Genomic DNA, 60,948 nt, shown 5'->3' on the forward strand with positions numbered 1-60,948 from the left:
TCTTATGTGTAACCCGTTGTAGGATCCGATCGAAGTTAGCCGCAGATTACTTCGTAATTCGACGATCGTAGTTGATCTCTAGCTTAAACTCTACGATCCCTAAATCAGTCGGACTTGATGATCTTCTACATCAATTGTCCTATCCGACAAATTGTTCGCATTGCCACCTTGGTCGAAGGGCATCTCCTTCAACTCCTTCAGACTCCCACTTGGACTTAGAACAAGTACAATGCTCGATTCCCATGTCACTTAGTATCTCATCTGATACGTCACGTCATTCAGACTTTCTTGATCTCGAGTACAACTGTCAAAACAAATGATTAACTTTTAATCCATTTGAGCACGGCCATGCATTTTCAGTTGTTACTCGTCAAGTAGCCCGAGGACACTGTATCCTAACGTAGTTAGGAGGACATAATCCATTCTTGCGCTCCCACTCAACTTCATGTCTATCCTGTCCTTCCAAGTATCCGCCTTTATAACCTCCTTTTACGGCGCGACGTTTAACGGAACCAATGTCGGACATTCCTTACATAAGATGAGCTGAGCATTCATGTTTTGAGGAATCTCTCCAATCGTGTCTTTTATGAGAAGTATTTGACGCTTCATCGCTCTTGATGAACTTCTCATATTGAAGGTTATTCCAGCGTATAATCGCTACTATACACTCACGTAGTCGAATCGAATACACTATTCCTATAGCCCATGAAACTGCGCTATCCCATCGACTCCCTTGCTACTCTTCGTGAGTCATTGTTTTTTTTTTTGAAATTCGTAAGTCATTGTTGTCCATGCAATGACCTGGACTAGGGAACTGATAATGAATTACTCCAAGTTCACTTAGTAAGGTTTCATTTATCAGATCACGTATCTGACAAGCCTACTCGGAGTGCTTTCTTTATCTATGGATTGTCTCTTAAAATACTAAACCAAATTTTAAGGACAAAATAAAATTCCTTTTATTTTATTTATCGAATGTAAGTAATTAGGTACATAAACTCTTTTATGCATCCAAATTACATTTTTGCCATTCCTCAATGCGCTTTATACCAATGCCCTCATGTGTGAATCATGTTTGGGTTGAGGTAACGGTTTAGTCAACAGATCTGCAACATTGTCATCCGTGTGAACCTTGCAACTGACCACATCTTTTCTCTCTATGATTTCTCTAATCAAGTGGTACTTCCTTTGGATATGTTTGGATTTTTGGTGTGCTTTTGGTTCCTTGGCTTGGGCTATTGCTCCATTGTTGTCACTCCCTCTTCTATGCCAGGTACGACACCAAGTTCTATTATGAACTTCTTTATCCAAACTCCTTCCTTTGCAGCTTCCGAGGTCGCTAGGTATTCTGCTTCAGTGGTAGAGTCTGCAATTATGCTCTGCTTGGAACTTTTCCAACTCACTGCTCCTCCATTCAGACAGTAGACGTAACCGGACTACGATTTGTAGTCGTCTCTATCTGTCTGAAAGCTTGCATCCACATGGCCTACAACCTTTAGTGTATCTTCCCCGCCATATGCCAGGAAGTGATCCTTAGTCCTTCTCAGGTACTTTAGAATATTCTTGGCGGCGTTCCAGTGCGCTTCGCCTGGATTCGATTGGTAACGGATGCACATGCTCAAGGCATATGAGACATCTGGGCGAGTGCAGATCATAGCGTACATGATTGATCCTATTGCAGAAGCATAGGGTACTTTCATCATGTGTGCTAGCTCATCAGGACTCTTAGGACACTGATCTTTGCTAAGCACCATGCCATGTGACATGGGAAGGAATCCTCTTTTTGAGTTTGTCATCTCGAACCGTTGAAGAATCTTATCTATATAAGTTTCTTGACTGAGTCCGATCATCCTCCTTGATCTGTCCCTATAGATCTTGATTCCTAATATGTATTCTGTCTCCCTAGATCCTTCATAGAGAAGCATTTCCGAAGCCAGTCTTTAACTGATTCCAACATCGGAATATTGTTTCCTATGATTAATATGTCATCGACATAAAGGACCAAGAAAACTAGGTGTTGCTCCCACTAACCTTCTTGTAAACACAAGACTCTTCTGCATTCTTGAGAAAACCAAATTCTTTGATTTTCTCGTCGAATCGAAGATTCCAACTCCGACTTGCTTGCTTGAGTCCATAAATGGATTTCTTAAGCTTGCAAACCTTTCCAGCATTATTGGAATCCACAAAACCTTCGGGTTGTGTCATGTACACATCCTCTCCCTATTGTCCGTTTAGGAAGACGGTTTTGACATCCATTTGCCAAATCTCATAATCATAATGAGCTGCAACTGCTAGAATGATCCGAATGAATTTAAGCATTGCGACAGGTGAAAAGGTTTCATCATAGTCTACACCATGAATTTGTTTGTATCCTTTTACCACGAGTCTAGCTTTGAAAACGCTAATGTTTACATCCTTGTCAGTTTTCACTTTGAAAACCCATTTGCATCCGATTGGTTTTGCTCCATCGGGCAAATCGATCAAGTCCCATACTTGATTTTCTGACATTGAATCCATTTCCGATCTCATGGCCTTTAGCCATTTTTCAGAGTCGGGGCTCGTCATAGCTTGGTTGTAGGTACTCGGCTCATTATCTTCTAATAGTAGGACATCTATTTTCTGAAATAATTCCTGGAGCCTTTGAGACCTACGAAGGGCCCGAGCAACTTTTGGAACGTTCTCAACTATTTGAGATGTCTCCTGCGAATTTAATTCGACTTGTGCGGGAGGTTCCACAAGTTTTTCTGTCTCGACCTCATTATCCTCTTCCATACTTTGTGGATAGATGGGAGCCGCTAAACCTCTTGATATCTCTATATCCGTGTTTATTTGTTGCTCCTATCGAATTTCATCGATATCTACATTTCTCCCACTTGTCTGCTTGGAAAGGAATTCCTTTTCAAAGAAGACACCATCTCGAGCAACAAACACTTTGTTCTCAGATTCGTGGTAGAAGTAGTATCTCCTTGTCTCTTTTGGATCACCCACAAAGAGACATTTGTCTGATTTGGGTGCGAGTTTATCTCCTTGTAAACGTTTTACATAAACTTCGCATCCCCAGACTTTGAGAAAAGACAACTTTGGAACCTTTCCAAATCATAACTCATATGGCGTCTTTTCTACAGCTTTTGACGGAGCTCAGTTAAGTGTGAAAGCAGCCGTTTCCAGAGCATACCCCCAGAACTTGTTTGGAAGATTTGCTAAACTCATCATAGATCGAACCATGTCTATCAAGGTGCGATTTCTCCTTTCGGAAACACCCTTCATCTGAGGCGTTCCTGGCGGAGTGAGTTGAGATACTATACCACAACTCCTAAGATGATCGTCAAATTCTTGACTCAAATATTCACCACCTCGATTGGATCGAATGTCTTTTATTTTCTTGCCAAATTGATTCTCTATTTAGTTCTGAAATTGTTTGAACATGTCAAATGATTCGGACTTATGCCTCATCAAGTATATGTAACCGTAACGAGTGAAGTCATCCGTGAACGTGATGAAGTAGCCATAGTTACCTCTAGCCGGAGTACTCATTGGTCCGCATACATCCGTATGTATGAGTTCCAAAGGTTCTTTGGCTCGGTCTCCTTTTCCTTTAAAAGAAGACCTCGCCATTTTACCCATTAAACACGATTCGCACGTGTCATACGATTCTAAATCATACGAGCCTAGAAGTCCATGCTTATGGAGTTTCTTCATGCGTGTCATATTAATGTGACCCAAACGACAATGCCAAAGGTAACTTGGATTCGAATCATCTGACCGTAGCCTTTTGGTTTCTATGTTAAATATTTCGTTCCCAATATTCGTAATATAGAGACGTTGTATAACTTAGCACTGGTATAAAACATTTCATCTTTATATAAAGAACAACGCTGGTTTTTTATTGATAGGTGATATCCCTCTTTATCTAACTCTAAGACAGAGATAATGTTTCTAGAAATAGAAGGTACATAATAGCAATTATGAAGTTCTAAAACTAGACCAGTTTCTAAAGGTAGACTGGATGTTCCTACAGCTTTCGCAGCAACCGTTGCTCTATTCGCTACTCGTAGGACAAGCTCCCTTGCAGATAAATACATGATTTCCTTAAGGCCCTGCACATCAGAAATGATATGAGCACCACATCCGGTATCAAATACCCAGGATTGAGAATCAAATGTATTTGCTAAGTTAACTTCAATAACATAGATACCTTGGTCGGAACTGTGAGTTCCTTCCTTCTTCCCTTTGTTCTTCTGAATCAGTTGAAGTTCTTTCTCTGATTCTGACATTCCAATTCCATTCCGGATGGCCTTGGAAGTCCCGTACTTCCTCAACCGTGATTTGTTTCGGGACATGTCCCTTAATCGACGGATGATTGTGTGCGCATCCATTTTCCTGAATCTCTTTTGAAGATTAGGCTCCATGGTGGCCAACATAAGGCAAGTTACTGAAACCGATTTCATCCGGATACTTTTGGCCTGCTTTTGTTCCTCAACCTTTAAGTTCGCATTTATCTCTGGAATAGGGGTATCTGGTACGCTTTCTTTGTTTGTAGACTTGAGAACACTTCTCAATCTCTTTTCCCAATCAAGGAAGTTATCCATGTTCAATTTATCCTCATCGAGGATTGAACATAGGTTGAAAAGATTGATTTTCTCCATAGTAAAACTACATGAAACAGAAAAAGGATTTTGCTAAGTATTACATTCGATAATTTTTGCAAAAAGTCCTAAGTTTTTGCCACATTATTCAAGATAAAACGTGTCCCTAAATGAATAATGTGATTACGAGATCCCATCTCTCAAGGATTAAGCGGATTAGGCCCCTGCCTTTAATTCCCATTGATTTAGGTGAGTGAACCCTTCCACTGATCATACCATATGATTCTCGGTTGATGGATTACATGTTTAATGTTAAATCCATCCTTTTGCCTCGAGTATCCAAGAGTCTCTTGCTGATCACGTTGAGTAGAACCATTAAGACATGTAGGCCTCTTCTATAGGCCTACCCGCAATGTCCCAAGGTAGAGGAGGTACTCTGCGAAGGCCGACCCACCTTCCTCGAACAAGGGCGCAAGGAGTGTCATAATTTAGATAGGCATTATACTCAAAATTACTTTTAGGGACTTTTACACTAGTCTGGCGTTTGTTTTAGTGAACTAATTAGCCTAACTAACATCCACGACATAACGCGTAAAAAGTAAGTAAATGCGCGCGAGAAAGTAAATCAAACACATATGGATCTTAGTATGGCCCCTAACGTACAAGATCTAATCTCCTTTGGTTTGATTCTTGTTTCGCCTTTTGGTTAGTCTAGATCTCCATCTTTGAACCTCCATTGATTTCTCCCACTCGCCTTTGGATTTCCTCCTTGAGTTTCTTCAATGGACTCATAAACCCTAAACTCTAATTACAAGACTCAAACGATTCGCGGATCGTGTAAACTTGAAATTAAAATTATTACAAATTATGCACCCATCCGTGCTTAAAACAAGAATAAGAAATAAATTCTATGGCCATACTAGTTTCCGCATTCACATCACATGCAATCATATAATATATTTCAAGGCTAATAATTATATATGCATGTATATCCGAGAGATACTCTTGTCGACATCCATATGTCATGTACGGACCTTAAGTCTACATCGAAGGATTAGACTAATGGTGCGTCTTGGTTTGATTTTAAAGTCCGATTTTAAAGAGAAATTCCGTTTGGGCCTCAAATGGCCCGGGTCAATTTCGAAAATATTTAGATTGGAATCGGGAGAAAAGTTGGTAAAACTCCCACTCGAATGATGGTCCCTTTTGATGGTCCGAAAAGCCTTGAAAAAACCCGGGACAAATCCTAGACAAATCTCGCCCCAAGCCCACAAAGGGGCTCGGACAAAGTCCGGACATGGCACGGCCCAAAGGGCCGGCATGTCCTGGCCGAGGCCTATCAGGGCCTGGTCTCGTTCTGGCCGGAGCCAGGACGCTAGTCCATGCACCAGACGCGTCCTAGACGCATCTGGTGCTAGACCGGACCAACATTAGGTGTCTCGGACTAGGTCCGAGACACCCAAGACCCTAGACGCGTCTGGTGTAGCTACTGTACGCGTCTGGTCGCGTCTCATGGACGCGTCCCAGTCGCGTCTGGAAGACGCGACCACAGTAGCTGGATGCGTCCTCCAGTAGCTGGGACGCGTCCAACTGCTACTGGTCCGGCCAGGAAGCTTCCTGGCCGGATCTCTTAAATTTATAAAAAAAACTCTAGTTTCGTTTTTTTTCTTTTGCAACTCTAAGTTGCTATTTCCAAAATTTGAAAACGTCTAAAATATTTCAAATTCTTTTTAGAACACTTCTAAAATTTCCAAATTTTGGATTTCAAAAGTTTCCAAAGCTTAAAAAACAACTCTTTAATCAAACCAATTTGGATCAAAATCTTAGGTTTTTGAAACCATTTTCAAGAACAAATTTTGAAATCTTTTGACAAATACTTGAATCCTATTCAGAAATAATCAAAATTTTGTGTTCAAAACACTTTTAAACACAATAATCTATCTAGAAAAGCATGGAATTGGTCCAAAACTTAGATAAGATAGGCTAATTGCAAGAGGCTCTGACGCCACTGTTGGGTTTTACACCCTTATACTAATGTCAATGGCGGAAATAAGACATCTAATGTCTACATTAGTATTCCCAGGATCACATGCATAAGCCCATAATAATACTAAGCAAAACTAGAAGATGAATACCTTATTCGCTAGTTTTTCCCTCGAACCTTTCCAATTGCTTTTGAGAAGACCAAGAGCTTCAAACGTAGCTCCTCTACTCGGGACACGGAGCAATTAACTTGATCTCCCACCTTGTTGTTAGCTAGCACACCAATGGTGGTTGGAAGAAGAACACCTTTCTTCTTTGACTAGATATATAGTGATGGGAATTAGCTCACTTTCTCCTCTCTACTTGATGTGGTAGAGTAAGAAAGCTTAAAGAGAAATTTCACACCTTATTCTCTGCCCTAAGAGTGTTTATATAGAACCATAATGAGAATACACCTCCTCAAAGGTTTCCTAAAACACCCTTTAGAATAAGATTTAGGGAAATTGTCGAAAATAACAACTATTGATTTTCTCAATTCCCTAAGGAGGGGGTGTCCAAACACCACGAAATTTTGCATACATAGTTCTGTGTCTTGCTAATTCTAAGGGAGGGCTAGGCATTAGAGACCTTGAAACCCTCAACCAGGCTTTTAACCTTAGGCATATTTGGGATGTTGTTTCTCATAAGGACACTCTTTGGGTAAGATGGGTTCAGCAGAACCTCATTAAAAGTCAGAATTTCTGGCTCATGGCCTCTCCAAAAGATTGCTCTTGGCCTCCTAAGCACTGTTTTATTACTTGGCTTGTTTTACAAGGAGGTCTCAAGACTAGGGAGAGGCTTCAGGCATGGGGCATGAATGTGGAGCTCAGATGTGGTATTTGTGGTGAATGTATTGAATACGAGTCTCATTTGTTTCTTGTTTGTTATTTTGCCAAGGAGCTCTGGCTTAAGCTATTGAATGCTTGGGTTTCTCTAGACAGTGCTCCACTTATATTGAGGTTGAGGTTGAGTGGTGTGCTGCCCATTTCAGTGGGGATTCTTTGGTTGCTAGGGTGGGAAGGCTTGTTCTGAATAGTTTCTTTTATCACATCTGGCAGGAGAGAAATAATAGAATTTTCAGAAACAAATCTAGATCAGTTGATGTGGTATTCTCTCTGATTGTTGATGAGGTGAGAGTTAAAATGGCTGCTTGGAAGGGGAGACTAGAGGATACAATGCAGAACTCTTACTTAGCTGCTAGATGTAATCTCAATGTGGTGCTTTCTACCCCAAGGTTCAGGGGTTATAAGTGGACTCCTCCCCTAGTGGTTGGGTTCTAGTGAACTCTGATGGTTCCTTAGAGAGGGATGTTGCTGGTTATGGTGCTCTGCTTAGGAATGTGGAGGGTGTTGTTGTTGCCTTAGGTGCTGGTTCTGATCAGGTCCATTCAGTTCTAGTCCATGAGCTTCAAGGAGTGGAATTGGGGCTGAGATTGGCTAAGACTTATATGTATGAGCAGGTTATATTGGCTACTGATTCTATGGCAGTTTACTTACTGCTTTCTGATTTTGACAAGCTTCCTCCTTGGAATGCTTGGACTGTTTGGCTGAGGATCAAGAGGCTTTGGCTTTCTCTTAAGTGTTGCAGAATCAAGCATGTTTATAGGGAGGTTAATCAGGCAGCAGACCTCCTGTCCAAGATGAAGCCTGTTGGTGAAATTGAGTTTGACCCTACTAATCTTCCACCTGACTTGAGCAAGATTGTTCTTGAGGATAGGAGTGGAAGAGTGAGATTGAGGAAATTTTGGGAGTGATTGTATAGTTGTTTTTTTTGCTTTCTTGTTTCTTTATTGCTTGTTTCTGTGTTTGGGTCTGGGCCCTTTAATCCCTGCTCATCAATGCCAAAAAAAAAAAACTCAAAGGGGTTCCCATCCATTTGTAGCATGAGGAGGGACTAGCAGACATTGTTAGTTCTATAGGCAAGCCTTTATTTCTAGATGGGCCTACTCTCTCTGGGTTAAGAATGTCTTATGCCAGAATTTGTGTTGAGATTCCTATGGATAGAGAGTTGCCTAATTTGTTGGAATTATGTGTGGATGGTGAGGATTTGGATATTGCTATTGAATACTCTTGGAAACCTAGGTATTGTGTACACTGTTGTGAATTGGGTCATAGTTCTGGATCTTGTTTGAAGGCTTCTAAAGCTACTCCAAAGGTTCCTGAGCAGGTTGTCTCTTTCCCTATGGAGAGTGACCAGGAAGCTTTTGTGGAAGAGGTGGTGGCTTCTCAGGCTGATTTAGGAGAGGCTATGGAGGGTGTTCATGCTTCTAATGAGGGCTGGACTGAAGTTAAGCACAAGGGAAGCATGAAGAGAAAAGGGAGAGAGTCAGGAGGTTATGAGGGAGCTGATGGGGGTAATATTAAGAAAACCATTAGTAGGAATGCCAGCATTGGAAGTGGAGGAGTGGATGCAGGTGGCTGCTCTCAGACCTAAACAAGTTTATCTTAGAGTGCAGGGGAGTTTAGGTCCTTGTAGGCCTTCCATGGTGATTGATGGTGCTAGTAGCTCCTCAACTGGAGGTGTTGTGACTAATGTTAGCTTAGTTGTGGATAATGTTTTGGCTTTTGAGGCAAAAATTTTGAATGAGGTAAAGGACCCTAAGCCTAGGAGGGGGTCTTTACATAATTTTAAATGATTAAGATAGGTGGTTGGAATGTGAGGGGGATGAACTGTCCTTCTAGAGCTGGAGAGGTTACTAGGTTTGTTAGAAGTAACAATTTGTGCATTTGTGGTATTTTTGAAAATCATATTGATCTTGGTAAGTGTGAGATGGTGAGGAAAAGGCTGCTTCCTACTTGGGAGTGGTTGCATAACTATGATTGGGATAGGTCCGGTAGAATATGGCTTTTTTGGGATTCTTCTGTGGTGAACCTTCATGTTATTGATATGAATGCTCAACACATTTCTGTTAAGGCTGCTTTTGTGGATGGGAAGTCTTTTTCTCTTAGTTTTGTATATGCTAGTAATGATGTAAATAGGAAAGTCCTTTGGAGTTCTTTATCTCAGGTGGCCAGTTTGATTCAGGGTCCTTGGACTGTTCTGGGGGACTTTAATAACATTCTTGAGGTAAAGGATAAGGTGGGTGGAGCTGCTGTTAGAGAAGGAGGTCTTGGTGACTTTAGAGATTTTGTTCATGAGACTAATTTGTTTGATTGTGCCTATTCTGGGTGTGAATTTACATGGTCTAATAAGCAGGTCTTGGTGACTTTAGAGATTTTGTTCATGAGACTAATTTGTTTGATTGTGCCTATTCTGGGTGTGAATTTACATGGTCTAATAAGCAGGTCTTGGTGACTTTAGAGATTTTGTTCATGAGACTAATGCTACTCTTTTATCTCTGGTTCCAAAAGTGCCTATTCTTGGTGACTTTAAAGATAGTGTAAGCATAAATTGATTTCATTTACCTTTCTAATCAAGTTGTCATGATCAAATTCAATCAACTGTTGTTTTCACGACTTTCCAATAAGCGCCAGTACCTGGGACTACCATCTTACATCGGTATAGAAGAAACGATCTGGTTACACTTACATAATTAACTCACTTTAGAAAAGGGATGGCAACAAAACACGAAATAGACGAAAAAAAAATCTGTTACAACCAGAATTTGCCTTTCCTTCAACAAACTTGTAGGTTTCAAATCAATCTTCTTAGCTCGTACTAGAAGTACTCACTAGCTCTTCTCAACTTGAATAAACAGATATCTAATAAATCATCCCAGCTCGCACCTCAATAACTTGCAATAAACCGTTTTTTCTTCAGATGTTTTTGTGTTCAAGTATGTGGGAATATTACAGCGAGCTATACTTACAATAAATCGTTTTCCCTTTTCGATCACATAAATAAATAATAGTGTCCATAAAGAACCCAGCGTGGAATTTCTTTCGACACTAAACAAAAATAAGAGTAACATTGTAATACTAACAAGAAGCCATGAACACATAATGTAGTAATCTAGAAGGATACATGGTCAGAGAGCATAACATATATCAAAGTTTGATGCATTGAAGGCATGGGTCCTATGAGAAAATTACAAAAAAAATATAAACAGACTCTAGCCTATGTTCCTGCCAGTGCTTAGTGATACTTAATTGATTGACTACATGGCTATTAAAAAAATTCAAACTAAATTGAAGACGAGAAGAGACTCCATACAAGATACCACTTAGTTACCAAGATTATTAACACAAAACTGATTTTATAATGTGTGTGAAATAAACATAAAAAGAAGAGAAGAAGTAACACTATTTAAATTTATTAGAGTTTCCGATGAAGGACAACATGACAATTAGGACCACAGTGCCCTTAATAGCATGACTGCAATCGTGAAGTAGTTGCATTGAGGTCTGTGTTGATAGTGGAGGTGTCGCTGGAGTTGATGGTGGAGGTGTCGCCGGAGTTGATGGTGGTGGTGGGAAGGGAAGATGGATGAAGAAGAAACTGAAAAAAACATTAAAGGTGGGTGTATGTTTGGAAGAAACAAAAGAGTACCAATTCCTTTTTCTACTCAAAAGTACGTAACTAGAAACTTTTCTTGTTTCTTGGGAACATTTACCAAATATAACCAACATTATAAGTGAAACATAACAAGAGAAAATGAGAAAAAATTTCAAACAACTAAGCAACCAGGCTCCTTCGGGAATAAAATTTTACGATCCATTAAAATACAGTTCAGAAGTCCACAAATTACAGACTAACTATTGAACTTGATAACCCCCCACTCGGTCACCACTCTTGCCAAATTTGAATAAAATCTCTCAACACCGAAGCAGCGGAAGGTGTAGAAGATTTCAATGCCACTTCAAACGATGAAGTGACAGAAGTAGAATGCCCATTCAACAAGAAAATAATAGTGAGATTCCCAAGAAGAACCAAAAAACCAAAAGCAGGAGACACCCAAACACTTGTAATGGTCGTTTCCGCGGGAAAATCAATTTCTAGCTGTTTGCAAATGATCAAATAGAAGAAAATACAAAATGCGCAGTACAACAACACACACACACACACACCTACATGCAGCTCATTTAGGATCAAATACAAGAAAATATACTAAGGAGTCTTACCGATGACTTACCAAAATCCCCCCAAGCTCCACAACTTTCTTGCAACGGAAGTAGAGGATTCATAATGAAATTTGCAATGAAGTCTTACTCAATATGTGCATTCCAACTTATTTGACGATAATACCTAAAAAAACAGGTTAGTATTTAAAATTTAATATTCTTTGAGTAATTAGACTACTAACTAGACTGTTCCATACACTAGAGAATCTCCACCATATCCTAGAATCATTTGCATCAGTACCTCAAAATCAAATATTGGTATCAGACTCAGCACAATGTATCCCATGCAGATCTATAGTACTCTAGATGATCTCATGTAAATGGTTTATGTGGTTACTTATTTGTAGCGTGCAATTTTCTACACTTGTTTCATTTTGGAGCCAAGCGATAAATTCCTTCATTAAAAGCTTTAACCAGAGAAGACTGATCATTTTCAAAAGTGAACGTTAGTGGCAACAATTTGCATTCCTTGTAGGCTGGTACAGGAAACCAGAATATATTACTTATCTTAAAAGCAAGGAATGAAATTTCGGTTTCGATGGAAATTTCGGTCGGTCCAAAATGGAAACATTTCGTTGAAACATTTCGGTCTGTGTGGAAATCTTGCAAATTTACCGAAATTTATTATCTTTATTAACGTTTGTTAATATGAAAGGTTAGTATCTTAGAGGCCTAATATGCAATAAAATAGAAGTTAGAGGGCTAATATGACTCATTACCCAAAGCACTTAGTGTTGGGCTGTAGGAAGTTGAACTTGGTCTTGATTCGATCAATATCAAGTTACTTCTTGCAAAACCGAATCAGAAATTACCATGGCGGGCGAGGCATTTATGGAAGAGAGTTCAGAGGCTTGAGAGCCAATTTCGGAGTTTTCGGGTGTTTCATGTCTATAGGGAAGCCAACCAAGCTGCTGATCACTTGTTAAAGATGAGGCTGGGACCGAAGTAACTCACTTGAATGTCAGTCAACTGCCGGTGGAATTATTCATCATTGTTAATGCGGACTCTAGAGGGACAGTGAGAATGAGGAAAGGGTGGGGCTAATGAAATGATGTTAATTTGATTTCTTTGCCGTTTTATTTAGTTTTATTTAATTGTACGTATTCGGTTCGGGCTTCTCCCACTTATCATTATCAAAAAAACTCTTCAAGAGTAGTTCATCGACATGGATGCTTACTTCATGATTCGACAACTTCGGGAAATGTTCTAGAAACAGTCGAGATTGGAGAGGTTTGAAACCTCTAAAGCAATTATGGACATGCACCTCGAGAAAGGAAAACCAGTTGAGCCTCATGTTTGTCAGATGATCAGGCTCATTGGCAAACTAGCTAAACTGGGTTTTCCTTATAGCCAACAGACGGCTGCCGACACTATCCTTCACTCCCTCCATAGTGGTTTCAATCAGTTTAAGATGAACTACAACATGAATGGATGGAATAAGACATTGGAGGAACTTGATGCCATGCTTCTAACAGCCGAAAATGACGTAGCAATTGTGGAGCATAAGGGATGTTCTTATGGTGCAAAAGGACAAAAGGTTCAAGAAAGGTGGGAAACAGAAGAAGAAAACTGCGTCAAAAGGAAAAGGCAAACGGATTGCCAAACCTAAAGACAAAAGTCCTCCTTCTGACACCAAATGTTTCTACTGTGATGGCAAAGGCCACGGGAAAAGAAACTGCCCTAAGTTCTTGGAGGACAAGAAGAATGGAATAGTGGTTTCCACTTCAGGTATAAACAGTTAATTTATCAAATACCGTAAAATTCCCAATCTTTGGTATGTGATACCTAAATTGCCTTATCATTGTGAATGTACAGGAGCAACTGGGAACTGAGTATTTGGCTAAAGAAGACAAGATCCAAGAGGGAGCAGAAGCCTAGACTGCTAAGGATGCTGAAAGGGATCGGAGTCTACTTTAGGCACTAATCTAGATTAAGTGTTTTTCTAGTTTTAACATCAACTCTGTACTAAGCAAGGAATGAAACTTCGGTTTCGGTGGAAATTTCGGTCGGTCCAAAAGTGGAAACGTTTCGTGGAAACGTTTCGGTCAGTGTGGAAATTTTACAAAATCCATGGAGAAAGTATTAGGACAAATTTGTAACAATAGGGGTAAATACTAGGAATGATTACGTATTGTTCCCAACACATACCATTTTCGGACCAATTCCGATAGTTTTGAATGTCTTGCAAAAGAATATGTTAGTTTATGGGGGTGTTAGCAATTCACACAGTCAGATTGGGGGTGTAAATTGAAACTTTCGAGGAATGGTAGGGTGTAAATTACTAAACTAAAAGTATTATATATACTTGAAATATGAAATGGTTATTTTAAGGCTCCCCTTTTACATCTCCAGATTTTGCCTTAACAGGGGCGCCAATATTTTTGGGGGGCGCCTTTAAAGTCACCCAACATAAAAACTCACTAGAAACCCTAAATAGATTAGGATTTCTACAGCCGTCACCTTCTTCCTCTCTTCTCTGTATATTCTCTCTAGGGTTTTTCAAGAGGTTAAATCTCTTCAAATATGATAAAAATTTGTGGGGTTTTCTTAGTGAATAAGATGAATAATGAAATAGGACATAAATCTAGAAGAAAAATCGACGAAATCTACTGGAAAATGAAGAAATGATGAAGGTAATTTAATTTTTTTTCAATAAGATCTAATCTAGTGAGTAGTTTTCGAATATTTCGGAACTGAAAACGAAATTTCGTGAGATTTCGGTCGAAATCTTGCACGAAAATCTTGTAAGTGTGTTTTTGTTTCCCTCTTCTCAAAAACCGAAAAATTTCGGTCATTTCGACCGAAATTTTTCGACATCTGATTCCTTGGTACTAAGTATTATGGAGAATCAATAAAGAAGTTTATTTCTACATTGAGATGTTATTAAGTGCTAAATTAAACATACCATACCGAAAGATTCTAAACTTGGTTAAAAACCTACGAGACATTTTTATCCAAATCGAAAAGGGATGAGGACAATAAAGTCCAATATAACCAAAACATGAATCAACTGACAAGAAAGAAAGTCTTGAGTCAGAAACAGAGATTGGTCGTCGACGTTCTTCTAACCTATCCATATTTGGAGCGTCCAAAAGGATAAAGATGAAGAACACGAATCAAACTCTATCCTCCAAATTCCACTAAGTCTGGACACAGCTTCCCACACATTTACAAAAAAAAAACCGTCTAAAAGGCTAAATCTTGTGTAAAAGCATTTTACGAGGATACAAAAATTAGCTGAAGTCTGACGTAATTTTTTTAGAAGAAATTTGGGCTTTTTGCACAACTGATCAAGAGAACAAAGTGTTTGTTGCTCATTATAGTATTCTTATAATAACTAGCATACCTAGTATTCTGGGAGAAAAGTACTAATTATTACAAGAATAAGTGAGAGAAAAGTACAAGTCGAATTAATTCGACCATGAGAAAAATCATGAAGAACAATCATGGAAATTGTACAGGCTGATTAAATTCGACCAAGAGCAACAAAACTGTTGAAAGACAGTAAATCACGGTTCCTCAGAAAAGGAAAAGGAAAAGGAAAAAGGTAAAGATGTGATCTTAAAAACCTACCACACAATAGCGAATGTTAATTCGCAGGAGAACTCTCAAGCGATTGAGAGTATTCCAAATTGTTGTTCAAAGTGATGCGTTTCGCCGGAAGCGTGAGTAACGGAGTAAAAGGGGAGTATCGTAACAGAGTAACTAGGAAGATCCGAATCACCACACTTTGATAAAGTTGCCACCAAAAAGTGATAAAGAAACCGGTTGAGCTAACACCACACCTGGATTAAGTTTCCACCACCAATGGCTCTTCCAAAACCAGAGGATAAAGGAAATGATCTAAGCAGATCCAAAGTCAACAAAAGACTCAACAATTTCTTAATTCAATATTCTCTGATTTTTCCATAATAAGCCTCATTATATAGAGGAGAATACATTAAATGAGGAAATAAAAGCTAGTCTAAATGCATAGAAACTAGATACATTGGAAACAACTTAGTTTAAATGCATGAATATAGAAGGACTAGACTAAACTTCATGTTGATTAATAAAACGAAAAATGACTATTCAAGTCTTCGAGAATCTTCTTTAAGACCATAATTAGCCATTTGATTGGTCCAACTTCAGTAAAGTAACGCTCGGACCCCGGGTAGGAATATCGTCGTATCCCAGCGCTGCTTGTTCCAGACCTGTTTCATGATCCAGAGGTATTTGGGTCAGCTCGGGTTGATCTAGCTCGATGCTCTCGCATCAAAAAGCCCTTAAAGTCAAAAGTAATCTCAAAGATTTAGAAGATAAAGGTTATTTCTGAAGGGATAAAAGACCTGCGCAGAGACGGAAACTGACTCTAGATTTTGGCTTCTAGCCAAAATCATCATGAAATTCATATCTCGTCAAGATATGTAGCTTGATAATTTAAGTCAACGGAAGTGAAGGAGTTGAAGGAGATGTCCTTCGACCAAGGTGACAATGCGAACAATTTGTCGGATAGGACAATTGATATGGAAGATCATCAAGTCCAATTGATTTAGGGATCGTAGAGTTGTAGCTAGAGACCAAATTCGTAATTCGCAGCTAATTTCGATCGGATCCTACAACGGGTTACACATAAGAGTCTCAAATTGATCTAGGATATGACTAGTGGGAGTGAGATATAACAATGGGAATGCCCCATAAACATATCTCATAGGCCTAAAAAGGAATTAGGCAAAGATAGTACAAAAAGGCCAAAACACAGGGTTTTTGGGCCTTAGCCGATTCGGGCACTTCTAGGGCTCGGATTGGGCTGAAATTTTGAGGGAAGATTTCTGACATATCCAGTAGTATGTATGCAAAATTTCGTGGTGTTTGGACACATACTCATTAGGGAATTGAGAAAATATCATTAAATGCTATTTTCGACTATTTCCTTGAATCTTATTTCTAAAGGGTGTTTTAGGAAACCTTTGAGGAGGTGTATTCTCATTAGGGTTCTATATAAACACCTTTGGGGCAGAGAATAAGGTGTGGAATTTCTCTCTAAGCTTTCTTACTCTACCACATCAAGTAGAGAGGAGAAAGTGAGCTAATTCCCATTAACTATCTATCTAGTCAAGAAGAAAGGAGTTCTTCTTCCAACCACCATTGGTGTGCTAGCTAAAAAGCAAGGTGGGAGATCAAGTTGATTTCTTGTGTCCCAATTAGAGGAGCTACGCTTGAAGCTCTTGGTCTTCTCATAAGCAATTGGAAAGGTTCGAGGGAAAATAGCGAATAAGGTATTTATCTTTCTAGTTTTACTTAGTATTATTATGGGCTTATGCATGTGATCCTGGGAATACTAGTGTAGACATTAGATGTCTTATTTCCGCTATAAACACTAGTAGAAGGGTGTAAAACCCAACAGTGGCGTCAGAGCCTCTTGCAATTAGCCTATCTTATCTAAGTTTTGGACCAATTCCATGCTTTTCTAGATAGATTATTGTGTTTAAAAGTGTTTTGAGGATTCAAGTATTTGTCAAAAGATTTCAAAACCTAAAATTTTGATCGAAATTGGTTTGATTAAAAGAGTTGTTTTAAGTTCTTGGAAATTTAGAAGTATTCTAAAAGGAGTTGTTTTGAGTTTAAGAAACTCCCAAAAACAAAAATTTGGAATTTTAGAAGTGTTCTAAAAGGAGTTGTTTTGAGTTTAGGAAACTCCCAAAAACAAAATTTGGAAAATTTTAGGGTTTTTTGAGCTTACCCCCTTCAGTAATTGGTAATTGAGCTTACCCCCCTTGAATTTAGACTTTTTGTCAAAACTACTAAGGATATGTTTGGTATGTGATAATAAAATCAGAAAGTAAATAATATAAAAACAAAATCAATCTTTACTAATCATATTCCTGACCAAATCAAACAATAAAACGAAGTAGAATCCCTAATATGAATCATATTGAAGAATGGTTGTTCTTGGTAGTGGCAATTATTTCACGTACGTCAAACATAGCCTTTGTGTTTTTGTCACTAATATTGAGTAAAGGGGGTAAACTCAATTACCCATTATTGAGGGGGGTAAACTCAATTACCAATTAGTGGCGAGGGGGTAAGCACAAAAAACCCGAAATTTTAAAAGTTTTGAAAAATTTTAGAAGTGTTCTAAAAAGGTTTAAAAAATTTAGAAAGAGTTTTAAAATTGGAAATTTAGCAACTTAGAGTTGCAAAAGAAAAATAATTTTTTTTTTGGAAACTAGGGTTTTTGGAAAACCCGTCCAAAACAGATGCTGGACGGGACCAGCAGCTGCAACAGAAGCTTTTGGACGCGTCTTGGAGACGCGACCAGCAGCTGCAAGGGAGCTTCCTGGACGCGTCTGGGAGGTTCTGGGTGTCTCGGACTAGGTCCGAGACACCTAATGCTGGTCCGGTCCAGCACCAGACGCGTCTAGGACGCGTCCAGTGCATGGACTAGCGTCCTGACTCCAGCCAGGACGAGACCATGCCTTGGTAGGCCTCGGCCAGGACATGCCGCCCCTATGGGTCGTGCCATGTCCGGACCTTGTCCGAGCCCTTTTGTGGGCTTGGGCCGGGACTTGTCTAGGACTTGTCCCGGGCTTTTTCGAGGCTTTTCGGACCACGAAAAGGGACCATCATTCGAGTGGGAGTTTTTGCCAAATTTTCTTCCGATTCAAACCAAATAATTCCAAAGTTAATCTGGGTCATCTGGAAGGCCAAAACGGATTTCTCTTTAAATTGATTTATGAAATCATTAAGAATCGAACCAAGTTTTTTTTTTCGAAATTGACCCGGGCTTTCTCGAGCCCAAAACGGAGTTTTTCTTAAAGTTGATTTTAGAAATCATAAGAGATAAAACGAGAACGCACCATTAGTCGAATTCTTCAAATTTAGACTTAAGGTCCGTAATGTGACATGGGATGTCGACAAAAGTATCTCCCGGATTAACATGCATATATAATTCTTAGCCTTGATATATTATATGATTGCATGTAATGTGAATGCGGGAAACTAGTATGGCTATAAATTTATTTCTTTATTCTTGTTTTTAGCACGGATGGGTGCATGCTTTGTAATTAATTTTAATTTCAAGTTTATACTATCTGCGAATCGTTAGAGTCTTGTAATTAGAGTTTAGGGTCTATGAGTCCATTGAAAAGCTCAAGGATGAAATCCAAAGGCGAGTGGGAGAATTCAATGGAGGTTCAAAGATGACGATCTAAGATGAACCAAAAGGCGAAACAAGAAGAAAACCAAAGGAGATTAGATCTTCTAGGTTAGGGGACATACTAGGATCCATGTCTGTTTGATTTACTTTATCGCGCGCATTTACTTACTTATTTACGCTTTATATCGTGGATGTTAGTTAGGCTAAATAGTCTACTATAACAAACGCCAGACTAGCGTAGAAACCCTCAAAAATAATCCTGTGTAATTCAATGCAAAAAAAATAATCTTGAGTAATCGCCTATCCAGATTTAGACACTCGTTGCGCCCTTGTTCGAGGAAGGTGGGTCGGCCTTCGCAGAGTACCTCCTCTACCTTGGGACAATGCGGGTAGGTCTATAGAAGAGGCCTACATGTCTAAATGGTTCTACTCAACGAGATCTCCAAGAGAGTCTTGGATACTCGAGGCAAAAGGATAGATTAGTCATTCATCAATGAAATCTATCAACCAAGAGTCATAAGGTATGATCAGTGAAGTAGTTCGCTTACCCGGAACAACGGAGTCAAAGGGTAGGGCCTTCATCACCTTTACTCCGAAGAACTGGGATCTTGGAATCACTTATTCAATCGGGAACGATTTTATATTGAATAATGTGGGAAAACTAATGTTTTAAAAAACGATAACGAGTTTTAAAACTTCGCCATTTCTTTATGTAGAGTTAAGATGACACAAGGAAACAGGTCCAGCCTTGAATCACGCCTAAGGGAGGTGTTGATCAACTTCCTAGAATGGAAGAATGAATCCGAGAATAGTTCTCAGATTCAAAAGGAAAGCTTACTAGAATACCCAATCCCAGTGTTGACTCGTACCAGAGAAGGTCAAAAGCCTTTTTGCAAGCAATCGTATAACATTCTCTTTGAAAGAGTAATAGATGCTAGCGTAACCATTAAGACAAACCGAAGAAGAGGTTCCTACAGACGTCATAAATGGAGAGGTACGAAACCTCCAAGGCAATCTGAAAGTCATCCTAAAGGAAGGCAACAGAATTAATCTATCACCCAATTCAATATCGATTGAACAAAGATAGATAAGACCTTAGATGAGTCACTCAGTTTGTTACGAACAATTGAGCATAACGCACGGGAATATCAAATCTAAGAAAGGTTCTTGAGATTTGATAAAAGGAATCTAAGAAAGTGTTTCTTGAGATTCAAAAAGGCAAAAGGTCAGTCAAGTGAGACAAACATTTGATCAAAGAAAAGCAGTTGCCGAGTACATGATCAAGAGTATTCCTCATTATTGTAAATGCTTCCAAAAAATGGTTAGGCCATTCAAAAGGGAAACTACCTTTAGCACCTGGAGGACAAAAGGAATGGATCATGAAATTTCGATTCCGTATCCTTGTTAACAAAGTTTAACAAGTATCACAGAATTCCTTCATCTGGTTTTTAAGACCAGATGAGCGGCTCAGTGGGAGCTTAAGGGAATTACATACTTGACTAAAAGAAGTAAAGATCCAAGAGGGAGCAGAAGCAGTAATGCTAGGGATGCTGAAAGGGATCAAAGTCTTCCTTTAAACACTAATCTAGCTTAGAACTTAATAGCGATTATTTTGTTCTTCTAGAAACATCTGATGTTTTAAACCAGTGGTTAATTAACTAAAGGTTAACATTGATAATGACGAATATCAAGAGATTCAAACTCATTAACTTCAGTCGATTAAGTCTTAAGGACTAATTGACAAAGTCACCCCTTTTAAAAGGGCATAGAGACTAGTAATCTATTAGGACTCATACGGTGTTATGCAGACCTATAAGTTTACTTGCAGAAGCTAAGGAGAGATACTTCAATATGTGCTCCGACAAACTTCATGAAGTATGGGAACGTACAAATCATAAAGTTTGAGTTGGAAGGTTTGAAGATTCAAACAAAGTACAAACCAAAGTAAAGAATCACTTTGACAAGAGAGTTTAAGCCATCCGATTGGAGTGGTGAAAACTTGAGTCAAACACTTGATAACCAACAAAGGAGTTGAGAAACAATTTTCCAACTCTGCTCCATGGAACACATCCGACGGATGGTGGATTCAGTGGGAGTAACCGAACACTGCTATGCATGATTCGATCAATGACGGGTTTAAGCCAAGTCTTCTGAATACGTTGAGATATATTCTAGAAACGATTACTTTCACACTTACCATAATCCGTCTAAAAGCTAAATCTTGTGTAAAAGTGTTTTACGAGGATACAAAAACTAGCTAAAGTCTGACGCAATTTCTTTGGAAGAAATTTGGACTTCCTATACAAACAATCAAGAGAACAAAGTGTTTGTTGCTCATGATAGTATTCTTATAGTAATTAGCATACCTAGTAATCTGGGAGAAAAGTACTAATTATTACAAGAATAAGTGGGAGAAAAGTACAAGTCGAATTAATTCGATCATGAGTAAAATCATAAAGAGTCATGAAGAACAATCATGAAAAATGTACTGGCCGATTAAGTTCGACCAAGAGCAACAAAACTGTTGAAAGACAGTAAAACCGCGGTTCCTCGGGAAAAAGAAAAGGTAGGGATTGGATCTTAAAACCTATCGCACAAAAGCGAATGTAATTCGCAGGAAAACGCTCAAAGTAGTTGAAAGTGTCTCTAAAGGAAAAATCTCAAAATAGTTGAGAATATTCCAAATTGTTGTTCAAAAGCCCTAAAAGGTCAAAAGTAAAATCTCAAAGATTCAGAAGATAAAGGTTATTTCTGAAGAGATAAAAGACCTGCACAGAGACGGAAACTGACTCTAGATTTTGGCTAGAAGCCAAATATCAACATGTAGCCTGATAATTTAAGTCAACGGAAGACCTAAATTAGTTTTCTAGAATAGAAAACTGAGAAGGATGGAAACATTCGAGTTTCCCTCCCCAGTCCTGTTATGTCCATACGCATGCTTAAAGAATCCATCGACAGATTAAAGCACGCAAGAGTCAAAATCGTCGATTCATAAAGGCAATGAAAATGGTTTTGATTCCTGAGGAATGAATAAATTCTTGAATCACGAATTTCAAGAAGGTAAGTGGGAGCGACAAACCTTCCAGGTCCGTATGCAGAGTACATACAAAAGATTGAGTACGACAAAAGATGTTGTATAACAATAACAAACTGACTCAATAAAAGGACCACACACAAGGATAAAAATGCCATTTTGGGCACCTAAAGATCTATAAGCATAGATCAAAAGGATGATAGGATTAGAGAGACTCAGTACGCTGAGACGCTTGAGATCTGAAACCAAAAATCTAAGACTCGGAAAAATCTAATAGAATTTCGACCCAAAAACTCATCACAAAGAGCGTTGCAAAATTCGGAATCTAAGGGAAACCGATTAGCAAGCACGCAGAGAGAGACATTTATGTTCGAAAACATAACGACAAGTCATGTTGAACATGATTAGCATTTAGACATCCAAATTCGGATTAGAAACCCGAAACACTACTTTATACATCCTAGAAGGCTAGAGGATAAAGTAGTACAAGAGCTGAAACAAGTCATCATAGCGAACTTCCAGACATGGAAGGAAAGTAGGCTAAAAGTGTTTAAGCCGTAGCTGTTGCAAATTCTACATAAGAAATTAAAAGCCTTAAATCTTGTAAAGATTACTAGAAATTATCAAGGTTGAAGATAGCAATCTTCATATTAATTGATAATTAGCAAAGTTTAAAACCGACTACCACGGTAGTCAAACTAAACTGTCACCTAAGACATAGTATGAGAATCATACACAGTCTAAGGCATGAGGTAAATTTGGAATAAACCTCGACAAGTAAAACTGAGTGGGTAAAAGAGTTTTACGGAAGAGGCTCAGATTTACAACTCTCATTATCGGAAATAATAGAGTTATCTCCCTCAGTCTTTATCTTTCTTTCTCGCAGTCCCCCCCCCCCTCTCTCTCGGTTTGTACAGATCTCTCTGTGGAAACCATAGAGTAGGTGGCCACGAAATGGTAATGTCCACGAAATCCTCGATGAGGGTTTCACTAGAACACTTCCCTTTGATAAACAATGAGGAATCGAGAGAGAGACTAAGAGAAGAAAAGGTAAAGAATAAGAGAACAAGTGAGAGATGATGCAAGACACAGGGAGAGAGAGAGAGAGAGAGCAATAGGAGAGATAGAGAAATATAAAGAGGGAGAAAAGATGAAGATTATGAGGCAATGTTTGATCAAATCAGTTTTTTTACTAAAAAAATATATGCCCTAAAGTCAATATTTATTGATTAAAATCTTTATTCTCCGGAGAATTTTTTTTACAGTAGTGATATGGGGACCGCCGCTTTTGGCGTGAATCGCCATCCAACGGGTTGGATTCACGTTGATTTCATCAAGAGAGAGAAAGTAGTGTGAATCCAAGGGTTGGTTGCAATTTACGCCAAGAATTTAAGCCCTCTTGCCTTTTTTCTAAAACATATATAAGAAGACTTGAGAAACTGGGCTTCCTTCATGCATTGTAGTGTTATTCGTGTGGGTAGAGAGATTAATCAAGCTGTTGATTTTCTTGCTAAGTTGAGACCTTCTACTGAGATGGAGCTGGATATTTGCTGCTTCCCTCCTGGGATGAGCTGCATCATCAGAGATGATAGTAGGGGCAGAGTTAGACTGAGGAGATATTGGACTTGACTATTTTTTGCTTTCCTTTAGTTTTTTTTGTAGTCTTTGTTCTTTCTTTGTGGCTTCTTAGCCTTTGATTGCTTGTAGTTCTTGGGTCGGGTCCCTTTCCCTGCTTATCAATGCAAAAAAAAAAATCACAACTGGTGCGAAAATTTTTTTTACACAGTTTGGTGCAGTTTCATATTGCTACAGTTTCGTTTACAATTTGAGGGGTCGAAATTGAGGTAAAACCCCAAAAACATCATATGGAATGGATTTTTACGACATATGAAACATACTGGATGGAAAAAAATCACAACTCGTGAGAAAAAAATTGTCACACAGTTTGGTGCATTTTCATATTGTTACAGTTTCTTTTACAATTTCAAGAGTCGATACAGTTTTGTTTATAATATGAGGGGTCGCAATTGAGGTAAAACCATAAAAACATCATATGTAATGGAGTTTTAGGACATATGAAACATATTGGATGACAAAAAGTCACAACTCGTGCGAAAAAATTTGTTACACAGTTTGGTGCAATTTTCTTTATTTTTGAATTGTTCAGCGTGTGCCTCGAACCCTTGAACTCTTGGTGGAAGATTATACCTCTTACCACTCCAACCAAGGGTTGTTGGCAGTTTGGTGCAGTTTCATTCTGTTACAGTTTCTTTTACAATTTGAGGGGTCGAAATTGAGGTGAAACCTCAAAAACGTCAAATGGAATGGATATTTAGGACTTCTTAAACAAAATGGATTAAAAAAAATCCCAACTCGTGCGAAAAAATTTGTTACACAGTTTGGCGCAGTTTTTTTTTATTATGATAAGCGGGAGGAGCCCGAAACGAATACAATGAAATAAGAAATCAAAAAAACAGCAAAGAAGTCAAATTACATCATCTCATTAGCCCCACCCTTTCCTCATTCTCACCGTTCCTCTAGAGTCCGCATTAACAATATTGACTAATTCCACCGGAAGTTGACTAATATTCAAGTGAGTCACCCCCGGTCCGAGGTTCATCTTCGACAAGAAATCTGCAGCCTGATTGGCTTCTCTATAGACATGAAAAACTCGAAAACTCCGAAATTGACTCCGAAGCCTCTGAACTCTCTTCCACAAACGCCTCGCCCTCCGTGGTAATTTCTGAAGTGGTTTTGCAAGAAGTAACTTGATATTCATCGAGTCAAGACCAAGTTCAACTAATGCAATCCGGCACTAAGTGCTAACTCCAATCCCAACTCAACACCCTGTAGCTCATGTATGAAAATAGTCTGTCCGTCAACCTGACCTGTGGCTGCTCTCACAACAGTCTCGTCCGAGTCTCGAATAATGGCTCCATACTCCGCATCCACCTCGTTCAATGCACCATCCGTATTAATCATATATCTCCCTGCTGTCGGCCGTGTCCATATGCATGAAGTGTACACCGGCTTTTGGAGAGAGATAGTAAGATTCCAGCGATCGATGGTTCTCCGATTCTCCTCCGTATCTTCAAACCGTTTGGTAACGGTATTCAGCTTGATCCTCACTTTCATCACAAATAGTGTGTATAATCAACCCCGGTGACATGACATTACTTCTAAATACCCTATTATTCTGCTCCTTCCAAATATGATAAACATAGGCATTTAGAAGCAAACGGCCCACTCGGGCAGTGATACTAAACCCACCAAAGTGATTGATACACCATGTAGCTCCCCTTCCCAATCTGCAGCACTTACTCTCTGAAATCCCATCTTGAGTAATAACGATTCCCATAAAATCTTTGTAACTGAACACCCAAAGAATAGGTAGAAAACGTTTCTTCATCTCCCCCACAGTATACACAAGTAGTGTCTATAGCCATACCCCAACTAGCCAGAAGCGATCTGGTTTTGAGGCGTTGTCGGAAGGCAAGCCACGTGATGAAGCAATGTTTGGGTATACCACCCAGTGACCATACTAATGAAGTCCAGCTCAATCGAGTTCCTCTAGGTCGAATAGCTTCATACGTCTCTTTGAGAGTAAACTCTCCATTCTGGCTAGGCGTCCAGATCACCTCATCTCTAAGAGTACTATCTACCACCACCTCTCTAGCCTCGACCTCAATAGTACATAGCTGCCACATGCGTAGGGAAAGCCCAGCTTGACTGTCCGATAAACTGAGAAACCTGGGCATCTAAATGAAGGTGAGAATCATATCTATGTGTCTCCTCAAAAGCATCAAATAGAAGACCACGAGGATGCCATAAATCAGTCCAGAATTTGGTATCATGACCTTCCCCCAAAGAAGTGCAAATGAGTCGATGAGCTGTCGGTCTGCAGGCTTGAATCCGATGCCAACACCAAGAACTTCTACTCGAAGCCGATAAAGTCCAGAAGTGTTGATCTTTGATGAAATTATGTCTCACCCAATCAGCCCACTAAGTCGTCTTACCACTAACCAGATCCCATATATGGCGAAGGTTAGACGCCTCAAACAACACCTCGATATTGCGAATTCCGAGGCCCCCTTCACCAGTTGGGTAACAAAGGCTTTCCCAACCAATAGGAGATCTCTTGCACCCCATATCAGCACCTGACCAGAGGCACATGGAGTTGATGTCGTTCATAACCCTTTTGGGAATAACAAACACCGCTACCCAATATAGTAACATGCTGTTCAAAACCACCTTAATGAGAAGAACACACCCCGGAAACGATAAAAATCGTCTCTTCCAAGATTGGATTCGTCCCTTGATTTTATCGATTAGCGGGATGCAATGACTATAGGTAAGACGAGACGATATAAGAGGTAATCCCAGGTATCGAATAGGCAGAGAACGAGTACCGAATTCAAGGATGGTGGTGATATCACTCTGACCTTGAGCCGAAAGACCAGCAAAGAAGATGGTACTCTTGAGCACGTTGGCCTGCAACCCCGTCGCCCGATGAAAACCAGTTAGCACACCTTTTAGAGATTGAGCCGAACCCGTGTCTCCTCGAAAGAAGACCATGAGGTCGTCTGCAAAACAAAGATGAGTAACCTTCGGGACTAGACACTGGGGGTGTAGCAGAAACCGACCTGCTATTTCCTCTCGATTAATAAGGACCGCGAAAACCTCCATCATTAAAACAAACAAATATGGAGATATCAGACAGCCTTGCCGTAAACCCCGTTTCCCATCAAAGTAACCATGGGCTTCACCGTTGACCAGAATAGAGAACTTAGACGTAGTAACACAAGCCCGTATCCATTCTATAAATATGCTTGGAAAATGGAACTTACCAAGGACCGAGAATAGTGAAGACCAACGGACTGTGTCATACACCTTCTTAAGGTCAATCTTAACCGTACATCGAGCTGGACCAGTAGGTCGATGGTAATTCCGGACAATCTTATGGGCCAGCATGATATTGTCTTGGATAGTACGTCCAGAGATAAAAACTGACTGGTTTGGACTAATCATCGAATAAATGACTCCTTTCAGTCGAATAGTGAGTATCTTGGTAATGCATTTATACAGCACATTACAACAAAATATAGGTCTGAAGTCTGAAACTGAAGAAGCATTATCGATTTTAGGAATAAGAGTCACAAATGTAAAGTTTACCTCTTTGAGAAGTTTTCCAGAGCTGAAGAAGTTCTGAATAGCCTCCACAAAGTCATCTCCCACAATCGACCAACACGCCTTGAAAAAGTGGGAAGAGAACCCATCCGGCCCCGGCGATCGATCAGAACCAATAGTTTGCAAAGCAGCATATATTTCATCTCTGGGCACCCTCATAATAAGAAGAGCTCCTTCAGCTTCCGTCAGCGGGCGTGAGAACTCCACATTAGATATGTGATCTAATGCTTCATTATCCTTATCCTCTCGACCGAATAAGTCCCGATAGAAATCCACACACATATTAGCTATTTCCACTGGATCCTCAGCCACCGAACCATCCTCTCTAGTGAGTCGAGTGATAGCGTTCTGAGATTTCCGCTCTTTAATAGAGTTGTGGAAATAAACTGTATTGATGTCATCGAGAGTGAGCCAGTCAACTTTAGCATGTTGTCGGAGCATTGCTGTTTCAGCCCGTACAACGTTACTAAGGTTTTCATTAGCTACTCTCTCTTGCCTTCGTAAAACTTGATTTGCTGGATCTCCCTGCAATCGAACCTGCACTGAATGTAAAAAATTCCGGTTAATGGTTACTTGGTTCGTCACCCCATTGAATCGATCTTTCTTCCATTCATTTAACCGAGCCTTCAAAGCTTTGAGTTTTGTCACCATACGAAACATCGGATTACCCCGTACTGACACCTTCCATACATCAGCAACAAGAGCTCGAAACGTGGGATCCTCCGTCCAAGCGTTGAAGAACTGAAACGGAGTACGCCGGTGTGTGTTGGGTGCAACAAGCGGAATAATAATAGGAGAGTGATCTGAATCCCCAGGCAGTGGAAAATCTGCTTTAGCTAGAGGAAAGCAGGTCAACCAACCACTATTAATAAGAGCCCGATCAATCTTGGAACTGACATTAGCAACTCCCATCTGCCTGTTAGACCATGTATAGAAACAACCTGTAAACGGGCAATCAAATAGTCCCAAATCGATAACACAGTGAAACATCTCATTGGAGCCTTGAGATGGTGAGCTATTACCGCCTCTCTTCTCATTGGCTAGCATAGTGGTGTTAAAGTCACCTAGCACTAGCCACAGAGCCTCAGAACCCATCATAAGAAACTCAAGGTTCATCCAAAGCTCCCGGCGACGGAAAGTACTATTACTTCCGTACACCACTGCCATAAGAAAACCCGAACCATTTGGAAACCGAACACCACATGCAATAACTTGCCCTCCAACATTGGACACGGTGAAATCAACCCTACTCGGATCCCATCCAATCCAAATCCTTCCACCCGGAACAGCCACGTAATTATCAATAAAAGTCCAGCTAGAGTTAAGACTTCGCTGAATGCGAATCTTATTACGCTCCTGGACATGAGTTTCTAGAAGTCCACACAAACCAATTCTATTCAATCTCACCAAATCTCTCACATTTTTCGTACGGAGAGTATCATTAAGACCTCTCACGTTCCAACATGCTATATTAATCATTTAACTATTGGGGTAATGTTTCAACCCCCTCATTGGTCTCCAGATTACTCTCCATTCTCAAAGTACTCGAAATAGGGACAAAATAATTTCGTGAGTTGTTGACCGAGGGGTCATCTTCCTCATGGAGATGTTCATCACCTTTGTCTATATGGTCCCTATCCATGTCCTCCCTTTCCTGTTCACGGTTATGATTTCCTGATTCTAAATCATCATGAGTATTTAAAACCGAGAAAGTATTACCTGTGTGCGAACCATTCGTACCTGATTTGTTACAGAGATTTGTCGCGTTCCTCGCTATTTTCCGACGTGGTTGATCCATTTTTTCTAAGTTTCCAGGACCGATGGTGAATCTATTATTCCGTGGGACTACCATTGACCACTCACCATTTGTATCACAACTCTCTTTTGAGGTTTGATGGACTGAATCGTTAGTCGCTGCCGTTGCCGAGCGTTTCCTACCACCTTCCTGTCGGTTGGGACCAGAGCCCCCAACATCAGAAACATTAATTTGACGATTGTCTTGATAGTTTCTTGATTTCATCAAGTTCGAACCATTCTGTCTAGATTTTGTGTTGTTCAAACTCTCTCCTCGAACTCCTTCTCTAACTTGCCAATTACCTTCATTTAGGTCAGCACCCTTACCGTTCGAATTCAACCTCAATTTGGGACACTTAGATTCATCATGTCCAAAAATTTTGCATTCTCCACATCTGTCCGGTTTCCACGAATACTCCACTGGCACCTTCACTTCATGCTCCAACAGTCCATCCTTTACTCGCAGCTCAACTACATCGGGTAAACATTGATCAGCACTCACTTCCACACAAACACGTGCAAATGCCATCCTTTCTTTTGATTTCGTTCGGATATCTTGTCGAAGAGGAGTTCCCACCACACTAGCAATGTAAGAGATCCCTTTCGGATTCCAACAAAGGAGAGGTATGTTCCTCAAACAAATCCATATCGGGATGGTCTTCATCTCTTGAAGTTCTTGTTCGACATTGGCTTTCCACGGTCTGACCAAGAAGATACGCCCCGATATAAAAATAGGCTCGTGTTCCGAAGTCCGTTGTCTATCTTCCATTGACGAAAATTTAATTACGTATGCCGAGTTTCCATGCACCGTAAGTTTAAATTCTCCCTTCGGTTTCTGCTGTTTTGATAAGACGTTATACACCAATCCATAACCCAATCTCTCTCCTATGAAACTACCAATAAGAACATCATCAAATGATTTAACTTCTTAAGCAAAATTAGAAACATCAACGGCAGCTACTAGTTTTCCATCCACTCTCCGGGGTGGAAAAAATTGCAATTTAGCTTGATTGTCTCCTGTTTGAGTTGTGAATAGAGTGGACCAGTTCGGAATATTATTGGCACCACCCTGACCCTCAGAAGAAATGCCCAGAACAGTTGGAACGAAGCCAAGCAACCTATTCCCTGCCGGAACCCAAATTTCTGTCGTAACCCTAGTCTCCTCTGCCGGAATTTTTTGTGATTCCGGCTGCTGCTGCTGTGTTAATGGAAGTGATGTTTTCATCATACTACTCGGAGCTGGGTTACGAAGAGCACCCGAAAGCATGTTATTTCTAATCGAATCTGCTAAAAATTTGTGGCCTAGACCAGCAGTTTTCCCAAGTGTCGTCCTACCTTTTTTTTTATAATGATAAGCGGGAGAAGCCCGAACCGAATACAATGAAATAAAACTAAATAAAACAACAAAGAAATCAAATTACATCATTTCATTAGCCCCAGCCTTTCCTCATTCTCACTGTCCCTCTAGAGTCCGCATTAACAATATTGACTAATTCCGCCGGCAGTTGACTAGCATTCAACTGAGTTACTCCCGGTCCGAGCCTCATCTTAGACAAGTGATCAGCATCTTGGTTTGCTTCCCTATAGACATGAAACACCCGAAAACTCCGAAATTGGCTCTTAAGCCTCTGAACTCTCTTCCATAAACGCCTCGCCGCCATGGTAATTTCTGATTTGGTTTTGCAAGAAGTAACTTGATATTCATCGAATCAAGACCAAGTTCAACTTCCTGCAGGCCAGTACTAAGTGCTAGCTCCAATCCCAACTCAACACCCTGTAACTCATGTATAAAGATAGTTTGTCCATCAACCTGACCCGTGGCTGCTCTAACAACAATCCCCTCCGAATCTCGAATAATGGCTCCATACCCCGCATCCACCTCGTTCAGAGCACCATCGGTATTAATCATATATCTCCCTGTCATCGGCCGAGCCCATTTACATGAAGTATAGACCGGCTTTTGAAGAGAGATAGTAAGATTCCATCGATCAATGGTCCTCCGATTCTCCCCAATATCTTCAAACCGTTTGGTAATAGTATTCAGCTTGATCCGCACTTCATCGGAAATAGTATGAATAATCAGCCCCGGTGACATAACATCGCTTCTAAATACCCTATTATTCCGCTACTTCCAAATATGATAGACATAGGCATTTAGAAGCAAACGCCCCACCCGGGCAGCAATGGAAAATCCATTAAAGTGATTAAGACACCACTGTAACTCCTCTTCCCAATCAATTGCACATACTCTCTGAAATCCCATCTTGCGTAATAGTGATTCCCATATAGTCTTTGTAACCGAGCAACCAAAGAGTAGATGGAAATCCGTTTCTTCATCTTTCCCACAGAAAACACATGAAGTGTCTATAACCATACCCTAACTAGCCAGAAGGGATCTAGTTTTGAGGCGTCTTCGAAAGGCAAGCCACGTGATGAAACAATGTTTGGGTATTCCACCCGGTGACCATACTAAGAAGTCCAGCTCCCGAGTTCCTCTGGGTCGAATTGCTTCATACGTCTCTTTGAGAGTAAACTCTCCATTCTGGCTGGGCATCCAGATCACCTCGTCTCTAAGAGTACTTTCTACCACCACCTCTCTAGACTCGGCCGCGATAGCCCCTAACATAGCTGTGATATGAGTAGGAAAAACCCAGCCCGACTGCCCAATAAACTGAGATACCCGTGCATCTAAATATAGGTGAGAATCATATCTATACCCCTCCGCGAAAGCATCATAAAGAAGACCCCGAGGATGCCATAGATCAGTCCAAAATTTGGTATCATGACCCCAGAGAAGTGCAAATGAGTCGTTGAGCCGTCGGCCTGCTGGCTAGAATCCGACGCCAACACCAAGAACTTCTATTCAAAGCCGATAAAGTCCAGAAGTGCTGATCTTTGATGAGATTATTACTTACCCACTCAGCCCACAAAGTCGTCTTACCACTAACCAGGTCCCATATATGACGAAGATTTGACGCCTCAAACAGCACCTCGATGTTACGAAAACCAAGTCCCCCTTCATCAGTGGGGTACACAAAGGCTTTCCCAACCAATGGGAGCTCTCTTACACCCCATATCCACGCCAGACCACAGGAACTTACTAAAGATGGAGTTGATGTCATTTATTACTTTCTTGGGAATAACGAACACTGCTGCCCAATATAGTAACATACTATTCAAAACCACCTTTACGAGGAGAACTCGCCCTGCGAACGATAAAAATCGACTCTTCCAAGATTGGATTCGTCCCTTGATTTTATCGATCAACGGAATACAATAGCTATAGGTGAGACGGGACGATATAAGAGGTAAACCCAAATAACGAATAGGCAGAGAACCAATACCGAATTCCATAATACTACTAATATCACTCTGACCTTGGGCCGAAAGACATGAAAAGAAAACCGTGCTCTTAGTCACATTGGCCTGCAACCCCGTCACCCGATGAAAACCTGTTAACACCTTTTAGAGATTGAGCTGAACCAACGTCTCCTCGAAAGAAGACCATGAGATCGTCGGCGAAACAAAGGTGAGTAACTTTCGGAACTCGACACTTAGGGTGTAGCAGGAACCGACCTGCTCTTTCCTCTCGATCAATAAGAACCGCGAATACCTCCATCATTAGGACAAATAGATAAGGAGAAATCGGGCAGCCTTGCCGTAGACCTCGCTTCCCATCAAAATAACCATGGGCTTCACCATTAACCATAATCGAGAACTTAGACGTGGTGACACAGGCCCGTATCCATTCTATGAATATCCATGGAAAGTGAAACTTACCAAGGACTGAGAATAGTGAAGACCAACGAACTGTGTCATACGCCTTCTTAAGGTCAATCTTAACCGTACACCTTGCCGAGGTATCTGGTCGGTGGTAATTCCGAACAATCTCATGGGCTAGCATGATATTGTCCTGAATAGTATGACCAGAAATAAAGGCTGATTGGTTTGGACTGATCATCGAATAAATAACTCCCTTCAGCCGTATAGTAAGAATCTTGGTAATGCATTTATACAACACATTACAACAAGATATCGGTCTGAAATCTGACATTGAAGAAGCATTATCTATTTTAGGAATTAGAGTCACAAAAGTAGAGTTTACCTCTTTGAGAAGTTTTCCTGAGCTGAAGAACCTCTGGATAGCTTCCACAAAATCATCTCCCACGATGTCCCAACACGCCTTAAAAAAATGGGAAGAGAACCCATCCGGCCCCGGCGATTGATCAGAACCAATAGTCTGTAAAGCAGCAAAAATCTCATCTCTAGTCACCCTCGTGATAAGAAGAGCTCCTTCAGCTTCCGTAAGCGGGCGTGAGAACTCCACATTAGGTATGGGATCTAATGATCCATTATCCTCGTCCTCCCAACCAAATAAGTCTCGATAGAAGTCCACACACATATTAGCTATCTCCGCTGGATCCTCAGCCACCGAACCATCCTCCCTGGTGAGTCTAGTAATAGCATTCCTAGACTTCCGCTCTTTGATAGAGTTGTGAAAGTAAGCTGTATTGCTGTCATCAAGAGTAAGCCATTCAACTTTAGCACGTTGTCGGAGCATTGCCGTTTAAGCCCGAACAACGTTACTATAGTTTTCAGTAGCTTCTCTCTCTTGCCTCCGTAAAACCGGGTTTGCTGGATCACCCTGCAATTGGACCTGCACTGAATGTAAAAAATTACCGTTAATGGTTACCTGATTCGTCACCCCATTGAACCGATCTTTCTTCCATTCATTCAACCGAGCATTCAAAGCCTTGAGCTTTGTCACCATTCAAAATATCTGGTTACCCCGTACTGACTCCTTGTATACATCAGCAACAAGAGCTTTAAACGTGGGAACCTCCGTCCAGGCATTAAAGAACCGAAACGGAGTTCGCCGGTGTATGTTAGGTGCAACGAGCAGTATAATAATAGGTGAGTGTTCTGAGTCCCCAGCCGGTAGAAAGTCTGTTTTAGCTAGAGGAAAACAAGTCAGCCACCCACTATTAATAAGTGCCTGATCAATCTTGGAACTGATGTTCGCAACTCCCATCTGCCTGTTAGACCAAGTATAAAAACAACCTGTATACGAGCAGTCGAACAGTCCCAAATCGGTTACACAGTCAAACATCTCATTAGAACCTTGAGATGGCGAGGTATTACCACCTCTTTTCTCAGTAGCCAAGATCGTGGTATTAAAGTCACCTAGCACCAACCAAGGAGCCTCGGAGCCCATCATAAGAAGCTCAAGGTCCCTCCATAGCTCCCGGTGATGAACAGTAGTACTATTACTTCCGTACACCACTGCCAAACGAAAACCCGAGCCATCTGTGAACCGAACACCACCTGCAATAACTTGCCCTCTAACACAGGACACAGTAAAATCGACCCTAAAAGGGTCCCAACCAATCCAAATCCGGCCTCCCGAAACAGCCGTATAGTTATCAATAAAAGTCCAGTTGGAATTAAGACTTCGCTGAATACGAGTCTTATTAACCTCCTGAACATGAGTTTCTAGCAATCCACACAAACCAATTTTATTCAATCTCATAAAATCACGCACACTCTTCGTACGGAGAGCGTCATTAAGACCTCTCACGTTCCAACATGCAAGATTAATCATTTAACTATTGGGAGGTATCCTCGACCTCCGTAGAAGTCTTGGTAGTGTTATCCAGTCGCATACTAGTCAAATCGGGATTGGTTGCCTCATGTGTGTCATGTAAAGTGGGACTAGTTCCCTCATGATGGGAACGGTCATTTGCAGGTAACCTCCCCTCCGGCTCACCCTCATGTGCATCAATGTCTAAATTTCCAAAAGTGGAAAGAGCCGAGAAAGAATTACCTTCATTGTAACTATTTGGGCCTGATTTGTCGTATGTTGTTGTTGCCTTCTTTTCCATCTTCCTTGGTTGTTGATCAAGCTTTTCTGGTTGATCTCCACCGAGATAGAGCTTGCTGCCCTTAGATTTAACCACCGACCATCCTTCATTGTTATTTCTGTTATCCTCACGCGTTTGCTGAATTTCTCGAGCTGGGACCATTGCCGGACGTTTCCTCCCACCATTTTGACCACCCGAACCAAACCCCTTACTAGATTTAAAGTTCGTTTGCTTCCCATTAAACTTTCTCATTTGATTTGTTGTTACCGTACCTTGCTGGTTCGCCCGAGCCTTAGGGTTACCATCCGGTGCTCTGTCTTCTCTAAGTTGCTAGTTTTTGACGACTTGGCCTGTAACATTTTCAGCAAGTTTTGGTCGCTTAGGACACGTCGAGTCATCATGCCCAAACACATGACACATCATACACTTGCTGGGTTTCCATGAATATTCTACTTGCACCTTTACTATATGATCTGAATTACCATCTTAACTCGAACTTCAATCTCGTCGGGTAAACCCCTATCCACTTGAACTTCAACACACACCCGTGCAAAGGCCATTCGCTCCTTGGATTCCGTACGACTATCTTGCATAAGAGGAATACCCAACACACTAGCAATGTGTGAAATTCCTTTGGAATTCCAGAATAGAAGAGGAATATTTCTCAAGCTTACCCATATGGGTATCGTCTTCATTTCTTGGAGTTCCTGTTCAATGTGAAGCTTCCATGGCCTTACTATAAAGACCCGACCCGCGATAAAGATAGTTTCGTGTTCCAATGCTCGTTTCCTGTCTTCTAAAGATGAGAACTTAATAACATAAACTGAACTCCCATCTACTGTGAGTGTCATCTCACCCTTCGGTTGCCATTGTTTCACTAAGACACTCTTGTACCAAACCAAATCCCATTATCTCGCCGACGAAACTACCAATGAGTATGTTGTCGAAGGACTGAAATTCGTTTACAAAATCTGAGGTATTCAATTCTGCCATGAAACGACCTTCTAAGACAGTGGGAGGGACATAGTTCAAAGCAGCTCGAGTGGGTTCTATTTTGTTGCTGAATAGTTTTGTCCAATGAGAACGAATTGGGGTACCCCCTCCCAGATTTTTGGAGGCACCCAGATTCATATGATCAGTTTCACGTGAATCTGTTCTTGCCGGAACCCTAGCAGCAGCCGGAAACCTAAAATCTGGTGTTGCCGTCGCCGGTTGCTGCCTTCCTGGATCTGCTATGTTTGTGTTAACCAACTCCATTGGATTACGAAGAATACTTGAAAACATGTTGTTTCTAATAGATTCAGCGAAAGTGTTAGTACCCATCATCTTCTTCTTGTTCGTCCCTGAACTTGTTCCAAGAGCCGTGCCTCCTTCAATATGAACAACATTCTTTGGAGTTGATTTATGGGGCTTAGGAACTCCTTTTGATAGGCTAGAAACCTGGTTTGCTGTTGCCTTGAAAATAATGGGGACAGAGACATGATCAGTCCTACCTATGCTCGGTTGTGTCTGTTTAGCCGCCATGGAAGCATCATCCTCCATTTCATCTTCTTCACCTTCACTGATGACACGGTTTCCAGTCAACAAGAACCGCCCCTCTCCTATCTCTCCATCATCTCTTAAGCTAGTATCTTTGCCGTGAGAAAGCTCCTTCATGGCCGAAAAATCCAACCAGCAGCCTTTCCGATCAGCAAAACCTTAGAAAAACCCTAAAAAATCACTTTTCACGTCACTTTCTCTCTCCTCACGGGATTTTCTCAGAAACCAGCAATGTTTCCGTAAGGAAGGAGAAAAACACAGACAACCACCTAGTGTCGTCCTACCTTCACCACCATGAACTGAACTCTTTTTGAAGGTTACCATTAACTCGTGGAACACACCCCTCCTTTATAACTTTCGGTTTTGCTGTAGCTTTGAAACACAAACTAACAGAACCGAGATCATCTTTTGGTGATTCATTGATTGTGATCGGCTTTTTGTGTTGCAACACTATAGAAGTTTCGTCCATGTTTGCTGCAACCGAGTTACCCTCTATCATCTCATCTACTTCATCTTCACTTGGTATTCGGTTAGCAGCCAGCAGGAAACGACCTTCTCCTATCTCTCCTTCATCCCTTAAACTAGTATCTTTGCCGTGAGAAAGCTCCTTCATGGCCGGAAAATCCAACCAGCAGCCTTTCCGATCAGCAAAACCTTAGAAAAACCCTAAAAAATTACTTTTCACGTCACTTTCTCTCTCCTCACGGGTATTTCTCTCTCCTCTCCACTTTTCGCTCTGTTTTAAAAAAAAAATATTAGGGTCTCCAGTTTGGTGCAGTTTCATATTGCTACAGTTTCGTTTACAATTTGACGGGTCGATACAGTTTTGTTTACAATTTGAGGGGTCGAAATTGAGGTAAAAGTCCAAAAACATCATTTGGAATGGATTTTTAGGACATATGAAACATTTCCGATGATAGAAAACTACAACTCATGCAAAAAAAAAATTTGTTCCACAGTTTGGTGCAGTTTCATATTGCTACAGTTCCTTTTACAACTTTAGGAGTCGATGCTGTTTTGTTTACAATTTGAGGGGTCGTAAAACCCAAAAAACATAAGATGCAATGGAATTTTAGGACATATGAAACATATTGGATGAAAAAAATCACAACACGTGCGAAAACATTTATTACACAGTTTAGTGCAAATTTTTTTTTTTTTTGATAATGATAAGCGGGAGGTGCCCGAACCGAATACAAAGGAACAAAAATTCAAAAAAACAGCAAAGAAATCAAAATTACATCAAATCATTAGCCCCACCCTTTCCTCATCCGCACTGTTCCTCTCGAGTCCGCATTAACAATATTGACTAATTACGCCGGTAGTTGACTAATATTCAAGTGAGTTACACCCGGTCCAAGCTTCATCTTCGACAAGAAATCAGCAGCCTGATTGGCTTCTCTATAGACATGAAAGACCCGAAAACTCCGAAATTGGCTCCGAAGCCTCTGAACTCTCTTCCACAACCGCCTTGCCCTCCATGGTAATCTCTGATGTGGTTTTGCAAGAAGTAACTTGATATTCATCGAGTCAAGACCAAGTTCAACGTCCTGCAGTCCGGCACTAAGTGCTAACTCCAATCCCAACTCAACACCCTGCAGCTCGTGTATGAAGATAGTCTGTCCATCAACCTGACATGTGGCTGCTCTGACAACAATCCCCTCCGAATCTCGAATAATGGCTCCATACCCCGCTTCCACCTCGTTCAGTGCACCATCAGTATTAATCATATATCTCCCTACCGTCGGCCGAGTCCATTTACATGGAGTGTAGACTGGCTTTTGGAGAGAGATGATAAGATTCCAGCGATCAATGGTTCTCCGATTCTCCTCTGTATCTTCAAACCGTTTGGTAGCAGTGTTCAGCTTGATCCTCACTTCATCACAGATAGTGTGTATAATCAGCCCCGGTGACATGACATTACTTCTAAATACCCTGTTATTCCGCTCCTTCCAAATATGATAGACATAGGCATTTAGAAGCAAACGACCCACTCAGGCAGCGATAGAGAGCCCACCAAAGTGATTGATACACCACAGTAGCTCCCCTTCCCAATCAGCGGCACATCTCTCTGAAAACCCATCTTGAGTAATAGCGATTCCCATATAATCTTTGTGACCGAACAACCAAAGAATAAGTGGAAATCCGTTTCTTCATCTCCCCCACAGAAAACACACGTAGTGTCTATAACCATACCCCAACTAGCCAGAAGCGATCTAGTTTTGAGGCGTCTTCGAAAAGCAAGCCACGTGATGAAGCAATGTTTGGGTATACCACCCGGTGACCATACTAATGAGGTCCAGCTCAATCGAGTTCCTCTAGGTCGAATTGCTTCATACGTCTCTTTGAGAGTAAACTCTCCATTCTGGCTAGGCATCCAGATCACCTCATCTCTGAAAGTACTATCTACCACAACCTCTCTAGCCTCGACTGCGATAGTCCCTAGCATGGCTGCAACATGAGTAGGGAAGACCCAACCTGACTGCCCAATAAACTGAGAAACCCGGGCATCCAAATTAAGGTGAGAATCATATCTGTGCGTCTCCTCAAAAGCATCAAGTAGAAGACCGCGAGGATGCCATAAATCAGTCCAGAATTTGGTATTATGACCATCCCCCAAAGAGGTAAAAATGAGTCTCTGAGATGTCGGCCTGCTGGCTAGAATCCGACGCCAACACCACGAACTTCTACTCGAAGCCGATAAAGTCCAGAAGTGTTGATCTTTGATGAGATTATTTCTCACCCATTCAGCCCACAAGGTCGTCTTACCACTAACCAGATCCCATACATGACGAAGGTTTGACGCTTCGAAGAGCATCTCGATATTGCGAAATCCAAGCCCTCCTTCGTCAGTTGGGTAACATAAGTTTTCCCAACCAATGGGAGCCCTCTTACACCCCATATCAGCACCTGACCAAAGGAACTTACTGAAGATGGAGTTGATGTCGTTCATAACCCTTTTGGGAATAACAAACACCGCTGCCCAATATAGTAACATGCTGTTCAAAACCACCTTAATGAGAAGGACACGCCCCGCAAACGATAAAAAGCGACTCTTCCAAGATTGGATTCGTCCCTTGATTTTATCGATTAACGGGATGCAATGACTATAGGTAAGACGAGAAGATATGAGGGGCAATCCCAGGTATCGAATAGGCAGAGAACCAGTACCAAATTCCAGGATAGTGGTGATATCACTTTGACCTTGAGTTGAAAGACCAGCAAAGAAGATAGTGCTCTTAAGCACGTTGGCCTGCAACCCCGTTGCCCGATGAAAACCAATTAGCACACCTTTTAAAGCTTGAGCCGAACCCGTGTCTCCTCGAAAGAAAACCATGAGGTCGTCTGCAAAACAAAGGTGAGTAACCTTCGGGACTAGACACTGAGGGTGTAACAGGAACCGACCTGCCCTTTCCTCTCGATCAATAAGAACCGCGAATACCTCCATCATTAAAACAAACAAATATGGAGATATCGGACAGCCTTGCCGTAAGCCCCGTTTCCCATCAAAATAACCATGGGCTTCACCATTGACCAGAATAGAGAACTTAGATGTAGTAACACAAGCCCGTATCCATTCTATAAATATCCTTGGAAAATGAAACTTACCGAGGACTGAGAATAGTGAAGGCCAACGGACTGTGTCATATGCCTTCTTAAGGTCAATCTTAACCGTACACCGAGCTGGACCTGTGGGTCGATGGTAATTCCGGACAATCTCATGGGCTAACATGATATTGTCCTGAATGGTACGGCCAGAAATAAAGGCTGACTGGTTCGGACTAATCATCGAATAAATAACTCCTTTCAGTCGTATAGTGAGTATCTTGGTAATGCATTTATACAACACATTACAACAAGATATAGGTCTAAAGTCTGAAATTGAAGAAGCATTATCGATTTTAGGAATAAGAGTCACAAAAGTAGAGTTTACCTCTTTGAGAAGTTTCCCAGAGCTGAAGAAGTTCTGAATAGCCTCCACAAAGTCATCTCCCACGATCGACCAACACGCCTTAAAAAAGTGAGAAGAGAACCCATCCGGCCCCGGCGATCGATCAGAACCGATAGTTTACAAAGCAGCATATATTTCATCTCTGGTCACCCTCATAATAAGAAGAGCTCCTTCAGCTTCCGTCAGCGGGCGTAAGAACTCCACATTAGATATGTGATCTAATGCTTCATTATCCTCATCCTCTCGACCGAATAAGTCCCGATAGAAATCCACACACATATTAGCTATTTCCACTGGATCCTCAGCCACCGAACCATCCTCTCTGGTGAGTCGAGTGATAGTGTTCCGTGACTTCCGCTCCTTAATAGAGTTGTGGAAATAAGCTGTATTGCTGTCATCGAGAGTGAGCCATTCAACTTTAGCACGTTGTCGGAGCATTGCTGTTTCAGCCCGTACAACGTTACTATAGTTTTCAGTAGCTACTCTCTCTTGCCTCCGTAGAACTGGGTTTGCTGGATCTCCCTGCAATCTGACCTGCACTGAATGTAAAAAATTCCGGTTAATGGTTACTTGGTTCGTCACCCCATTGAACCGATCTTTCTTCCATTCATTCAAACGAGCCTTAAGTTTAGTCACCATTCGAAACATCGGATTACCCCGTACTGACACCTTCCATACATCAGCAACAAGAGCTCGGAACGTGGAATCCTCCGTCCAGGCATTGAAGAACCGAAACGGAGTACGCCGGTGTATGTTTGGTGCAGCAAGAGGAATAATAATAGGAGAGTGATCTGAATCCCCAGGCGGTGGGAAATCTGCCTTAGCTAGAGGAAAACAGGTCAACCAACCACTATTAATGAGAGCCCGATCAATCTTGGTACTCACATTAGCAGCTCCCATCTGCCTGTTAGACCATGTGTAGAAACAACCTATAAACGGGCAATCGAACAATCCCAGGTCGGTAACACAATCAAACATCTCATTGGAGCCTTGAGACGGTGAGCAATTACCGCCTCTCTTCTCGTTGGCCAGCATCGTGGTGTTAAAGTCACCTAGCACTAGCCACGGAGCCTCAGAACCCATCATAAGAAACTCAAGGTCCCTCCAAAGTTCCCGACGACGAACGGTGCTATTGCTTCCATACACCACTGCCAAGAGAAAACCCGAACCATCTGGAAACCGAACACCACCTGCAATAACTTGTCCCCCAACATGGGACACAGTGAAATCAACCCTACTCGGGTCCCATCTAATCCAAATCCGACCTCCCGTGACAGCCACATAGTTATCAATAAAAGTCCAGCTAGAATTAAGGCTTCGCTGAATGCGAGTCTTATTGATTTCCTGGACATGAGTTTCTAGAAATCCACATAAACCAATTCTATTCAATCGCATAAACATACGGAGAGTCATTAAGACCTCTCACGTTCCAACATGCAAGATTAATCATTAAAACTATTGGGAGGGTTTTTCGACCTCCGTGGAGGTCTCTAGGTTGCTGTCTTCTCTCGTAATACTCATGTGAGGGTCTAGTTCAGATTGTGAGCTATGCATCAAGTGATCTTCTTCATCATGAAAATTGTGATCTCTTCCCGAGGCCTCCCCCTCTGGCTCTCGGAGACGAGTTTCCGAGTCGGTATCATCTGAATTTGACAAGGCTAAGAAAGAATTACCTGATAAGATACCAGCCGAACCATGTTGTGCAATTGGAATCAACGCCTTCTTTGCCATCTTTCTACGTGGGTGATCTGACTTTTCCATTTGACCCGCACCTATAGTGAACTGATTTGATTTCGATGGAACCACCAACCAATCACCATTTCTGTCTCGTCCCTCCTCCACACTATGTTGGCCTGATTCTCGGTTTGTTAATGTTGCTGGGCGTTTACGACCACCACCAGCTCGGTTTGCTGCAGCCCCATGGACGTTTTGAGTACCTTGTTGCCTCTCAATTAAGTTATTGTTACTCTTCCCCGAGGATATCAAAACCCGTTGGTCAGATTGTTGCTTATGAGAACTTGTTGTTCGGTTATCACCCTTTGGTTGGTTTGTATCGCTAGTAGGGACAGTAGGGTGACCAAAAGATTTTGGTTGTTTAGGACAATCTGAATCAGCATGACCGAATACTTGACACCCTTCACACCTATCCGGCTTCCATGAATACTCCACTTGCACTTTTACCATGTAATCGGAAGACCCCTCTTTAACTCGAATGTTTACTTCATCCGGTAAACTCTTATCAACTTTTACCTCCAACACACACACGTGCGAGTGCCATCCTCTCTTTCGATTCCGTACGACTGTCTTGCATGAGAGGTACACCCACCACGCTAGCAATATAAGAGATTCCTTTCGTATTCCAAAGCAAAAGTGGAATGTTCCGAAAACAGACCCAAATAGGTATAGTTTTCAATTCTTGAAGCTCTTGTTCAACATTATGTTTCCATTGTCGAACTACAAAGAGTCTCCCCGCAATAAATATCGGCTCATGTTCCAATGCCCTTCGTCTATCATCCGACGAAGAAAACTTTATAACGTAAGCTGAATTACCATGCACAGTGAGCTTCATATCCCCTCTCGGTTTCCATTGTTTCAACAGCACACTATGCACCAATCCATACCCCAACCTTTCACCAACAAAGCTGCCAATAAGAATATCTTCGAAAGTTTTAATTTCATGTGTGAATTCAGTAGCATTCACTTCAGCAACTAGGTTTCCATCTCTCTCCTTAGGTGGGAAATAACTCAGTTCAGCACGTTTTAAGACTTGCTGTTTTGTAAATAGAGAACTCCAATTAACAGGTCCGTGTAAATCACCATGGATATTTTTAGAAGCACTCACCTGATCAGGCCCAACACCTTGTCGTCCCTCTCCATTGGAAAACCTAGTTTCTGCCAAAACCCTAATTCCCTCTGAGTTTTCAATCGGTGTTGCACATGGTGAGTATTCAGTCGAGTTTGTTATGATTCTGGTTGTTTCGCTTGTTGGATTCCGAAGAACTCCCGAGAACATGTTGTTACGTATAGCATTTGCTAGTGGACTATTACCCAAGACCATCTTCTTCCCCATTACTGTTCTTTTTTCTTTTGCACGAACAGGAGTTGTAGTTACTCCTTGCTGAACTTGTGATGTAGACCCATCATCATTCAGTTTTGATTTTGATGTTGCCTTAAAGAGAAGACCAACTGAATGAGTAGTATCCATGACTGTTTCTGGTTGTTCTTCACATGAAACCAGTGAGGTTTCCTCATTCATCTCTTCCTCTTCATCTTCACTTGGTAAACGGTTTGCAGCCAATAAAAACCTTCCTTCACCGATTTCTCCTTCATCCCTCATACTAGGATCAATTCCAATATGAGAATCAATCATTGCCGGAGAGAAACCAGACCAGAAATCAAGATTTCTGATCACAAAAACCTAGAAAACGTCCAAAAATCACCACTTTCTCTCTCCTCACGGGATTTTCTCTCTCCTCTCAGCTTGTTATTCAAAGAAGTATTATTGCTTTTTTAGGGAAGAATATCACAGCCATACTTAACAGCTAGAAGGAGCCCTCTTTCCACCCCCTGAAGCTCATGGTGCACTACAGACACAGGATCAGCAGCACCATGAGCAGCAGCAAGTACCTGACCTCTATGGTCCCTCATCACACAACCATAACCTGCTGAATCCCTGCAAAAGGAGCCATCAACATTGAGCATAACAAACCCAACAGCAGGCTTCTTCCATTCACACAATGTAACAGCAGCAATAGCAAACTCAAAAGTTAGATTAAAGTTGAGAGCAGCCCTCCTCCTGCTCCTCTGATTATCTTTTGCCTTAACCTTCAACCCAGAACACTTCATCCTGATATCAGCTACAATTCTCCTCAAAACTTCCCTCTCTGATTCAGCTTTACCAGCAAAGACCCTTCTATTCCTCTCAAGCCAAATATGATAAACATAGGCATTAAAGGCCAATTTACCAACAAGAGCAACCATATCCTTTCCAGCAAATGGCTTGACTAACCAGGCCACTTCTTGAGTCCAATCAGACTTAGATATCTTAGAAACAGCAAGAAGTTCCAAAATAGATTTCCAAACAACACAAGAAAAGCTGCAAGAGAAAAGAAGATGAAAATCATCCTCCACATAACAAGCACATAATACACAAGTATTGTCAGGGATAACACCCCACTTATGAAGCTTATCCTTGGTCTTCAAGGCCCTTCTCATAGCTACCCAGGTGATAAAACTTTGCCTAGGTATGTTATGAGAAAACCACACAATAGCACTCCAAGGAACAACTTCTTCTTTTCTTCTAATGGCCTCATAAGTTTCTTTAAGAGTAAAGAAGCCAGATTGACCTGCTGTCCACACCCTCTCATCATCAAAACCAGCCTGAATACCCACCTCAGGTAATCTATCCAAAATCTCAACCAAAGCTCCTTGAAGCATATGAGGAACAATCCATTCACCATTAGAGATACAGACACTGACCTTAGCTGAAGCATTAAGCCTGCTATCAAGCCTAAAGAAAGAGTCCAAGAAAGGATAAAGAACACCCAAGGGGTGCCACACATCAAACCAAAAATCAGTGCTCTTACCATTGCCTATAAGAACCTTGGCAAGGTTAAGACCTTGTTCTCTGCAATTCAATATACATCTCCAACTCCATGAAGAGTCCCGAGGAACTTTCATGACCCAAAAATCATTCCCTGAAATCAAATTGGCCTTAACCCAGGAAACCCACAAAGTATCCTTACCAATGAACAACTCCCATATATGTCTCGGGGTAGTAGCAGCGTTAAGAGTCAATAAATCCCTAAGGTTCAAACCACCTTCTTTATAGGGCAGACACACCACACTCCTACTAATAGTAGCCCTCTTAGCTTTCAAATCAGTACCAACCTAAAGGAAGTTATGAATGATAGAGGAGAGCTCTTGAAAGACCCTCTTAGGCAGAACAAAAGAGCTAATCCAAAACATAACCATGCCATTGATAACAGAAGTAATAAGAGTAACTATACCAACATATGAAAGGAATTTAGACTTCCAAGATTGTACCTTCTTAAGCACCCTATCAAGCAAGGGCTGACAATCAGCATAGGTCAATCTAGAAGAGAGCAAGGGAACCCAAAGATATCTAACTGGCAAGGCAGCTACATCAAATCCCAACACAACCTTGATAACCTCAAGGGTGCCAGCATCCACACCACCAGCAAAGATAGAGCTCTTCATGTGATTAGCTTTCAATCCAGTGCATAAGGTGAAGCTCTCTAAAGCACCAGCCAAGGCATTAGCAGACTCCACATCCCCTTTAAGAAAGACCAAAAGATCATCTGCAAAACTAAGATGAGTAATAATAGGACTAGAACACTTAGGATGCAAATGAAAACTACCATCCCCAACCTTCTGCAGCAAGAAAACATTAAGGACCTCCATAACCATCACAAAAAGGTAAGGAGACATAGGACACCCCTGTCTCAAGCCCCTCTTCCCCCTGAAATAGACAAAAGAACTCCCATTCACCATAATAGAGAACCTGGAAGTAGAAACACAGATCCTAACCCAATGAACAAACTCCATAGGAAACCCAAAAAGCTGCATAATCTTGAATATAGCTTCCCATTCAACTGTGTCATAAGCTTTCTGAAGATCAATCTTCACAGCACACCTAGGAGGGCCTCTACCCCTGTGATGATTCCTGGTAAGCTCATGAGCTAAAAGGATGTTATCCTGTATAGCTCTTTCAGCAATAAAAGCAAACTGACAAGGACTTATCAACTCAAAAATCACCCTCTTCATCCTCAAAGTGAGAATCTTTGTAATACATTTATAAATAACATTACAACAAAATATAGGCCTAAAATCAGTTACCCTAGAAGCATTAGGAACCTTAGGAACCAAGGTAACTAAGGTAGAATTTACCTCACCAAGCAGCGTTCCAGAAGAGAAGACCCTAGCCACAGCCTCACAGAAGTCATCTCCCACAATATTCCAACAACACTTAAAGAAATAAGATGAAAATCCATCTGGCCCAGGGGCTTTATCTGACCCAATGGTGGAAAGAGCATAAACAATCTCTTCTCTAGTCACTTTATCAATCAAACCAGCAGCCTGGTCACTAGAAAGAACATGAGCAAACTTCACCCCCTCCAGCCTCTCAGGAAAATCAGCATCAAGAGATACACCAAACATGTTCTGATAGAAATCCACACACTCAGTAGCCACCTCTTGACATAAAGATAATTTCTCACCAGCCCCATTAAAGAGAAAAGGAATATTATTCCTGGATCTTCTCTCTTTCATGGAACTATGAAAAAACTTGGTATTCCCATCCCCAAGCTGAATCTTCTAAACTCTAGACTTTTGCTTCATCATGGCTTCCTCAGTCCTTGCCAATCTAACATAAGTGCCAACAGCCTCCCTCTCAGCCTCCCTCACCTGGCTCAGAATGAAGGAGAGACTGCATCATATCCATAGACTCCCTAGCCTCCTGAACCTGCATAGAAAAGTTATGAAACCTAGCTCTCTTCCACTCATTCAAAACAGACTTAACCTTTTTCAGTTTGCACACCAGTCTATACATTGGGTTGCCCATCACTTCCATGCTCCAAGCATTCTTCACTAACTCCATAAACCCTTCCTCCTCAACCCAACAGTTAAAGAATTTGAAGGGTCTAGGACCAGCACCACCCTTCTCAAGAAGAGACACAACACAAGGACAATGGTCTGAAACACCATGATTTAGAAACTCAGCCCTTGCATTAGGAAAGCCAGACACCCATTCAATATTAACCAATGCTCTATCTAGCTTTTCTCCTATATGCCCATCACCACTCTGTCCATTAGACCAAGTAAAAAAATTACCAGAATAAGGACAATCAAACAAATGAGCATCCCAAATACAGCCCCTGAAGTCAACAGTATCACAAGGCCTAACAGCAGCCCCACCTATCTTATCTCCAGCCTCTAAAACTGAATTAAAATCACCCATGACTATCCAGGCCAGATCATAATTCTTTGCTACCATTCTTATCTCATTCCAAAGTCTTCTCCTGGAACTCCCATCATTATGGCCATACACAATACTCAGAAGAAAAGACCTACCATCCTTCATAGTTAACATAGCAGTAACCATCTGGTCAGATAAAGAAATAACATATAACCCTATCTGAGAACCATCCCATAAGAGCCAAATCCTGCCTGTCCTATCCCATTCATAATTAGCAACCCAATTCCAAGTAGGCAACAATCTTCTTCTAACAACATCCTTATTATCCATATCAACATGAGTTTCAATCACACCACAAACACACACATTATTAGTCCTAATAAGATGAATGATTTCTCTAGTCTTCAAGGCATCATTCAAACCTCTAATATTCCAGCAAGCTAAATTATCCATGAGAGTCACTAGGAAAGGAAGATTTACCTCTACCTCTATTAGCTCTCTTACCACCACCAGCTTTTCCTTCAAACACTCTAATACCACTGCCTACTGGACCAACCAAAAGAGGAGCAGCAACAGCCAAGGGTTCCTTGATTACATCAGACCCCTCAAAGTGAATACTTCTATCTTCTGCATCCCCATCTGCCTCATTGCTAGATAATGGTACCAATGCCAGAGAACCAGCAGCAAACATACCACCACCACTACTCAACTCATCATTAAACCCTCTCATAGGACAACCATCAAAAACAAATTTCTCAGAATCAGAAGGACTAGCACCCCTAGTCATGGCCTTTCTCTTGCCAGAATGTCTACCTTTTACCTCAGTCCACTCTTCTTCTACCATAGCAGTATCATTATTCTCTTTACTACCAGAAGGCTCACCAGGCTCCTCACCCATCTTCTCAACAGTATCATCTCTAACCTCCTTAGGTTTCCACACCTGTTGAACAGGACTGGCTACTTTGATACACTTAGCTGTGGAGTGTCCTAACACAGCACACTTAGAGCAAAAGAGAGGTTTCCAGTTATACTCCACTACAACATCCACATCTCTCACACCATTTAGAAACACAGGAATGACTTTAGATAATTCCTTATCAAGACTAACTTCAACACATACCCTGGCATAGGCCATCCTAGCCTGGGTAGTAGTAGGACCATCAAGGAATAGAGGTTTCCCAATTCAACTAGCCAATGACTGCAGTCCCTCCTCATCCCATAACACAATAGGTACATTCCTCAAATTGACCCAAATAGGGATAGTCTTAAAGCTAGCCATCTCCCTTTCAATATTAAGACTCCAAGGCCTCACTATAAAAATCCTTTTAGCAATAGTAATAGGCTCATGCTCCAAGATACGAATTCTGTCTTCCTCAAGATCAGGTTTAATAATAAAGACACTATCCCCATGAATAGTAATAGACACAGTGCCCTTTGGCCTCCAAACATTCATCAAATTCCTCCTAACAACCTCAAAAGACAATCGACCACCAATAAAACTACCCACAACCCACCTCTCACACTCACTGATCCGAGTCTGTAGATTAGGAGTAACAAAACGTACACCTCTCACACCATTAATATCAGTAGGGGGAACATAAGATAAAGGTTTCCTACCTGGAACATTGTGTCGAGCAAACAAACTAGCCCAGTTAGTAGTAGAATGCTCATTGTCACCAACACCTCTCTGGTTTGAAGGGAGTTCTGTTTGAGGTCTTTCATCAAACACCTTGCGAGCACCAAACCTAAAAGAAGAACCCATACCAGAAGCACCAGAAGGAAGATTCGTAGGATTACCAAGAGCAGGATTAACCACCCTCATAGGTCCTCTCAACTTACTCAGGCCACCAACTCCATCAGACGAAGCAGCAGAAGAGCTCATCGATTCAAACATTACTGACTTCCCCTCACTCACCCCCTGTTTTGATCGATCCCCAGAACCAGGTTCAGGAGATCCATCACCAGAGGAAAGAAGGGGAACCTTCGTCTCCCTTTTCGCCAGATCCACTCAAGAGAAAAGATCCAGGAAGAAGGGAAGCAATCAATAAGAAAAGAGAGAGAAGAACGATGAAAAAAACAGAGAAAATGAACTTCAAACCAGTGGCCAATCAATAATGAACACTCGCCGGAAAATAGGACCGCCGCCACTCCAAGAAATTAGGGAAGTCGCTCAGCCCGAGAGATTCTCTCTCCTCGGCATCAATTTTGGGAGAATTGAAGTTGTGCCAGAGAACACTAGTCTTTTGCTTAGATTGAACATTACTAAGTTTATGATGTCTAAATGTGTGAAGGGGTTCAAATGGAAGGCTCCTACTGCAGGTTCAATATTGATAAATATTGATGGAGCCTATGATAAGGATTATGCAGGTTATGGAGCAATTCTCAGGGATGAATTTGGTAAAGTAATTGCAGCTGGGGCCGGGAGAGCTGATCCTAGTAGTGTGCTTGCTGGTCTGTGAGTTGCAAGGGGTCTTGTTGGGTCTGAAACTAGCTTGTGCTAGAGGTCTTAAAATGGCGACTCTTGCTACTGATTCAACAAATGCGGTTGTTGTGCTAAAATCTGATGGAGAGAAGCCCCCTTGGACTGCTTGGAGTTTGTGGCAGGAGATTAGAAGCTTGATGATGTAGTTTGAGCAATGTGTGGTGCACCATATTTTTCGTGAACTTAACCAGGCTGCAGACTTTCTGTCGCGTCTTAGTAGTAATGGAGTTATCCACTTGGATGTGGAGCATCTCCCAAGCAAGCTGACTTCTATAATGGATCAAGACAAGATAGGTGTGGTTCGCATTCGTAGATTTTGGCCAACTGAGAGTTGAGTGTTGTTCTGTTGTTTTCTTTGAGTTATTTTTTTTTTTGGAACATTGTGGCTTGCTATGATGTGGGACCTTTTGTATTAGCTTTTTTGTTTAATGGTTAGGGTCAGGGTCCCTATAATCCCTGTTGAATTGTTAAAAAAAAACTGCACCAAACTGTGACACGAACTTTTTCGCACGAATTGTGAGTTTTGTCATCCAATATGTTTCATATGCCTTAAGACTCCATTACATAGCGTACGAATCTAAAAAACCCTAGAGAGGGGAGAGAAGGTCCCCCGGCTGGTGCGATTTTGGCGGCGGCGGTTTTCTCTTTTCCGACAGTGGTAGTTAGTGTTTCTTCTTGGCCGGCATCGATTTTTACTGGGTTTTTTCTCCTTCTTTCTCGGATTAAGGCTACTTTTGTTCGAATTCAAGTTTCTCCTCCTCACTATTAGCTCCTTGGAGCTACAGTTTGTGGTGGTGGAGACCAAGGGTTCCCTCCAAGCTCCTGGCAATGGTTCTCCTGGTCTTGAGGGATCAGATAAACTGTCAAAACAGGCTAGTGTTGTTGAGGGGATGGTGAATTCAGTGGCTTCTAGTGGTGGGGTTAGGGTTTTGCATGCTCCAATGAGATTTCCAGTTACTACTCATTTTGATGGTGGATTTGTTGATGGTGATAGGTCAGAGCTTCCTTCTACCTATTCCTCTGTGTCTCAGGAGAAAGGTATGCATACTTCTCTGGATTGGGCTAAGCTTTTTGCTAAAAATCGAAGCTCTGGTAGGAGATCTTTAGAATTTTGTGATCGTATTTTAGTTAATGGTCGGACTGTTATCTTTTCCTCGAATTATCAGGAGCAGATTGAGGACTGTAGAAAATTGATTATTGAAATGTTTTTGGTAGTAAGCTTCCATTTATGGTTGTTAAGAGATCTTTGTTAGATATTTGGAAATCTAATGGGGATGTTTCATGATTTTGTGTATGTCATAAGAGCTTCTTTGGAGGAGGATAGATTAATGATATTGGAGCATGAACCTATCTCTGTGGCTAACAGAATTTTTATTGCTCGACCATGAACTCCTTTTCTTGAAAAGGAAGTTATGAGACTCAAGTCTATTTCCATTCGGGTTAAACTTAAGGGTGTTCCTATCCATCCGTGGCATGAAGAAGGGTTAGCTGATATTGTTAGCTCTCTTGGTAAGCCTTTGTTTCTGGATGGTCCTACCTCTTCTGGGTTGAGAATGGCCTATGTCAGGGTTTGTGTGGAGATTCCTATGGACAGGGAATTACCTCATGTGTTGGAACTGTGTGTGGATGGTGAAGATTTGGATATTGAGATTGAGTATGCTTGGAGGTCAAGGTATTGTGTTTATTATTGTGAATTAGGTCACAATTCTGGTTCCTGTCTTAAGTCTGCCAAGTTCAAGAAGAATACTGATGCTCAGGAAATGCATGATCCCGTGGAAAGTGAAAAAGTTGGTGAGCCTGTTGCTAGGAATGTTCCCTTAGCTGATACAGTGGTGCCTATGGAGGGTATTAATGTTGCTGGTGAGGGTTGGACTGAGGTGAAGTATAAAGGGAGTATGAAGATGAAAGAAAGGGAATTAGGTGGCTTTGACGGTGGTGATAGTGGAGCTGGTAAGAAAGTTGTGGCTGGTGCTCATGAGGGTAGGAGGGAGTTAGGTGGTGTTGCTGGTAAATTGTCTAGCCAGGAACCTGTTAATAACTCTAAGCAGATTAATCTTGGTGGGAAGGAGAGGTCTCTGCTTATGAGGCCCAGCATGGTGGTTGAGGAAGGTGTGTGTTTTCCTGGTGAGGGGACATCTCATCACACAGTTGTTGAAAGTGGTAAGTTGTCTTGTTCTTAATCTAATCTTGTTGGTGACAATGTTTTGGTCTTTGAGACCAAGATTTTGAATGAGGCTAAAGACCCTAAGCCTAGGAAGGGGTCTTCTCATGCTATTAAATGATTAATATTGGAGGTTGGAATGTGAGGGGAATGAATATTCCTTCTAGAGCTGTGGAGGTTACTAAATTTGTTAGGAACAATAATTTGTGTTTGTGTAGTCTTTTTGAGACTCATATTGATGTTGGTAGGAGTGAAGTGGTTAGGAGGAGGCTGCTTCCCACTTAGAATTGGGTGAATAATTATGATTTTGATAGTGCAGGCAGAATATGGGTCTTTTGGGACTCTTCTGTTGTGAGTATGCAAGTTATTTTTTTGCATTGATGAGCAGGGTTTAAGGGGCCCGAAACAAAGAAACAAGCAAAAAGCAAAAAAAAAAAACTATACAATCATTACCAATGCTTCCTTAATCTAACTTTGCCTCGCAAGTCATCCCTGCACAATCACACTCAAACCAGGAGGCAAGGCAATGGGATCAAGCTCAATCTCTGCAATAGGCTTCATCTTAGCTAAAAAATCAGCAGCCTGGTTTATCCCTCTAACAACATGCTTCACTTTACAAAATCTGAAATCAGCCCAGAGACTCTTTATACTCAACCAAACCTTCCAGGCAGTCCAGGGAGGCAATCCGTCAAAATTTGATAAGAGAAGACACACAGTCATGGAATCACTAGCAATAAGAACTTGGTCACAAAAGTGCTTCTTAGCTAACTTGAGACCAAGTTCAATGCCCTGCAGCTCATGAACCACAATGGACTGGCAAGGGGAAGAACCAGCACCCAGAGCAACCACTGTTCCTGTAGCATCCCTTATAATGGCACCATAGCCAGCATCATCATCATCAAGAGACCCATCAGTATTAAGAAGGAACCATCCTAAAGGAGGCCTCTCCCACTTATGACCTATGAGCTTAGGTTTAAAGAGACTCACATTTAAGTCCCAGCAGCTATCAAAAGTGGAATTTGGCTCATTATCCTCAATCCTACAGGTCCAAGGAGAAACCATGATTCTGACTTCATTGACAATAAGGGAATACACATCAGTCACAAGGAGAGCTTTACCTCTGAACACTCTAGAATTCCTTTCAACCCAAACATGGTAGAGGAAAGCATTAAAAAAACCAGCTTACCCACTCTAGCCATTAGGGGCTCACCCTTGAAATGAGCAATGCACCAATCTATCTCAGCTTCCAAAGAGCCCAAGCATTGCCTATGAAAGCCAAGAGCATTTAACAGCCTCAGCCAGAGCTCTTGAGAAAAGGAACACTCAAAAAAGAGATGGAACTCAGCTTCAGTACTAGTGCCACACAGACCACAAGCAACCCCAATATCCATTCCCCATTGCTGGGAGTATGCAAGTTATTGACATGAATGCTCAACATATTTCTGTGATGGCTACCTTTGTTGATGGTAAGGCTTCTTTGTTTAGCTTTGTGTATGCTAGCAATGATGCTGTGACTAGAAGGGTTCTTTGGAGCTCTTTGAACAATCTAATAGAGTTATATCACTGTCTTTGGGTGGTGATGGGAGACTTTAATACTATTCTAGAGGTTAAAGATAAAGTAGGGGGTGCTGCTGTAAGGGAAGGGGGATTGGCTGCTTTCAGGAACTTTGTTCATGGAGCCAATCTCTTTGATTGTGCCTATTCTGGGTGTGAATTTACCTGGTCCAATAAACAAATTGGTGAGGGTGTTGTGGCTGAGAAACTGGATAGAGTCCTTCTTAACATTGAGTGGGTTAGTTTGTGCCCCTATGCTACGACAGAGTTTTTTAATCCTCTAGTCTCCGATCACTCTTCTTTTGTGCTTTCTTTATTTGAGGGGATGGGTACAGGTCCTAGACCTTTCAAATTCTTTAATGCTTGGACTCAAGATGAAGAGTTTATAGAGATTGTTAAGAAGGCTTTCCAGTATGTGGGATCCTATGTTTCAAGTTGTGTGCAGGTTAAAGAATGTAAAGAAGGCTTTGGTGAAGTGGAAAAAGCCAAATTTTGCTGGGTTTGGCTCTCAGGTACATCAAGCTAAGCAGGTTGTCGAGCTTTTTCAGACCAGACTGCAATTGGATCCTCTTGATGCAGCTACTAGGAGTCAGGAGAGGGTAGATGTAGCTTCTTATACTAAGCTTGCTAATACGGAGGAGTCAATGATTAGACAGAAGTCCAGGGTGCAGAAGATTGACTTGGGGGATCAGAATACTAAATTATGAAAGAGAGGAGATTTAGGAATAACATTCCATTCCTTTATACTGAAGAGGGTGTCAAATTGGTGCTTAATCAGGATGTGGCTAATGAGTGTGTGGATTTCACACAAGACTATTTGGTACCTCTGATTTAAATAGAAATGGCCTAACTTTGCTTGATTCTGTTAATTTTGACAGGTTAATTTCTTCTGAGTAAGCTTATGCCTTTACTGCCCACTTCTTCAAGGATTGCTGGAAAATTGTGGGAGATGATGTGGTCAATGCTATATTTAGGTTCTTCAAAACTGGGAAGTTGCTTGGAGAGGTAAACTCTACTTTGGTCTCCTTGGTTCCTAAGACTGCTGGTGCCTCTAGAATGACTGATTTTAGACCTATCTCTTGCTGTAATGTCATTTACAAATGTATTACCAAGATTTTGACCCTGAGAATGAAGAATGTTATAAGCCATCTTGTTAGCCCTTTCCAATCTGCATTCATCTCTGGTAGAGCCATTCAAGATAACATCCTTTTGGCCCATTAACTCATTAGAAACTATCTTAGGACTAAGGGTCCTGCTAGGTGTGCAATCAAGATTGATTTGCAAAAAGCTTATGATACTATTAAGTGGCGTTCTCTTCTGAAAATTATGGCTAAGTTTGGATTTCCTAAGCAGTTTATTCAATGGGTTAAAGTTTGCATATCTTCTCCTAAATACTCTTTTATGATCAATGGGTGTTGTTATGGTTATATTAAGGGTCAGAGAGGTATTAGGCAAGGTTGCCCTATGTCCCTTTACCTCTTTGTATTGGTTATGGAGGTCTTTAATGTGCTCTTGGTCACTGAGGCTGCTAAGGGTAGATTTTTGCTCCATCCTAGATGTAAGAACCCTATGATCACCCATTTGAGCTTCGCTGATGACCTTCTGGTGTTTATGAAGGGTGATTTAGGCTCAGCCAGAGCTCTCTCACACGTTTTGGACTTGTTTGCTGAGGGTACTGGGTTGAAAGTTAATAGGGCTAAAAGTTCTATGTTTTCTGCTGGTTTGACTGATGAGATGACTCATGAGTTAAGGGACTGCCTTGGGTTTGTTTGTGCCTCCCTCCCTGTTAGATACTTGGGGGTCCTCTCATTTCTTCTAGGCTTAGCTATTATGACTGTTAGCCTCTTATTGACAAAGTTTTGAGTAGAATTCAGTCGTGGAAGATGAGGTTCTTATCTTATGCAGGGAGAATGACTCTTATTAGAGCTGTGCTCAATGGTATGGTTTTGTTCTGGTTCAGTATCTTTGTTCTGCCTAAGAGGGTGATTAATGAGCTAGATAGGATTTTTATGAGATTCCTTTGGGATGGGCCAGACATGTCTGCTCAGGGTGCTTCTGTTAGTTGGGTCACTATATGCCATCCATTTAGAGAAGGGGGTCTTAACCTGAGAGACTTAGCAACCTTGAATGTTGCCTGTACTTTGAGACATATCTGGGAGTTATTCATGAGCAAACCCACTCAGTGGGTCCAATGGATTCAAATGTATCTGATTAAGGATAAATGCTTTTGGTTTTTGTCAGTGAAGTGTGATGCTTCCTGGTGCTGGCGCAGAATTTTGCAATATAGGCAACAGGGAGTGAGATTCTGCTCAGTTCTGATTGGGAATGGCAAGGACACTTGGTTTTGGAAGGATCCCTGGCACCCTATGAGAATTTTGCTTCCTTTCTTCTCTGAACAGCTTAGGCATGATAGTATTCTTCATCTTAATGCTAAGTTGAGTGACTGTATGGTTGATGGTAATTAGGCTTTATCTTACCTTCATTCTATCTACTTGGGTCCTGTTGCTAGCAATTTGCATAAGGTGGGTGTGGCTGAGGGCTATGAGGATTCTAGGAGCTGGATAGTTAATGATAAAGGTGATTTCACCTTGAAGAGTACATATGAGGCCTTGAGAGAGGTATCCCCTTCTGTTTCTTGGTCTTCTCTTGTTTGGTTTAGTCATAATATTCCAAGGCACAACTTTATTACTTGGGTTGTTTTGCATATAGCAGTGAAGACTAAATTGAAATTGTACAAATGGGGTCTCAATATTGATGTAACATGTAGCCTCTGCTCTAAAGAGGGGGAGGGTGATACTCACTTATTCTTCAATTGTAGCTATTCTAGAGGCATTTGGAGGAAGTTACTCAAGATGTTGGTGCTTAGACATGTTCCTTGTACCTCCTGGGACTCTATGATAGATTGGTGTGTCAGGATGTTCAGTGGCAAAGACAAGATTGCTATTCTTGGCAAATTGACCTTTAATGCTTTCATTTATCACATTTGGTGTGAGAGGAACATAAGAGTTTTCTCTAGCACTGGTGATTCTCAGGAGGGTCTGCTGAGGAGAATAATGGAAGAAGTTAGAATGAAGATGACTTGTCTTAGTTGTAGCACTGTTAGCAGTCCTAGAATGGATGAAATTGCTGGGCTTTGGAACCTTCAGTTGATTGCCACTCCTCCTAAGCTCACTCCTTGTTCTTGGATTGTTCCTAAGCCTGGTTTTATCGTATTAACACTGATGGGTCTTATAGTGCAGACCAGGCTAGTTTTGGGTGTGTTTTGAGGGATTTTGCAGGTATATAGTATGTGATGATCAGGCAGGGGCTACTCCTGTTAGTGTTATTCACCATGAGCTGCAGCCTATTGTGGTGGGCCTGATTACTGCCTTGGCTTATGGGTTTGATAGAGTGCAAGTGGCTACTAACTCTAAGTGTGTTTGTGATTTGCTGAATAGACCTGATGCAGTCCCTCCTTGGAAGTCCTTGAAAGTGTGGAGACGTATCAAGTGCAACATGGCCAAATTCAGTGATTTCAGCCTTGAACATGCATTGGGTTGTTTTGCATAGAGCAGTGAAGACTAAATTGAAATTGTACAAATGGGGTCTCAATATTGATGTAACATGTAGCCTCCGCTCCAAAGAGGAGGAGGATGATACTCACTTATTCTTCAATTGCAGCTATTCTAGAGGCATTTGGAGGAAGTTACTCAAGATGTTGGTGCTTAGACAGGTCCTTGTACCTCCTGGGACTCTATGATAGATTGGTGTGTCAGGATGTTCAGTCCTAGAATGTTTGAGGCAGAAATGATTAGAGGTTTTTTTGTTGTGTTTTTTCCTCTCTTTTTTATAACTCAATGGTTGTAATTTTCTTATGGGATCATATGTTTCTTGTGGGCTGCTTGGGGCTTTGTTTGGGCCGGGTTTTAGGTTGATGGCTTGTCTGTTGTCGTCTCTTTCTTGTTTGGGTTCGGGTTTCCCTTAAAACTTGCTGATTAATGCAAAAAAAAAAAAAACAATATTGACTAATTCCACCGGTAGTTGACCAATATTCAAGTGAGTTAACCCCTGGCCGAGCTTCATCTTCGACAGGAAATCAGCAGCCTGATTGGCTTCTCTATAGACATCAAAAACCCAAAAACTCCGAAATTGACTCCGAAGCCTTTGAACTCTCTTCCACAAACGCCTCGCCCTCCATGGTAATTTCTGATGTGGTTTTGCAAGAAGTAACTTGATATTCATCGAGTCGAGACCAAGTTCAACTTCCTACAATCCGGCGCTAAGTGCTAACTCCAATCCCAACTCAACACCCTGAGCTCGTGTATGAAGATAGTATGTCCATCAACCTGACCTGTGGTTGCTCTCACAACAGTCCACTAAAATGGAAGGGTGAGTGAGCTTCCCCATTCCATTTTAGTGGTTATTTCCATTCTTTAGAGATTTTGTTCTAAAACTTGTTATCCTCATTTGTTTTGTATGTGTTGAGTTTCACTTTATTCCATGCTCACACATTAGAGTGAACCATTATTATCTATTTTGGAGTGATTTCATGTTTCAGAGAGTGTGACCGTGAGGCTACAGTCGAGGCGAAATGTACTACGATAGGAATCGAGGTTTTGTAACTTTGGACTTAGATGATGCTCATTATGATTGGACACTTACATTTTAAGATGAGACTATTAGTGAGGAGACTTTTAGCATTTATATGCGTTTGTCGATTTTGATTCGCTTGTTTAGCATGCTTGAGTGTGTCATTTGTTGTCATTATCTTATTTACATCGATGTTGAACTCCTTTATGTCTTTGGAATCTCGACTTTTGTGGGTATATTCACTGGAAAACCTCACGAGACGCCACTCGTCCACTAGGGGTAACCTAGGGGTTTAACGGCTTGTTGCATAAGCTAAATGCAACCGGGATTCCTCCGATAGTGAGTTAGGTTTTACTTTATTGTTTTGTTTTGTTTGTTTGCTCGAGGACTAGCAAATTCTAAGTTTGGGGATGTTTGATGTGGCGTTAAAATGCCACATTTTGATCACTTAACTTCGATGAGTTAGTTCATTTCGGGTTTTATTTCTAATAATTTATGTATTTTTCTTGTTAGGGAGCTTATTTGGAGTTTGATGTTAGATTCGGAATAAAACGGAGCATTTATCACATTTTCATCTCATGTGAAAGAGATCCGAAGGAAAGAGCACCAGGGGTATTTTGGTCATTTTGGTTAAAATTAGAGGTTAAATGGAAAGTGGAGTCAATAGTGAGTCTGACGGCGAAAACGGAAGTTGAATCAGAGTTTAGACGGAAAAGCTATGGAACAAAGAAGTCGAATGACAGTTTTGTCTTTTCTGAAAATTAGATGAAGTAGAGACAATTATGAAGGCACCCCTTGATTTCTAAATAGAACTAAAAATCCAAAGCCCAAGGGTCCAAGGAAGAAGACCAAAGAGACATGTTATGAGCACCTCAAAAGTTCAAGTCAAAGTTAAATGAAGTAGCCCAAGTCAAGTCAAGTCAAGTCAAGGGTTTCCATTTAGTTGAGTAGACAAAAGAAAAAGAAAATCTGATTGGACTTCATCTTCTCTATTAGAGTTCTAGGTTTGCAAAAGAGTTAGAGGGAGAAAGGCATAGAGGTTGCCGGCCAAAGCTTGGCCGGCCAACACTCAAGGCCGGCCAAGTCTAGGTCGGCAGGGGTTGTCTTCAACGAACAACAGCAGCTCTAAGGCAACAGCAACTCGAGTCTATGGTTTGGAAAACTCGGTTTCCCCAAACTAGAACTCGTTTTTTTCTAAAGGAACACAGCAACTTGGGACGAAGGAGGCAACAGCACGGGGATCAGCAAGGAACATCAACTCAGACATAGAAGCAGCAAGACACAAGCTTGGGTTTGAGGAGAACTTCCATTGGAGCAGCTCCGGTTGCTTGTCTACAGCTAAGAGAGGGCACGGGAAGGAACCGAGAACAGCACAGCAGTAGCACCAGCTCGGAACCGGGCTTTTCTTGGCCGGATTTCACTTGTCTTCGCCAGACTTGCTTGTGGTGATTCCGGCCATTATTTTGGCCAGAAAGTTTAGGGGTTTTGCTCCCTTGATCATTACCTTGATTCCCTTGTTATCCTGTTGTGTTTTTGGTTAATATTTCTAGAGAGAGAAAACTTAACTGAAGCTTTCATGGTGGTTTAGTTTGGAGGAAGAAGAAAGTACTGTTTGCTAAGGGGAACCCTGGTTTTCACTGAGGGGACACCTAATATGTACTGTAAGGGGAAATCAGGACACTGCTAAGGGGAGATCGGCAACATATACATATTCATATTTTCCGACGATTCTAGCCTTGCGCCATCATCTAAAAAAGGGGGATTTCAACCTTAACTTTGTCTTACTTTATCTTCTTCTCGTTTATTATGTGTTCCACCATGTCTAACTAACTTTTGTAATCCGATATTCTTATATCTTTCCTCTTTTCTCCCTTCAAACAATTAAATATAATCTCCGTTATTCTTTTTAATATATTTTTATTACTTCAATATGTGTATAAGACCAATATATTCGATAATTTTGTATAACATAATAAAGAAATTTTCGTGCCCTACGGTCACGGGCTATACCCTAGTACATATATAAAGAAGTAGTAATGCAAGTATGCAACAAGAGATCAAAATCCGTACACCACTTTCAATACAAAAGCCAGGTTGAGGAACGCTTCAAGATTCAAATCCCTTCGGGCTTAAAGGAAAAACGAACTGCAAAGTGTAAACCTCATAAGACTGTAACAGTTAATATGGGTTGAAAGGAAAAACTAGTTCGTAAGTTACCAGTTCAGCAGTGTGATTGCCGTCTTAGAGGGACCCAACGTTGAAGAATCAACGTATCCTCTTCACTTAGACAAACCTCACATTCTGGTTTACAACTCACTCTCTCCTTGAAGTTTTCCTATCACAGTTACAATATGTCTAGTTAATTTGCAGACAAAGCGATTTCCATGCGTGTTTCAAACGACTTTGTGAAATAAGTGATCCACTTACGATAGAAAAAGCCGTTTTGGTGGCAAAAAATAGCAGATACTTTTACAAAAAACAATTAGAATAGAGACGCTTTCTTTGACAGAAAGTTATCACAGTTGAGTAATTTGGTACTATAAACAGTACGATATAAAGAGAATCTAAGTGAAAAATTATTTACTTGTTCCTCCAGTTGAGCAGCAATTGCGGAGGAACAAAGGAAAATGATATACCAATTCTTAGTAACCTTTGTGCCACATGTTCTGAAGCAGCAATACCACAACATCTCTCTGTGAAACAAAGCAAAGAAAAATAACTAGCGCGCCTTTTCTACCCAAATGAGGTAAATATCCATATGTGAAAAATATATTAGGGAGTTATGTGGATGAATCGCAGAAATCACACAAGCTCCTTAAATTTCATGCAAGAGCAAGTAAACGATTCACAAAGAAACATGCAAGAGCAAGTAAACGATTCACAAAGAAGCATGCAAGAAACATTCTTCAAGAAAGCTCCATCAATTTCTTACCTTAAGCTCCATAAGCATGCTAAGTAACAGATTCCTTGATAGAAAACTTCAACAAGAGATGGTCGATGATTTCTAGAACTGTATGTAAGTTGCAACAATTTGCATTCCTTGTATGGGAAACAAGAATGTAATACTTATCT

General features: G+C 41.2%; 4 protein-coding genes across 4 annotated transcripts; 1 reads left to right on the forward strand and 3 right to left on the reverse strand.

Annotated features, from left to right (window-relative positions):
* Window positions 1-33,592: 33,592 nt before the first annotated feature.
* Window positions 33,593-34,423, reverse strand: LOC147567772 (uncharacterized). Its single transcript, XM_086658042.1, has one exon. The coding sequence runs from the start codon at window positions 34,421-34,423 to the stop codon at window positions 33,593-33,595; it is 831 nt and encodes a 276-aa protein (XP_086514168.1).
* A 12,162-nt stretch (window positions 34,424-46,585) lies between these two features.
* Window positions 46,586-47,440, reverse strand: LOC147567773 (uncharacterized). Its single transcript, XM_086658057.1, has one exon. It carries the CDS (start codon window positions 47,438-47,440, stop codon window positions 46,586-46,588), a length of 855 nt encoding a protein of 284 aa, XP_086514183.1.
* Window positions 47,441-52,239: 4,799 nt separating this feature from the next.
* LOC147567774 (uncharacterized) lies at window positions 52,240-53,144 on the reverse strand. The gene is made up of 2 exons (XM_086658065.1): window positions 52,940-53,144; window positions 52,240-52,823 (listed from the first exon to the last, which is right to left on the reverse strand). The coding sequence occupies exons 1-2, from the start codon at window positions 53,142-53,144 to the stop codon at window positions 52,240-52,242; spliced, it is 789 nt and encodes a 262-aa protein (XP_086514191.1).
* A 32-nt stretch (window positions 53,145-53,176) lies between these two features.
* Window positions 53,177-56,856, forward strand: LOC147567775 (uncharacterized). The gene is made up of 8 exons (XM_086658075.1): window positions 53,177-53,688; window positions 53,753-53,972; window positions 54,086-54,127; window positions 54,235-54,312; window positions 54,742-55,070; window positions 55,268-55,364; window positions 55,773-56,516; window positions 56,608-56,856. Exons 1-8 carry the CDS (start codon window positions 53,177-53,179, stop codon window positions 56,854-56,856), a joined length of 2,271 nt encoding a protein of 756 aa, XP_086514201.1.
* The last annotated feature ends 4,092 nt before the right edge of the window (window positions 56,857-60,948 follow it).

The sequence above is a fragment of the Eschscholzia californica genome, unplaced genomic scaffold (genome assembly GCF_041429995.1).
Source record: "Eschscholzia californica isolate CP2 unplaced genomic scaffold, dmEscCali1.0.p SCAF_1, whole genome shotgun sequence".
NCBI lineage: Eukaryota > Viridiplantae > Streptophyta > Magnoliopsida > Ranunculales > Papaveraceae > Eschscholzia > Eschscholzia californica.

Excerpts from the sequence above, each read along its gene's own strand:
- LOC147567775 (XM_086658075.1), top strand. The coding sequence starts at position 53,177 with ATGAATGCTCAACATATTTCTGTGATGGCTACCTTTGTTGATGGTAAG. Across the intron at positions 53,973-54,085 it reads TGATTAGACAGAAGTCCAGG|GATGTGGCTAATGAGTGTGT; the intron begins GTGCAGAAGATT and ends GTGCTTAATCAG. Across the intron at positions 54,128-54,234 it reads ATTTCACACAAGACTATTTG|GATTGCTGGAAAATTGTGGG; the intron begins GTACCTCTGATT and ends CACTTCTTCAAG.
- LOC147567773 (XM_086658057.1), bottom strand. The coding sequence starts at position 47,440 with ATGGATAATAAGGATGTTGTTAGAAGAAGATTGTTGCCTACTTGGAAT.
- LOC147567774 (XM_086658065.1), bottom strand. The coding sequence starts at position 53,144 with ATGGATATTGGGGTTGCTTGTGGTCTGTGTGGCACTAGTACTGAAGCT. Across the intron at positions 52,824-52,939 it reads GCCCCTAATGGCTAGAGTGG|TCAGAATCATGGTTTCTCCT; the intron begins GTAAGCTGGTTT and ends TTGTCAATGAAG.
- LOC147567772 (XM_086658042.1), bottom strand. The coding sequence starts at position 34,423 with ATGATTAATCTTGCATGTTGGAACGTGAGAGGTCTTAATGACGCTCTC.